Here is a 72089-nt window from a genome sequence, read left to right on the forward strand (position 1 = left end):
AGAACATAGACTCATAAACCTGGATGGGACCTCAGAAGTCTTCTAGTCCAGCCCTTACTTAAGGTAGGAGTGTTATATGACCATGCTCATCTTCTCCTCTCCTTTTTGTTCTCTCTCTAACAAAATGGTTGGCAAGCAAACTCAGAACTTCTGGTTTCTCTGTGTAATGCTGTGTAAATTAAACTGTCGAAGGATTACTTTCAGAACTCAGAAGTGAAGGGCAAAGAATGTTAAAAAGAAGCATCTATGTGAGCTTTGCAATCTGAACCATGTACTAACTCTGTAAGTAGAACATTCTAGCTATAGAGATTGCTTTAGCTGGAGAATATGTTACAATAAATCTTCCAGCCTGATGCATTCTATGAAAGCATCGCTTTATAGCTGTTGAAGCATCCTGGGATCTTAGCAGATGTCCAACCTTAGTGGCTGTCTAAATGGTTTCTGCTGCCTTCCTTGCCCATCCCCAGCCTCTTTCTTCTTTCTCTCTCTCCTTACAAGTGACTCCATAGATGTACTAAAGGAATTTGAGGAAAACATAGACTGCATACTAATTACGATTCTACACTCCAGGATAAAATGACATCTGGCCTTGGTGAAACTTAAGTACTGTCCTGATCAGGCTTTTCAGATAGGGAAGATCTACTCAGAATTTTTGCTTTCTGCAAGGTGAAGACTGAATAGTTAAGGTTAGGACTCATGCAGAATTCTTCAGATACATCTGTTGTTGTTTTTTTGAACTAGCTCTTATCTAATAATCTTCTTTCATGAGGGAAACAATATTTTACCAATTTTATTTGGATTGACCTCTCTTCCTCCCTCCCTCCCTCCCTCCCTCCCTTCCTTCCTCCCTCCCTCCCTTCCTTCCTTCCTTCCTTCCCTTTCTCTCTCCCTCTCTCTCCCTCTCTCTTTGAACAATTCCATGAATGAATAATATTCACACAATAGAAATAATAATCAAGGGGAAAAATACACTTTCATCCACAAAATCACATTTTTCATCCTCATGGTCTATCACTTATTTGATGAAGTCAACGTTCTAGTCTTTATTTTGTTCTTTTAAAAAAACCCACATAAATTCTGCCTATCATTGGATTATTCTTAGCATGGCAAATCAAGAATGGAAACAATGAGACTGAAGGCAGGAGAAGAAGCAACGGATGGAAACTAATTAAGGAGAGAAGCAACCTAGAACTAAGGAGAAATTTCATGACGGTGAGAACAATTAATTAGTGGAACAACCTGCCTCCAGAAGCTGTGAATGCTCCAACATTGGAGGTTTTTAAGAAGAGACTGGACAGCCATTTGTCTGAAGGGGTCTTCAAACTTGGCCTTTTTATGACTTGTGGACTTTAACTTTCAGAATTCCTCAGCCTGGGAGTTTATTTATTTATTTATTTTATTTTAATTCCATTTATATCCCGCCCTTCTCCGAAGACTCAGGGCGGCTTACAAGCTTAGCAGTAGCCTTCATTCTATGTATATGCCTGCTTATTAGGGCTTCAGCCCCCCCCTCAAGCGGCATTATTACAAAGTCAGTTTTTTGCCCCCAACAATCTGGGTCCTCATTTTACCTACCTCGGAAGGATGGAAGGCTGAGTCAACCTTGAGCCTGGTGGGACTCGAACCTGCACTAATTGCAGGCAGCTGCTGTTACTTAAGGAGGCATTAGCCCACTGCTCCACCAAGGCTCTTGAAGTCCACAAGTCATTAAAGGGCCAAGTTTGAAGACCGCTGGTACAGGGTTTCCTGCCTGAGCAGGGGGTTGGACTAGACAAGGTCCCTTACATCATCATCATCATCATCATCATCATCATCATCATCATCATCATGTTTTCATTTTCCTAATTTGGGAATGTCCTTCTGCCAGGCTGAGTCAAGTAATTACATTACAGCCCAATTCTATGATATCCTTTGAAGCAGATGGAAACATTTTGGGAAGTGTCTCCAAATTTAGGAATATAGAGATGAACAGTGTGTGTTTTGCATTTATTACAAATTCATTGTTAGTTATAAGAAAGAGTCCCTTTCCTCCTGGATCATCCTCCCTTCTTATTGTTAGAAATTACAATACTGCATGGAAAACAGCATATTGCTAGAACAGAAGAATTGTATAGTTTGCAAAGTCTTACATGGTATTCCAGTCAGATCATTCTGTTGCTCTTGTAACTGAATCTGATTTCAGATCCTCAAATCAAGTTGGGTTGTCAGATTCATAACTGCAGTTTACTGATTCTAAGGCAGTTTGGAGACTTGATAGGCTTTGGGCTGCTTTCTGATTTTTGCAGAAGTACAAACCTTACTGAGATTGTCCAGTAGTACAATCTGAAAGGACACTGAATATTATGATTATCTATCTGTCTATTATCTATCTATCTCTATCTCTATGTCTGTCTGTCTGTCTGTCTGTCTGTCTGTCTGTCTATCTATCTATCTATCTATCTATCTATCTATCTATCTATCTATCTATCTATTATCTATCTATCTATCTATCTATCTATCTATCTATCTATCTATCTATCTATCTATCTTTAAACAAGAGGCCAGATGTACTAGAACTATCTATTAGCGCATTTAAATAAATGAAAGTCAAAATCAAAAGAGAGATTCCCGTACATGCAAAATATTTTGAAGGAGACAATTTTTAATCAGCTTAGTAGAATTACTAGGGGTGGCAATGGAAAGTCTGTTCAGTGGTTCTACTTAGCAATATTTTTTTCTATTTTTAGCAATGGAAGGTCTGTTAAATCCAAGATTTAGGTTTATAAATAACATTGAAATTTTCTCCTCAAAAACCCATCCTTTTGCAGGATATCTGATGGTGTGGCATCAAATCAACAGCAAAGATAACAAAGATGTCAGGACCTCTCTGGTTATCATACATGGATGGGGAACTGTGTTCAACATGAAGGCACATAAGTTGGCCAGGCCTTGTTAGCTTCCTTGCAGCAGGATTTTTATGACCAAAGGATTTACTGTTATCTTCAATGAAGGAATATTCTCCACCTGAAAATGGAGATACATATATACACATGGAGGTGATAGATAGATAGATAGATAGATAGATAGATAGATAGATAGATAGATAGATAGATAGGATAGATAGATAGGATAGATGATGATGATGATAGATAGATAGATAGATAGATAGTTAAATAGATAGATTATAATGATAGATAATGATGATGATGATGATGATGATAGATAGATAGATAGATAGATAGATAGATAGATAGATAGATAGATAGATAGATAGGATAGATAGATAGGATAGATGATGATGATGATGATAGATAGATAGATAGATAGATAGATAGATAGATAGATAGTTAAATAGATAGATTATAATGATAGATAATGATGATGATGATGATGATGATGATGATGATGATGATAGATAGATAGATAGATAGATAGATAGATAGATAGATAGATAGATAGATAGATAGATAGATATCATTTTAACTCTGCTTTCTGTATTACAAGTCCTGATTAATATTGATTACATTGAAAAATGTTTTTCTAAAAATGTAATTCTAGAGGCTCAGCTGTAATTCAGGCTTTGGCTTTGTTAGTTCCTAAGCGAATTCTTAATTTACTCTAAAGATAGCTTTAAACTTTAGAGCAGGAGTGACAAATTCCTGGCCCATAGGCCGGATGCATGATAGCAAAACTGCACCCACCCCATTGCCAGAAATGGCAAAAAAAGCCATGATACGTCACAACATGTCACATGACATTGCCAGTTTAATACCCCTGCTTTAGAGGAAAAAAAGAGAATTAACAGGAGGAGGAGGAGGAGGAGGCAGTAGGAAGGAGATGAAAAAGAGGCAGAGAAGGAAGAGGAGGTGAAAATAGTTTCTCAAATAACTTTTCAAAACCATGAAGGAGTTTCACAGTGAAACGTAAATGTATGCTGTAGAGCAGACACATCAAACTCACGATGTCACGTGACATTACATGACGTATCGGAGCTTTTTACCCATGGCTGGCAATGGGGTGGGCGTGGTTTTGTTGTGATGCATCCGGCCCATTTGACACCTCTGCTGTATCCTAACAAATGGTTATTGCCTATAGAACAATATAACTAATGCGACAGAGTGAAGTAGTGTTTAATTCAGCCGTCAGCTTAGCAGCTAAGCTGGAGCCATTCATTCCCTTTGAACAAGAGTAAGTTTTACATGCAGAATCAGGAAGTGGCTTACTATGAAAAGGCAGAGCCCTCTGAAGGTAAACATTAAATGTGTTGCCAGATGGACAAGACTACATGGACCAATCAAATACCATCTGTGAAGAAAGGGAAGCAGGAAACAAGGATGGAGAGGCTCTCCTTATGGATATGAGCAGAAAGCAGATTGTTTATCTTGTAATGGCAAAATTATACAAAGTTCAAAGATGGTCTACTCAGGAGCAATGTTGTATTTCTTACATCTCATTGCCTTGTTATATCTATGATTATGCCTATGCATGATTATTAAGCAAGGGGATGGGGAACTGCATCTGGGTATGTTGTGCATATATGAATACTTGTGGATTCACATATTCATAAGAGCAGCTTGGTGGCCTAGTGGTGAAGATGCTCGCCTCTCACTCGGAAGGTTGAGAGTTCAATCCTAGGTAGTGGGAGATGTTTCTCTCCTAGGGCACACACACACACACAAAATATCTGCTGTGAACTCCACATGATTTCAGGAAGGGCATTTGACCAGTCAACGCTTAGCTCCATCCAGTTGCCCCAACTCTACCCCAAATTAAGGAATTACTGAGTTGTAAAAAGAAAGTTTACATTAGCTCTTGTGTATTGGTGCTTTTAAAGTCCCACTCTTTTCAAGCAGTCACTTTGGAAACACTTTGGATCTAAGTGTCCTTGCCCACCCCTAAAAAAGAATTGGATAAATAATGTCCTCTCTTGTTTCGAAAAGATTAAGGGGGGAAAAAAAGGATGAACTACCTAGCAAACAAGTATTACTTTTCTCATTTAATCTTCAGCTAGCAACCTTCTAACAGGGGAAACATGGATGTGCTTGTGGTTGTCCTTCCTCGTTTAGACTTCTTATCTGCTGAAAGATTTTATAATTTCATAAAGGGAGCTAGGCTCATAAAAGCTCAGTGGGTTTCGTTCCTCCTCTATTTGTTTTCTGTGAATACAGCTATAAAATCAGCAAGAGAGCACTCTCAACAGGATATAGGAGAACAGAGAGACCCAGGATTTTATCTTTTATCATAGCTTATTACTTCTCTGCTCTTGTAATGTAGCAAAAGAGCTAAATAAAGTCATGGACAGTTATAGTAATGCACACTGTGAAAGCAACTTAGGGTGATTAATTAACTAACTAATTAATTTTTGCAAATGGATGTGACCACCCATCTCACATAGCATGACTCTGGGTGGTGTACAACTATAGCAACCTATCCAATTTTGAAACACTAAACATGAAATCAAAGGAAAAAACACCAGAAAGTCAAGATTGTGGGATAATAACAGCCACTTAACACCACACCACTAATTTAACTAGGAGAATGAAACAAAAAGGATCTTAAGTATACCTGCATGGTTGAATATGTGTCAGGAGTAAATGACCAAGTCCACATATGAATGTTCAGTTAAGTTGATTTATTGCTAAAAGCCTATACACAGCAAACTTCTCAACTAAGGGTTACCTCCTGGTTCAAGTTAGATAAAGGTCAACAGCACAAGGGTGGTTGGTCTTATTTTGTTTGCGGCTACATAGGGATTCTAGGCTCATTCCCCTTTTTACTCCACTCCCCCCCCAGGGTTTGCCATTCCTTCTTGCCATAAGGTATCTCAAGAGGCTTCAACATCATGTATGACCATACTTCGTGAAATCAGGACCTCCTTCATAAAGTTGGGTGTCTTTTTTTGCTTTAAATAGTCTGGATGAAGACATGTGTATCTTTTACATCACCACGATGTAAAAAAGATGTCGAGACTCTAGAAAGAGTACAGAGAAGAGCAACAAAGATGATTGGGGGACTGGAGGCTAAAACATATAGGGAACAGTTGCTGGAATTGGGTATGTGTAGTTTAATGAAGAGAAGGGTGAGGGGTGACATGATAGCAGTGTTCCAATATCTCAGGGGCTGCCACAAAGAAGAGGGAGTCAAGCTCTTCTCCAAAGTCCCTGGAAGGCAGGACAAGAAGCAATGGATGGAAACTAGTCAAGGAGAGAAGCAACCTAGAACTAAGGAGAAACTTCCTCACAGTTAGAACAACTAACCAGTGGAACAACCTGCCTCCAGAAGTGGTGAATGCTCCAACACTGGAAGTTTTAAAGAAGAGACTGGACAGCCATTTGTCTGAAATGGTATAGGGTTTCCTGCCTTAGCAGGGGGTTGGACTAGATGACCTCCAAGGTCCCTTCCAACTTCTTCTTCTTCTTCTTCTTCTTCTTCTTCTTCTTCTTCTTCTTCTTCTTCTTCTTCTTCTTCTTCTTCTTCTTCTTCTTCTTCTTCTTCTTATTATTATTATTATTATTATTATTATTATTATTATTATTATTATTATTATTATTATTATGGAGAGACAAAAATGTCATCATGGCTGTTTCAGTTACATGGTTCTGGGCTACCATTTTGACTTTTTAATCCTCTTCTTCCCCCTCCCAGCAGATGTTTCTATAGGCAGATTCCAGCCCCAAACCCCTTGTCTACACTGTATTTAACATCTGGTTCTGCTTCATTAACAATTTTATTCTGTTAGGTAAAAGATTAGAAACCTTTTTCTCGCTCAGAATGGCCATAATATTCTCATTTGGAATGCACTGCTGAATTCTGCCAGCAAATGAAAAGCATAATATTTTCTAAAGCGTTTCTGCTATCCTTGTTTTAATGAGAGCTGGCAGATCCTGTTGTCTTTCTTGCCTGCTGCTTCTATAATGTCAAGACTTTTTTTTTTCCCCAATGAAGTTCACTTTCCTTGGTTTTAACCGGTAAGTTAAAAAAAAAAGTTTTGCATTTTAAATGTATTTCATTCAATTTCATTATTTGTGAATAGGTTCGGGTAGCCAGGCAACACATTAAATATTAGATCCAATTTGATAAAAAAAATAAACTTGGTTCTCAGAACCTTGGTCCTAATGAATGCATTTGATTCTATGCTCAAGGGTTGCTTTTTTTTAAAAAAAAAACTTTCCTTTGTGGAACCTAGCAGAGTTGGTTCGAAAGACAAGGAAGAGGGGAGAAAAAGAGAGGAGAGTAGGAACGCCACTGATAATAGGAATAATGGGGAATAATTGTCGCAATCCTTTGAGTTTGCTTCAAGAGCCCTGGTGTTGCAGTGGTTAGAATGCAGTACTGCAGGCTAATACTGCTGACTGGCAGCAGTTCGATTCTCACCAGCTCGAGGTTGACTCAGCCTTCGCTCCTTCCAAGATTGGTAAAATGAGGGCCTAGATTGTTGGGGGCAATATGCTGATTCTTTAAACTGCTTAGAGAGGGCTGTAAAGCCATGGGAAGCAGTATATAAGTCTAAGTGCTATTGCTATTCTGACACTACAGAAAGAACTGGACAGAACCTTTGGGGGAAAAAAATACGTCTATGATTTAGAAAAATGATGAACCTACCCAGGATTCATGGCTATTGTAGATTAAATCTTTCAACCAAGCTGCTTAAGTAGGTGCCTTAATTTTCAGGCTCATAATTTAAGGAAAATGTATTACAATTGTATGATCTTAAGACACCAGGAGAATGAAAACAACAACAACATGACACAGTCATTAGTGTGTGCTGGTCTAAAATGTGTGTGCCATCTGCTTCAGTAAATTATGCCAAGGATTTATTATGTGATGCACTTTTGTTGTGTGCTAATAAGAACAAGAAGAATGATAATGGAGTTAATTGTACTCCAGTCAAGCATAACATTTTTTTCCCCTTTACGTGCAGATAGCAGTGGCACTCTCTCATTATTTGGATTACCAGAACTGCTTCCTCCTTCCCTCCCTCCCCTATATTTGTGTGTGTGTGTGTGTGTGTGTGTGTGTGTGTGTGTGTGTGAGAGAGAGAGAGAGAGAGAGAGAGAGAGAGAGAGAGAGAGAGAATGAGAATCAATCAATGAATCAATGAATCAAATAATCTGTGCTCAGTCCACAAATTTTCAAGTATTTGAAATACAAACTCAGATTATACGTTAACCATGTAAATCAATTGATGCCATGTCTAATATACCTGGAACATGTTCCTTTTCTTATGCTTTTCATTTTTTCAGAAGGTAAGACGGTAGACTTTAACGGCAATTCAGCAAAACTGCACTGAATTAACAATACATTGAATTGCCTTATAGAATCTCAGGGTGATGGCAATGAATACTGGAAAGGAAGTTCCAGAACATTTCTGGAACAGCTTCATGCTGGGGTTGGATGTTTTTTTTTAAAAAAAAAATAATAATAATGAAAGCCGGTAGAATTAAAATTTGGTTGATTGGTAAGTAGCTAGCTAGGTAAGGTAGATTATTTTTCTTGTTCTTTGAGCATATACTGTTTTTTTACAACATGGAGAACCTATGGTAACTATAGTAATTCCTTGTTCCTTTCCCAGTTTATCTTTCTTAATTTCTTAGTAGAGAACACTATGAACACTTTTATATTTCAACAAGTTTTTTTTTTTCTTTAGGCAAGGTAGGAAAATGGTGGTTCCAGATGTATCTCAATAGAAGGCTTAATAGTTCATACGCCGTCTTTATAAAGTCATGTGCTCCTAAAGGATATTTCCCCCTCCCCATTAAGAAATGAGTAGAATTCTTGATGACTAATGTCATGAAGTCAATGGCTGTTAAATAACTCATCAAACAGGATTTTAACTACTTTCTTGTTATCCTGATTATTCATGTCTGCTTTTTTTTTCCTGGTAGTAAATCTGTCTTTTGACAAAAGATTTACTCAACTTTCTTCCCATTCATATTCACTCAGCTGAAACTTGCTTAATTAAAATGATAACAAGGGTAGATAAATCTACGATTTTCACGAAATGTCAGTTCAGCATTGCCTTGGCTGCTTAGCTACTAAGGTATGCTTGCATCAGGCTCCAACAACTTAGATGCTTGACTTGTGATTCTATGAAGCGTGGCACAATCGAATATTACTCTTGGAAAATAAAAGAATGCCACCAGCTCTGTGCCATTCAGTTCAAATTTGGTTCACTTTTGCTCTTTTGCCCTCTTTCCTATCATCCTCCTCATCCTCATGGTCATCCTCATCCTCATCAATTACCACCTGAAGAAGAAAAGAAACAAGTAACAACTTGGCTTTGGAAAGTTTTCTTCTCCTCTTACCAAGGCCATCATGACTTCCATATTGAAGAGAAAGAAGAGAGTTTTATCTCCCTTCTTCATTGCTTCAACAACTGACCTGAAGGCTATACTGACAGAGAATATTTGGAATCTGTCAGATTCACTCTAACACAGAACATAGAGCATCAGAGTTGGAAGGGACCTTGGAGGTCTTCTAATCCAACAGGAGACCCTATACCATTTCAGACAAATGGCTGTCCAGTCTCTTCTTAAAAGCCTACAGTGATGGAGCACCCACAACTTCTCAAAGCAAGCTGTTCCCCTGGTTGATTGTTCTCACTGTCAGGAAACTTCTCCTTAGTTCTAGGTTGCTTCTCTCCTTGGTTAGTTTCCATCTGTTGCCTCTTGTCTTGCTTTCTGATGCTTTGGAAAATATGTTGCCCCCCTCTTCTTTGTGGCAGCCCCTCAAATATTGGAACACTGCTGTCAGATCACCCTTAATCTTTTTTTCCCCCACTAGACTAGCCATATCCAATTCCTGCAACTGATCATCATAGCTTTTGGCCTCCACCCACCTCATCTTTTTAGTTGCTCTTCTCTGCACTCTTTCTAGAGTTTCAACATCTTTTTTTTTTATATCGTGGTGACCAAAACTGGATGCGATATTCCAAATGTGGTCTTACCAAAGCCTCATAAAGTGGTTCTAACACTTCACGGGATCTTGATTCTATTCCTCTGTTAATTTATTTATTTATTTTTATTTTTATTCCATTTATATCCCACCCTTCTCCGAAGACTCAGGGCGGCTTACAAGCTTAGCAGTAGCCTTCATTCTATGTATATGCCTGCTTATTAGGGCTTTCACACACACCCCAAGCGGCATTATTACAAAGTCAGCTTAATTGCCCCCAACAATCTGGGTCCTCATTTTACCTACCTCGGAAGGATGGAAGGCCGAGTCAACCTTGAGCCTGGTGGGACTCGAACCTGCACTAATTGCAGGCAGCTGGTGTTACTTAAGGAGGCATTAGCCCACTGCTCCACCAAGGCTCATTGCATTGGCTTTCCTAGATTGTCACTAAGGCTGCCTTCCTCTTCCCTTTCCAATACATACGCTCTTTATAAGACCCCTGAAACACTGGGCTTTGATGCAAGATTTTCTTGCATGTCTTTTTTCCCCTCCATCCATTTTTTCCTTCAGTACTGGATTTTTATTTTTTTTAGATTGCGTTGGGTAAGCAGAGACATTTCCTCCCCCACTATTCCCTCAATTGTTTAGCATGCAATTAAAATATTACAGAATTTATCTTTAAGCATGACTATTTAACCACATTTCAGCTGGAGACAAAGTTAGAAATTGATTTGATTGTAATTCTAACTATGGAACTCTACTTCTGGAGTACACCAAAGTTAAATAACACAGTTTTATATCTTTTGGATGAAATGAAAGCATTCCACAGAGACATTACCAGACAAATGATGCTGGATTTTCTCTGAAGAGTTATCAGAGAAGAAGAAGAGAATGCAACAAAAATAGTAAAAAAAAAACAAGAACAGCCAAGTTCTAATGTTTGCCTCGGGCAAATCCAGTGTTCATGTCAGATTTGCTCTTGATGCACTTTTGCAAGGCACATTAAAAGTTTGGGTGAGGGGGAATCTTTGATTGTATTCTAATCCTTTGGAACTGGATTCTATTTGGGGAAATAGACCTTAGAAAGTATCATACTCAATAGAAAATAAATGAACAGGATTGTCTGATGCTTTGGAACAGAATCTCTAATCTTTTAATCTTCCTTTTTAAAATAAATAAATGAATGAATTTTAGACAATCTGAACTTGTGGAAAAGAATCCTTAATCTTTTAATCTTTTTTTTTTTATTGGGTAGTCTTTGTAGATTTTGTGCTATTAGAGAGGGGAAAAAAAAGAAGATTGTGGTCTTAAATTCTCGGTATCATTGAACCAGCAACATAATAGTCAAGGTAGCAAACAATTCAGGATCACTAATTTAATTTATCAGTTTCTGGAGACATGGTGACATCATGTGAAATAGATTAAGTGACTGTCGTCTATGTGAGAGAGAGAAAAAAATGGGATGGTTCTAAGCAAATCATGTCATCCATAGTTAGAACATCAAATTAGCTAAGAAAAGACCAGGATGTGATTGTTTCTCCCTCTGTTGGCTCTTTTCATTAAGCTAGAGGTATTGTTGGAAGAATCTTCAGAAGCAACACCTAGCAAGTAGACTGAAATTTATGGTATTGTTGCTTTGAAAGTATTTCTCAAGGGCTTCTAACCATTCATTCTGATAGATAGATGACAGATAGATAGATAGATAGATAGATAGATAATAGATAGATAGGTAGGTAGGTAGATAGATAGATAGATAGATAGATAGATAGATAGATAGATAGATAGATAGATGATAGATAGGTAGATAGATAGATAGATAGATAGATAGATAGATAGATAGATAGATGATAGATAGATAGATAGATAGATAGATAGATAGATAGATGATAGATAGGTAGGTAGATAGATAGATAGATAGGTACTGTAAGTAGATAGATGAGAGAGAAAGAGATGAGAGAGAGAGAAAGAGTGGGAGATGATAGAGACAGAGAGAAAGAGATATAGACAGACATACAGACAGATAGATAGATAGATGAGAGATAGAGATAGTAGATAGATAGATAGACAGACATATAGATAGATAGATAGATAGATAGATAGATAGATAGATAGATAGATAGATAGATAGATAGATAGATAGATAGATTAGATAGATAGATAGATAGATAGATAGATAGATAGATAGATAGATAGATAGATAGATAGATAGATAGATAGATAGATAGATAGATAGATAGATAGATAGATAGGTGGGTAGGTAGGTGGGTGGGCAGGTGAGTGGGTGGACGGACGGATGGACAGACAGACAGACAGACAGATACCTCCACAAAAGAGGATCTGAAGGATACCCTGGGAAATAGGAGATGTTTTTTTTTTCTCTCAAGGTTTCTCATTCTCATACTTGGCTGAATCAGAGGAAATTGGTGGGAAAGCCATCTTTTAGAATGAAACTGAAAGGACTTTTGTGAAGTATGTTAGACACAAAACTATTGAATCCGTCTGGAGCTCGCCTATGTGTAGCTATTTGGAAAATGCTCCAAGTTGTCTGCACTATACTCACCTGACAGCTGCCAGTGCATATGTAATAACACAATCAAGAAGTACACAAGCAAATAAAAAGCAGATTTTTGCTCCAGTAGAGTTGTGCTAATAAGGAATATCAACTGTATTGCCTCACCATCCTTTTGAATTTCAAAGCACCTTAGGTTCGTTCCTTAGTAAAAAAAAAAAAGTGAGTTGCGTGTTTTGGCAAAAGGGGGAGGTATACTGTGCTAGGTAATAAATTTATTCACATGCTATAGCCTTAATCTCATTTCAAATAGTGACTGTTCATATTTTAAAGGGCACTTTAAAAAAAACATATAAAATGTGGTTTGTGCTGTAACTGCCTGCACATTTAGGTTGAATACTTAAGGGAATATTTATTCATTTATATATTTATAGACAACAAATCACTCTCCGAAGGGCTGTGGTTTACAGTAATATTCATATTATTTATAAAGAAGTGATCTCTCTCTCTCTCTCTCTCTCTCTCACACACACACACACACACACACACACACACACACACACACACACATCAGTAGAAGCATTCAAGTTATCAGGTCCCCCATCTGTCAAATAGAAAAATTAGAACATAGAATAATAGAGTTGCAAGGGACCTCAGAGGTCTTCTAGTCCAACCCCTGCCTGACCAAGAGATTCTATGCCATTTCAAACAAATGGTTCTCCACTCGTTTTTTGAAAGCCTCCAGAGATGGAGCATCCACAACCTCTGAAGTCAAGCTGTCCCACTGGTTGATTGCTCTCGCTATTATTAAGTTTCTCCTTAGTTCTAGGTTGCTTTTGTACTTGGTTAGTTTCCATCTGTTGTTTCTTGTCTTTTGGTGCTTTGCAAATAGTTTGACCTCCTTTGTCTTTGTAAGAACCCCTCAAATAGCTTGCCAGCTTCTAAAGCACCTGAAATGTCTTCTGGGAAGGGACTCCCACCAAAGCTGAGCCACCTTAAAAACAGAAACAAAATTAAACCAAAATTTTCGCTGCGCTTAGTTTTCTTACTCCTAATGGTTATAAATCAGAAATGAGTTCATTTGCTAACGGAAATGATAGACAACCTTTTCAAAGACCACAGGAGAATAGAATAGAATAGAATAGAATAGAATAGAATAGAATAGAATAGAATAGAATAGAATAGAATAGAATAGAATAGAATAGAATAGAATAGAATAGAATAGAATAGAATAGAATAGAATAGAATAGAATAGAATAGAAAATATGGAGTGGAGTGGAGTGGAGTGGAATGGAATGGAATAGAATAGAATGGAATGGAATAGAATAGAATAGAATAGAATAGAATAGAATAGAATAGAATAGAATAGAATAGAATAGAATAGAATAGAATAGAATAGAATAGAAAATATGGAGTGGAGTGGAGTGGAATGGAATGGAATGGAATAGAATAGAATAGAATAGAATAGAATAGAATAGAATAGAATAGAATAGAATAGAATAGAATAGAATAGAATAGAATAGAATAGAATAGAATAGAATAGAATAGAAAATATGGAGTGGAGTGGAGTGGAGTGGAGTAGAGTGGAGTAGAATGGAGTGGAATAGAATAGAATAGAATAGAATAGAATAGAATAGAATAGAATAGAATAGAATAGAATAGAATAGAATAGAATAGAATAGAATAGAATAGAATAGAATAGAATAGAATAGAATAGAATAGAACAGGACCTTGTAGGTCATCTACTCCAACCCACTGCCCAAGCAAGAGTCCCTACACCATTTCAGACAGGTGGCAGCCCAGTCTCTTCTTGAAAGCCTCCAGTGATGAAGCACCAACAACATCTGAAGGCAGTCTGTTCCATTGGTGGATTGTTCTCACTGTCAGGAAATTTCTCCTTATTCCCAGGTTGAATCTCTCCTTGATCACTTTCCATCCATTATTCCTTGTCTGGCCTTCATGTGCTTTGGAAAATAGGTTGACCTCCCCCGCTCCTTTCTGTGACAGCCCCTCAAATATTGGAAGACTGTTATCATGTCTCCCTTGGTCCTTCTCTTCACTAGACTAGCTATGCCCAGTTCCTATAGATTGTAGGCTGCACCAGCTTACTGAATTATTCAGAGAAAAAGACATAGACAGATATAGAGAAAATCAGCATTCTATGACACAAAATATACAAGAATATCAGGAACAGATGTTTACCAAGCTGGAATGTGTCAATTCTCTTTTTTCTCTCTAATTATTCTGTTGCTAATAGAACTTTCAAACATGTAAATCAGCTTTTCTATTTTAGTTCATTTGACTTAATCAACCACCCTTTCTTCGTTGTACTTCACAATGATATTACAATTATGATAGACTTCAAACAAGCATGTTAAGTCATAACATAAATGCCAACATCACACAAGCAGAAGGCAAAGCAAACCAAATCCTTCCTTCTCCTTCCTTCCTTCCTTCCTTCCTTCCTTCCTTCCTTCCTTCCTTCCTTCCTTCCTTCCTTCCTTCCCCCTCTCCCTCTCTCTCTCCTCATTTATGGAAGGACTTTTCTGTACATGATCAGTTCAACCCCACCAACTGATGACATTTGCATTTTAAACAGATATTTAACTGATGCTAAAGAGCGAAATTATCTCAAATCTATTGTGACTATAAGACATGTCTGGAAGGCAATGTCTGAAATAATTGATGGAATTTGAGAAGATCATTTTTTCTCCTTCTTCTTCCTTGAGGTCTTTGCAATAAGACAAAAATAAATGATGTGATAAAGTGTTTGGAGTCCTTTAGTCCTGTGTCTTAAGTGTAGTTAATCTACATAGAATAAAGCAAATGGAAATTAGTGCAAAGAGCCTCTCAGAAGATGAAATGTTGGAAATTCAATTTTGGGTAAGTTGTGTGAAAGGAAGTAGTAGTAGAATTTGGGTGGACATATTGTATGGGGTCGAGCACATTAAATTGCCTCTATTTAAACATAAGTGTGTGTGTGTGTGTGTGTGTGTGTGTGTGTGTGTGAGTAAACCCTATTCTTAAATGTGGGTTAGATAGCATCACCACCAGATGGATTCGTAGCTGGCTGACAGGCCGTACTCAGCATGTGGTCCTCAATGGAACCGCATCTACACGGAAGGAAGTGTGTAGTGGGGTGCCCCAGGGCTCTGTTCTGGGCCCAGTGCTCTTCAACATCTTCATCAACGATTTGGATGAGGGGATAGATGGGGAACTCATCAAATTTGCAGATGACACCAAGCTGGCAGGAATAGCCAACACTCCAGAAGATAGGCTTAAAATACAGGAGGATCTGGAGAGACTCGAACATTGGGCTCTATCTAACAAAATGAAATTCAATGGTGAAAAAAGTAAGGTTCTACATTTAGGCAGGAAAAATCAAATGCATAGGTATAGTATAGGTGGTACCTTGCTCAATAGTAGTAACTGTGGGAGAGATCTCGGAGTCCTAGTGGACAATCACTTCAATATGAGCCAGCAGTGTGCTGCAGCTGCCAAAAAAGCCAACACAGTGCTAGGCTGCATTAACAGAGGGATAGAATCAAGATCACGTGAAGTACTAATACCACTTTACAATGCCTTGGTAAGGCCACACCTGGAATACTGCATCCAGTTTTGGTCACCACGATGTAAAAAAGATGTCGAGACTCTAGAAATAGTACAGAGAAGAGCAACAAAGATGATTGGGGGACTGGAGGCTAAAACATATAGGGAACGGTTGCTGGAATTGGGTATGTGTAGTTTAACGAAGAGAAGGGTGAGGGGTGACATGATAGCAGTGTTCCAATATCTCAGGGGCTGCCACAAAGAAGAGGGAGCCAAGCTATTCTCCAAAGCACCTGAAAGCAGGACAAGAAGCAACGGATGGAAACTAGTCAAGGAGAGAAGCAACCTAGAACTAAGGAGAAACTTCCTGACAGTTAGAACAACTAACCAGTGGAACAACCTGCCTCCAGAAGTGGTGAATGCTCCAACACTGGAAGTTTTTAAGAAGAGACTGGACAGCCACTTGCCTGAAATGGTATAAGGTTTCCTGCCTTAGCAGGGGGTTGGACTAGATGACCTCCAAGGTCCCTTCAAACTTCTTCTTCTTCTTCTTCTTCTTCTTCTTCTTCTTCTTCTTCTTCTTCTTCTTCTTCTTCTTCTTCTTCTTCTTCTTCTTCTTCTTCTTCTTCTTCTTCTTCTTCTTCTTCTTCTTATTATTATTATTATTATTATTATTATTATTATTATTATTATTATTAATTATTATTATTCATTTTATTCCAGTTTACTCCAAGTACACATGCTGTATTTGTCCTACAGAAATTCAGGCAAACCTGAGACAGGAAAATAAAAACAGATATAGAAAACTGCCCAGTTGTTATTTGGATTTCTTGCAGCCGTGAAGGTAACTTAGAGTCTCAGTTCAGGTGGTGCAATGGTCTACTATAATTGTTTCCTATTTCACATGGAGCTGAGTGACCACAACCTTTTGCAAGAGGCAGAAATCTTATGGCTCAACCGTCAAAAAGGAAAAAAAAATAAAACAATTACCAGGCATTAGAGAGGCCGGTCAGCTTCTGTTGTGATCAACAGTCACTCAATAAATTGAATAAATTAGTTATAAGGAAACTGCTTCTGGATATTCTCTTAGGAGCTTTCCTGAACAAAGTTGCTGATCACAGTGGGTTGAAAACTTGGTAACTCCAAAAAAGGGATCTATACACTATTGAATTTTTTGTGGCAGATTTCTCACTTTGTATGCTTGTCATTAGTCCACCAATGATTCAAATTAAAGTACCTTTCATGCTTGAAGACTATTTCTGTCAGACTGATTTCGATCAGAGAGAAGCATGTTTATGACTTGAAGATAACCTAGAAAATTTGCAGGTGGCCTATAATTTCTAGGTGAATTGACACCGAGATGAATGTTTTACTTTGTACCAAAAGTTAGGTTTTCCTGGAATTTTTGATACATATCTCTCTCCCCCAAAACATTATTAGAGTTGTTGAAAAATGACGAATATAAGTAAAATAGACATACGTATACATAGAACAAGGCTTAGGTTTAGACAAGACAGGATCTCAGAAGACTCAGAAGCATGTTGAGGACACAAAGAGTTAAATAGATTGACTAAAAATTAGTTCTGGTTTATTAACCAGAATAGTTTGCTTTTAAGGTAAAGGTAAAGGTTCCCCTGCACATGCGTGCTAGTCGTTTCCGACTCTAGGGGCCGGTGCTCATCTCCGTTTCAAAGCCGAAGAGCCAGCGCTTGTCCGAGGACATCTCCGTGGTCATGTGGCTGGCATGACTAGACGCCAAAGGCTCACGGAATGCTGTTACCTTCCCACCGTAGTGGTCCCTATTTTTCTACTTGCATTTTTTATGTGCTTTCAAACTGCTAGGTTGGCAGAAGCTGGGACGAGTAACAGGCGCTCACTCTGTTACGCGGCACTCGGGATTCAACCCGCCAAACTGCCGACCTTCTGATCGACAAGCTCAGTGTCCTAACCCACTGAGCCACCGCTTTTAGTTGCCTTCAATTTTGTCAGCATTATCTAATACTCAATCAGTTTTGTGTATTTGGATTATGTTTGTTTTAAGTAGTTTTAATAACTTTTTTTTCTGAACCAGTCAAAAGTCAAAGAAGTTTTAGATTGTTAGGGATTTTTCCTTTATTTATGTAAGCTGAGATCAAGCCTTGCCAGGAGATTAGGCTGCCATCATCTTTTTTTTATGTCTTAAGCCAATGTTTCTTAACCTAGGCAATTTTAAGAGTCTGGACCAGACATATCAAACCCGCAACATCACGTGACATCGTGCAACGTATCGGGATGGTTTTGCCATTGCCAGCAATGGGGTGGGTGCGGCTTCTAGATGATGTGTCCGGCCCATGGGCCAGCAGTTTGACACCCCTGGTCTGGATTTTAACTCCAAGAATTTCACTGCCAGCTGTGGTGGATGGGGGAATCTGGGAGCTGAAGTCCACACATCTTCAAGTTCCTAAGGTTGGCAAACATTGTCTTAAACCAGGGGTCTTCAAACTTGGCCCTTTTATGACTTGTGGACATGGTGGTTGAGGAATTCTGGGAGTTGAAATCCACAAGTCATAAAAGGGCCAGGTTTGAAGACCCTTGTCTTAAGCAATATTATCAGACATGTTGATATGTTGATTGAAATATCAACACAGGAAGACCAGCTTGGTGAGTTGTGGTCTTGTCCAGAATTACTTGGCCATCATTGTCGGCCACCAAAACAGGGCCAACTTCCATGCTTGATGGTTTGTTTCTGAAGCTTCTTAGAGAATGTCCACAAAGAGATATCTTTACACCTGAGATCTCCAAAGTATTTCTTCTCTACTTCTCTGGGGGAATAAGGAAAGTTTCATTAAGTATGTGACTTTTTCTATTTGCCAAATCTCAACTTTAAAACTTTTGCCTGCAATGTCTTCCATCACTGTGGTGGTGCAGAGGAAAGAGCCATGGTGGTGCAGTGGTTAGAATGTGGTATTGCAGGTGGACTCTGCCCACTGTCAGGAGTTTGATCCTGACCCGGTCAAGGTGGACTCAGCCTTCCATCCTTCCGAGGTCGGTAAAATGAAGAGCCAGATTGTTGGGGGCAATAGGCTGACTCTGTAAACCACTTAGAGAGGGCTGTAAAGCACTATGAAGCAGGGTTAAGAGCTATCGCTATCAAGATATTTTGCAAATGAAGAGAAAATATGCATAAATATCAATTATTATTATGTCAATTATCTCAAGTCATTTCTACAGATTATTAGTGAGTGATGGAACTTAATGTTTTCTTTTTTGATTTTTTTTATTAAAGAAGATTTTTTTTTGCAAAGAGAAAGAAAGAAATTGAAAGAAAATGTAAAGAAAAGTAGTAAGTAAATACTGTAGGAAAAAATGAAATGAAAAAAGAGAAAGTAAAAGGGAATCTTGTTTACAATAGTTATAAATTTATTCTTTCCCTTATAATTATGGCGTGGCTATTTTCCTCCCATATTCAACCCATTCTAACTGTCAAATCCATAAGTCAAAAGATTTTTTCCCCAACAAAAACTCCATTTAAGGGTTTCCAGTCACTAACAAATATAGCTGTTATCCTTTCTCTAATCGATCAAATCCATTTTGCCATTACTACCAATTCTGTTATCTTCACCAACCATTCCTCCATTGTGGGTGGGAACATAATATTTTCAAGCTCTTCATAAATATTTGTGAACTTTCAATGAAGTTCTTAGGTTCTGTTTGTATCACAGTAAATATGACAATACAGATTTCTGCTTAAAATTATATACTGCATTTGGTACTTATCTTTAAAAAAAAACACCTCCATGTTTCTTCCTAATGTATACAACTGAAAAAATTAACTAGAGAAATCTTAGATGACAGTGTCTGTTAAGCTTCTAGGGTAGCTTGCTTTATATTTACATAATGTTGGCCTAAAGAAATAATTTTATTTTTTATTGAAAAGTTTTAAAATACATTTTTAGAATATATAGCCCATCTCCACCACCCCCCTCCCCCTCCCTCCCTTCCCAACACCCCCCCCCGACTTCCCAGAATTCAGGGTATTACATCACACAATCTCAATCTAAAATATTCTAATTACTATAATTACTCTTTAAATCCTATCACACTTTAACTCTCCTTAACCATAGAAAAGATAAATAATATATCCTCTAATTATAATGACTAAAGACTATTCATATGCTAAATGATACTTTGTAGTCCCATATTTATTCTGAAAGGGGATGCGGTGACTCAGTGGGTTATGACGCTGAGCTTGTCGATCAGAAGGTCGACAGGTTGGCGGGTCAAATCCCGAGTGCCGTGTAACAGAGTGAGCGCCTGTTACTCGTCCCAGCTTCTGCCAACCTAGCAGTTTGAAAGCACGTAAAAATGCAAGTAGAAAAATAGGAACCACTATGGTGGGAAGGTAACAGCGTTCCGTGTGCCTTTGGCGTCTAGTCATGCCGGCCACATGACCACGGAGATGTCCTCGGACAAGCGCTGGCTCTTTGGCTTTGAAACGGAGATGAGCACTGGCCCCTAGAGTCGGAAACGACTAGCACACATGTGCGGGGGAACCTTTACCTTTACTATTTATTCTGAATATAATAAATCCATCTTCTCCATTCTGCTATATATCTTTGTTGCGAGTAGTCTTTCACATATGCCGAGATTTTGGCCATTTCTGCCAAGTTCGAAACTTTCAAAGTCCATTCTTCTATACTAGGCAGATCCTCCTTCTTCCAGTATTGCACTACCAAAAGTCTTGCAGCTGTTACTAAGTTCAGCATCAATTTAGTTTCTATAGCAGTACAGTCAGTGATAATACCCAACAAAAACAATTGTGGTGAAAATCTTTTCAAAACACATTCTCTGCATGTGTTCAGTTCCTCCTTTGAGACTTGCAACAGCCCACTATTCTGCAGAGCTAAGTGCACAGATCTTGGTTTCTGTATTTGTGCATGTGTTTGTGAGCATGTGTATGTGTTTGTATGTACGTGTGTCCTGTCAGGGGTGAGCAAGAACAATCTTCAGACCTATAACACCAAAGTAAAAATCAATAGTTCCTTCTATAAAAGTTGTGCAGGGAAACAGAATGCCAAAATACTGGGCTTCAGGAGATAATATAAATTAGTGGTTTTTCATAAAAGAGAAATCCTTTGGAATAGAATGTTACAAAAGCGGGATCAATATTCTTTTTTTTGGATATGACAACTTTTGAGTTTACAAATCAAGTTCTATTTCCCGTTTCAATTGATAAAATAGTTCACATTCACATTTTTTTTTACTATTAGAGGAAGAACACATATTATTATCCTGTGAGCTATTTCAGGGTTTAATATATGTAAACATATGAGGTTATATATAAATAATAAGTTGTCTTATATAAGTTAGCCTTTAATTTTTCAGGCATCCAAATCTCTAATTCCAGGATTGCAAAGTGTGGCTGTTCAGAGGCTGGTAGTTCCAACTTACCATCAATGGGGAACTTACTATTGTTGAAGGAAAAATCTTCATCAGGGTCCAGTCCAAGCTGGGAATAAACAAAATGGAGACTGCTTTAGAAAGAAGGTTCTTGTTTATTTAAGAGCATAACCACAACAGCATGTGGCTCTGGAGCAGATGACCACATGGTGCTGGGAATGGTGGGTTTTTATACCTTCTTGGGCTTTTGTGTTTGGTGTTGTTCCTGTTCCTGTGGCATGAACTTTGACCTGAGGTTCAATGTTCCCTTTTGGTATTCTGATGGTGGTGGGTTAATCCTATTATGTCCTAAAGGTCATGTCCTCTTTCTCTGGGGTTGTGGCTGATGGCTATGTCCTGTGTTGGATTTTTGGGTGAGGGGTTGCTGGTTCTAATTCTATCACTCTGCTATTGTTAGCTATCAGTTTTGCTGCAAGGGATTTCAAAATATTTTGTCTTGAATGGGCTTCTGCCCGGTAGCATTTGCTCATGAATGGGGTCTCAAGTCTTTCTGAATGGGATTATCAAATCTGCATTTCTACAGAGCTGGCCTGTTTCGTTTCTGTTTGGGACTATTAAGAAAAACTGGGCCAGCTTTTCTGCCTTTTAAGATCCTTTGGGGAAATATAATATTCTGCCTTTTTAATATTCCCCAAAATATTTTCTTCTCATGGAAGGGGTGAGGGCCTGACCTCTGACACTGCCAATGGGGAAATTGTTGCCAAAAGCATCTAGAAAGCCATGGATGTCTCATCCTTGGACTAATATTAAAACGATTCTACATAATTCTACAGCAATAAGAGTTTTTTTCTTCTTCTTTCACCCTTTATAAAATTTTCTACTGATGAGAACTGAAGCTCCAGGTGTCCCTTGGCATGTGATGATCTTCTCCTGGGCTAGGCTATTAGAAAAATCAAGTGGATCCAATAAGGCAGAAATTCACAAAATTGATTGCTTTAAATTCCATTGGCTAAGCCTTTCAAAGAAGGCGAGTCCTCAAGTTTCAAGGGATTGCTTAATAAAGAGGAACTTTGTGTTAGGTCTTCTGGGGTTTACAGAAGAAATGTTGAGCATTTGTAAGTGGGGCATGGGCTATGGCTTTTGTATTGCTAGAGAATCGACTGTCATTTTAGGTGGAATATTTCATGGTCCAAACTAGGACATGTTATTTGGGTGTGTCTAGGATGTTGGTTTCCATTTTAACTTTAACTGCTGAAGTATCATCAAACTCCAGGTGGCAGAAAGAGTCACCATTTCCTTATCCCTCTGCTGACATCTGGTGGGTGTTTCCTGTCTGCACCCCATCTGTTTCAATCTCTGTCTATTTTTAATGTTTATGAATCGACTGTTTTGAGTTTACCCTCCATCTCTCTGTTTACCTAGACCAGGGGTAAGGAAACCTTGGCTCCTTTATGAATCATGGACTTCAACTCCTGGCTCAGGATTTCTGGGAGTTGAAGTCTATGAGTCATAAAAAAGCCAAGGTTGCCTAGCCCTGACCTAGACACAAGACCTAAAAAAAAGAGTTTTGAAAAAGAAAAAACATGAATCTTCTTGCTTTTAAAAGATTCATCTACATGGCACAGGGACCTCTCAAAAGAAGCATGGTCTCCTCTGTGAATATAGAAGTGAAACTGTGGCAGCAACCAGACGTAGCTTTGAAAAACCTTGGGTTGATTAGGTCTATCAAGCTTGCCTTTCTGTTTCACTGAGAAGAACCACTCTCCCCCAGTGCTTTTTTTGTAAAAGAAAAAGGTGCCGGAACTCACATGTGTCATACAACCCGCCTTGCCTACCCTACAAGGTTCCATCCAAATAAGGTGCCGGAACTCCGTTCTGAGCGTTCTATGAGAAAAAAAAAGCCCTGCTCTCCCCAATATTTGAAAAGCTGTGATTGCTTGATTTATAATCTCACAGGTACATATCTACATTCTTGCAAGTGGTTCATAGATAGGACATCAAAGGTAGACCCACTGATCAATGGGGTTACCAACACCTCCTAACTTCTAAGAGCTCCAAGATGAGCTTCTTGACAGTCTAAATGCTCCATAAACCTTAAGAGTCCAGAGCCATGACCAAAATAGCTTCCACCACATGTCATTGGTCATCTCCTTCTGTGAATAAGCCTTCTTTTCCAGCAACTTTTCATTTTTCTTTTATATATGTTATTAATTTTGATAGGGTTAGGGTTAGGATTGGGTTTAGGGTTTTTTAAAATAACATTCTTAATATTTAGCAAACAGCATTTTGTCTGGGTTCATGTATTTTTTAAAAAAAACAACCAATGAGTAATAATTAATTTCTATGTTATCATAATCAATAGGTTAATTAATCGCTCAGTAGTCTTCTTCTTAGTAATATATATATTCAACATACCACGTTCCTTTCTCTCTAACTTGTTTTTTCTAGCCATTGATAAATATTATCCCATGTTCTAAAATACACTGAGTCTTCTTTCTCTTTTATCTTTAATGTCAATCTGTCTAAAAGATTTTGGTCAAAAAACACACATATGGTTGGAGAAAGTGACTAAAAAACATATATATTTCAAGCCAGAACTGTTTCTGTTAGGCATAATATGAGGAAACTGTGAGAAAGATTGTATGTACTTCATTTTACATGTATTAACTGCAGTAAGAATTGTATTTGCCCAATATTGTAAAAATGAAAACTTACCAATGGAAGAAGAACTTATTGAGAACATTTTAGATTGTGCTGAAATGGACAGATCTTTTCATTCTTCTGATGGAAAAGAGGAACCATGGTGGACCAGTGGTTAGAAAACAGTATTGCAGACTAACTCTGCTCACAGTCAGGAGTTCAATCTTGATGGGCTTAAGGTTGCCTCAGCCTTCCTTCCTTCCGAGCAATGAAGGCCCAGATTGTTGGGGGCAATATTATAAACAACTCAGAGAGTGCTCTAAAATACTCTGAAACAGAATATAAATGTAAGTGCTATGGCTATTGTTAAATGCTGTGGCACCCCATCTTTCGATATACAGTATAGCAAAGTGTTTTGTTGCAATGTATGGCTGTGAAAGTTGGACCATAAGAAAAGCTGAGCGCCAAAGAATTGAGGCCTTTGAACTATGGTGCTGGAGAAGACTCCTGCGAGTCCCCTTGACTGCAAGGCAATCAAACCGGTCAGTCCTAGAGTAGATCAACCCTGATGCTCTTTAGAAGGCCAGATCCTGAAGTTGAAACTCAAATACTTTGGCCACCTAATGAGACGGAAGGGCTCACTGGAGAAGAGCCTAATGCTCGGAAAGGTTGAGGGCAGGAGAAGAAGGGGACGACAGAGAATGAGGTGGCTGGATGGCATCACTGAAGCAGTAGGCGTGAGCTTAAATGGACTCCAGAAGATGGTAGAGGACATGAAGGCCTGAAGGAACGTTGTCCATGGGGTCACGATGGGTCAGACACGACTTCGCAACTAACAACAACAACAACCAAGTGTTTTGGCTTTGCCAAAATGGCATTTTTATTATGTCTCCTCCCTTTCAAGCCGTTTTCATCAACAAGGGGAGAACGTAACTGTATCCAAGCAGTTCAACAGGAACACATAGGCTTCCACCATTTAAAATAATTCTAAATAATAATTTTATTATGTAATAATTTCGTTAACAGAAATTATTGGCATACTTACCTTTGCTAACATTTTTCCTAGATGTATCCCTTGAAGAGCTTGATTTTGTACCCTAATGCCCTTTGGGTATTCTGTCTTCACACCTTCATTCTTCATCGAATCAGCAACCCACCATTCCCATGCATTTCCTTCCCCTTAGTAAAATGCATTACAGATGCACTATCTCATTTGTCCCTACGCCTACGGTAAGTAGTAAATAAAGGCACACAGTCGTGCTTCTGCAGCGGGGGGTGCCTTTTTGAGTAGCCAGATGGCATTATTTTACATATAAGTGCAAAGGAGACTTTTTATTATTCCAAGCTAGTCCTGTGCTGATCTTACATTGTCCACAGAGTCACTATTATTTGTCTTTATGACTTTTGGCAAGACCGAGACATAAAAATATTACTGAAGCTATCAAGGGATAGGAGCTTACTTTTCTCAAGGAAAAAGGATGTTCCCTTTGTCAGTCTCTTACTCCTGGAAAGAAAGACCTTGTGGGCTTCTTTGGGAAAGGAAGTCTATTCCATTTCCAAAGTGTGCCCCAAGTAATGTATTTCTCCCTGCCCTTTATAAAGTAAGATAGATTGAAACAGAGAGCTTAAGAATGAGTTAAGTCAAAATGTCACCTATGATGTTCATTTACCTACACAAAAAGTGGGGGCACGTTGTAAATGCGCCATCCCAGAAGCAGCACTGCGGCATGCAACATCTTTATATCTTTAGTATGAGGTGATATCTGTTAATCTCTTTGGTTGACCATACTCGTGGTTGGTCTGCAAATAGGAAACTTGATAAGGGAGGATTTCCAGACAAGATTAGGATTACAAATACACAAAAGGATTAGACATAGTTTAAGTGAATCCAACATCTCATTTGGATAGAAAACCTGCTGTTTGAAAGGGAGGGAGAAAGACTTGAGTTGGCACATTTATATGTCTAATACTCTTATTGCTACCACCTATCATATATCAGGTGACCCAATCTTTAGACTGTAAAGTGACAGTTATGGAAGGAGATCCACCTCAACTGCCATAGAGTAGACAGGGCAGCCAAAAAGGGACAGAGATAATCCCAAAGTACTTACATTAGCAATAGCACGTAGACTTACCTAAGAGGTTTACAAAGTTGGCCTATTGCCCCCAACAATCTGGATCCTCATTTTACTGACCTTGGAAGGATGAACGCTGAGTCAACCTTGAGCCAGTCAGAATTGAACTCCTGGCAGTGAGCAGAATTAGCCTGCAATACTGCATTCGAACCACTGCACTACCATGGCTCTTATGTTAATCTCAGAAGGGAATGACTCTGAGTGGTAGGTTAGGAGATACAAAATACATGTCAACTTCCATCTCATCCCAGGCCATCATTCAAAACCACTATCGGAGGCAGTGACCCTTTGAGAGCTGAATGCAGTGAAATTTCATTTTAATGTATTCCGATTAGTGTACATTCTAAGTGACAATAAAGTTATTATTCTATTCTATTCTATTCTATTCTATTCTGTTCTGTTCTGTTCTGTTCTGTTCTGTTCTGTTCTACATTACATTCTATTCTATTCTGTTCTGTTCCGTTCCATTCTGTTCTACATTCTATTCTATTCTGTTCTGTTGTACATTCTATTCTATTCTGTTCTATTCTATTCTGTTCTATTCAAGCTTCCTTAATGATATTCTGAACAAAACACTTTGACAGTTCATCCCTTTGAAGACTTTGGGGCTCCAGAATATTTCAAAACATCCAGGGACGCATCTCCATTCTCATCTCAGTTCAGCTTGGCATGTCAGTAGAGTGATATTTAATTTAACATACTGATACCCTTGAGACACTTCTATAATGTTTAGAATTTCTATCCCACAGGCATTTCATAAATATATTCCAGCATGATAAACACTCACATATGGCATAATCTGGCAATTAGCCATGGGAAGGAAATTTTTGCTATAAAATAATAAACTCGTAATTTTCTTGCTACCGAACAGATCTAATGAATACCTTCCCTTTTTTCATACTTGATTCTTTAGGGATATATTACTTAAGTACTTATTGAACAAAAAGAATAAAAATAAGGATTTTTCTGTCTGGCTTTTTTTAATTATAAATAGCAAAATTTGTACAATTTCTATTAATATTATACAGGGATAATTTTTTTTTTAATTTGGTTTTTTAACTTTTGTATTTTGGTTTTTAATTACCCTGAGTCCTCCAGGAAAGGGCGGTATATAAATGTAAATAAATAAATAAATAAATAAATAAATAAATAAATAAATAAATAAATAAATAAATTTGGAGGCCAAACATTATGAATTAAGATTATGAAATTCATTGTCTATGGAGATTCTCAGTCATCCAGGTCATGGTTGTCCCAAAGGTGCTTTTTCAAAAGGCAACTGAACGTTTGGTGTGGGTTTTTTTTTCCTTGAAGACGTTTTGCTTCTCATCCAAGAAGCTTCTTCAGTTCTGAGTGAATGGCGGAGGATGGAAGGATTTACAGTATCTTCTTTGCAGTCGTCTGGTTGTTAGCATTCTATGACACTGATTGTTCAGTGAAAGCTGAAGTTTCTGTTTTAGAATGGGGGAAGGAAATAAAAACAATAAGATCCAAGAATTTGGATCAATTGGAGCAATTTAAGTGTTTGATGTTTTTTTTCTTTCTGAAATGTAACAAGAAAAGGAAAGTAGATAGAGTACACCAGTATATAAAACCTTCACCTCTTTAGAACAGCAAATGAAGCTTGAGAAAACAAGATGAATAAAGGTGCTTATCTTGTTAAGTGTTCTGAATCCTCACGTCTAAGCTTTTTTCCCAAGTTTGCAACTGATTAAAGAATGGAAATCAAACTAAAGGGTTGCGTGACAAAAAATGTCAAAACATTCAATTTCTAACGAGATACAATGGATTTATTGGATAGCACAGAAGAAAAGGTAATTCTGGGAATATTTCTTTAGAATGGTACAGATAATCCACCTTTCTGATATTAAGCTTTCAGACCAGAGAGAACATAGATTTTACTTTACATCATGAGAAATGTCTATTTTTTACCTTATGTGTCCTGCGTGATGCTTTTATTGCTTATTGCTTATATTACCCACCAATAGGTAGTTTGTCATTTTGGGGACTCATGAGATATACATAGCTACAGATCTTCTGACGTGCATAGCCACCCCAAAAGGGGTGATAAATGCCATTTGAAATCTTCTTACAGCTCTTCAAGGAAGGATCAAACTAAGCATGTAAAGTAAAGGTAAAGGTTCCCCCACACTTGCATGCTAGTCGTTTCTGACTCTAGGGGCCGGTGCTCATCTCCGTTTCAAAGCCGAAGAGCCAGCGCTTGTCCGAGGAGTCTCTGTGGTCATGTGGCTGGCATGACTAGATGCCAAAGGCACACGGAACGCTGTTACCTTCCCACCGTAGTGGTCCCTATTTTTCTACTTGCATTTTTACGTGCTTTCGAACTGCTAGGTTGGCAGAAGCTGGGATGAGTAACAGGCACTTACTCTGTTACGCGGCACTCGGGATTCGACCCGCCAAACTGCCGACCTTCTGATCGACAAGCTCAGCGTCCCAACCCACTGAGCCACCGCGTCCCTTAAACTAAGCATAAAGTACCAATTTAAAATGTGAAATATATCAATACAATGCTAGCAACAGAGAGAACAAGTTTCACTAGGAAAGTACAAAGGGGAAGTTCAATTACCTTCTTCCACTCAATCTTTGAAAGTAGTACCCGATTTGGAAGGAAACATTGATTAAGTGAAATGCTTCCAATCTCCTTCCATTCCCACCAAACTGAAGATTGTAAGGCTTGATGCGAGATCTTCTTTGCATACCAAGCAATGATTTAAAGTAGCAAACAAGTTTTTGTTTTTAGATAGGTATCTTAGTCAACTTTCTGAATATTATTGGGGCCCTGAACTAGGTGAAGTTGGGATGAAAAGTGTGTGAAACAAGAAGTGAGAACACTTCTGGGAAATGCCACATTTATTTCTCCATTGCTGGCTTCCACATATTTGACTCAGGTGAAGTTGCTATACCAAATGAGTCACTCACAATCACCTCTGTAAGCTTTGTGTGGATTGTATGGTTGTCCCCAAATTATTGCACATTGTTTTAAGCTCACTTTTTTGTTTCAGCAGTGCTACCTATTCAGACCTAGCTGGACTGGGAAACAAAAAGAATTGCACCAGCCATAGTGTAAAAATGTGGCAATGCAATTAAGAAGAAAAGGCACCAACATATTATTGGTCAGTTGCCTTTTGTAGGAGAAGAGCAGGCAGAGCTGGGGAAGGCAGAGTTAAGTATGTCATCATCTTAGAATCATTACGTTGCCACAAAGGACCCAAGTCCAACCCCTCTTGAATTCATTTGATCCTTATCTGGCACCAATTTAATACTGTATTTTAGCTGATTAGATTCTTCCGCATAGGCTTGAGCAATAAATCTTTTGAACTGCAACTGAACATTTGATCCAGATTCTTTGCCTGATGCTTTTGTTTCTATGGTCTACTCTGAGCTTCCTGTTCCCCTGGTTGAAAGGCATATAGTATATTTTAAGCCACAAGAACAGACAGTTAACTATGGAAAATGCCATGATGGATCATAGGTCTAGAGGCATCTTTACATTTCTTTCAGATGTTGTATCAGTGTAACTCTCTAACACAGGGGCATCAAACTTGCCACATCACATGACATGTCGCGACATATCACAACTTTTTTCCCCTTGCCAAAGCTGGAGTGAGCGTGGCTTCCATGTGACACATCTGGCCCAACTTCCGGCAGTTTGACACCCTGCTCTAACACATACAATGTAGTGTTTAAGACAGCTCTTAATCTTTTTCTTGCCCAAATACACACACACACACACACACACACACACGCACACACAAACAAACAAACAAACAAACAAAAATTTGGGTTAACCCCTGCATTGTCTCTATGGCCCACTTCGAGAAAAACACACGGAAGAAGTCCCTAAGATACTCATCCTTGCCTCCTTGAAAGCTCTTTATTTTTAAATGCAATAACTTTTTAATTGTAGACTTTAGGAGCTACAGGAAAACATGCCAGCCAATATTAAAATCTGACCTTTATTTCTTCAGGGTCTGTCTTTCATTCATTCAAAATTCATCAAGGTTTGCAGGCTTCACAATAATGAACTATGTGGTGAACTCCTTGCGGCTGAAAAAAAAAATCTTCAAACGTTTTCCTTCCTCACCCCCTACTGGTGAAAGTAATGATGAAGTTTTATTGCAGGAGAAAATAGGAGTAGAAGTATTTTAAACTTTGATAACACTGTTGTCCAGACCAACTGGGATATAAAGTAAACAAAGCCTTCTCCTAGACCAGGGGTAGGCAACCTGGGCTCTTTTATGACTCGTGGACTTCAACTCCCAGAATTCCTGAGCCAGCTGTCTCAGGAATTCTGGGAGTTGAAGTCCAGAAGTCATAAAAGAGCCAAGGTTGCCTACCCCTGTCCTAGACGTACTCAATGTAATTTATACTGGGCCGATTACTGAAGAAGGTTGGAATAACTGTTAATATTGGGGAAAATTTATTTACTTTGTTACCTGGTGACAACCTGATATAAACCTAGTGTCTGAGAAGTTTCTTTAGAAAAAAAAAAGAAGTGGTGAATGTACACAATGGCACATCCACAGTCCTCATTTACAAATTACCAATGAGCAATTTGAAATGCACAGAGACAGAATTTCATCTTTCAGTATGTCCTTTTAAATGCTGTTTCCTCATAAAGTGCACATTTAGTCCCCAAACACACATTTCTGAATATGTCTTATCCTAAACATTTAATGTGCATTCTGGTTTTTAATTGCTTTGGGTTTTGTCCTGACATAACCATCCTTTTCTTTGGAGGAGAGTAAAATCTGTGGAATGGTTTTCTTTCAATCCATATATTAGTCCTCCAAATATGAACCATTCAATTTACTTTGAAGAGCAGAGTTACAAGTAATCCTTGAGGTTCACTAAGAGTGAGCCACAGAACCTGAGCTAGAGAATAGATGCTTTCCTCCAATTTATTAGTAATTTTATTTTCCAATGGGCGATTTTGACATTGCTGTCTTCCTTGATGCCATTGAGAATACTATTTCTTCTTAATGCTTGTCTCCCAAAGAAATACAAAATGAAATTCATGAACCCAATCTCCATTTCATCCATCAATTGTTACCCACAGGTTTCTCAGTGATGCCAGGCAATGCAAGAAGACAACAGATTAGGGTAGTGTTGAAAGAAAGTCTTTATCAGGGTCCAGTCCAAGCTGGGAATAAACAACATGGAGAGTGCTTTAGAAAGAAGGTTGTAGTTTATTGAAGGGCAGAGCCAGACAGAAGCGTGGCTCTGGGAAAACTGACCACATGGAGCAGGGAGTGGTGGGTTTTTATACCTTCTGGGGCTTTTGTCTTTGGAGTTCTTCCTGTGGCATGAACTTTGACCTGAGGTTCAGTGTGCCTTTCTGGTATTCTGATGGTGTTGGGTTAATCCTATTATGTCCTAAAGGCCATACCCCACTTCCCTGGGAGTGTGGCTGATGACTATGTCCTCTGTTGGATTTTTTTGCTGTGAGGGTTTGTTGATCCTAGGGATCTTTGTCTTTCTAATCCCATCAGCTTCTAGCTTTCTGGCTCCAACCTTCCTGAATGGATTATCACATCTGCATTTTCTGCAGACCTGGTTTCTGCAGAGTTTCTGGGAGTGGGGAGGGAGAAATTTCTGCCTTTTAAAAGATCTCCATTATTCATTTGGAGAGAGATATTCTGCCTTTTTAATATTCCCCAAAATATTTCTTTGTCTGGATTCTTCCCACAGTAGCATCTTTGTATTCACGTAACATCTTGAGATCTTGACTATGGGGAATCTCAATCATCCAGCTCATGGTGCTTTTTTAAAAAAGGCATCAGGATGTTTTTTTTTCTTTGAGGAATATGTTTTGCTGGTCATCCAAGAAGCTTCTTAAAGTTCTGAATGAAGAAGCAGAACTGAAGAAGCTTTTTGAATGACCAGCGAAACATCTTCCTCAAGGAAAAACAAAGTCCAGTTGTCTTTTGAAAGAGCACCTTTGAGACATCTTCAGATCTTAGCATTGAAGATGTCACCAAGTTGATTAATGAAATTCTGCAAGAAAACAACCAAACTCAGACAGCACCAAGGACCTCACAGTAATAGATTCTTCTGATTCCTCTCCCCCCCTCCTTAAATGTTCACATGCCCTTCTTAATTTCTTTAGTAACAAAATTCAGAATTTCCTTCTGGGCTTGTAGGTTAGTCCATGGCAGCAAATATCCAAGGGTCTGGTGACCTTTTAAAGGCCAATACATTTATTATTGTTTACATTTCGGCTGATTAAATTTAGGAATTCATTTTTTTGTGTATTTGTCTGAAAATACTTTTTTAACTGTCTGATACATTGCAATGTATTTTACTTTTTCCAAATGCCACAGGCTACTTAAGTTTTAGATCAAATAAGGAAAATCTATTTACAAGTCTCTGTATTTTTTTAAAAAAAACAAGTTGTTGGTGAATAAATCCCCCTCCTTATCTAATATTAATCTTCCCTACAACATCACCTTTGCCTTCTTCATGGTTCTCTGTCATACCTTCTCCACCTGCTTTATTTTATTCTCAGTCTTCAAGGCTTTCTCTATAGTTTTTAATACCAAAGTAGGCTGAAGAGGTAAAGGGACGCGGTGGCTCAGTGGGTTAGGATGCTGAGCTTGTCGATCAGAATGTCGGCAGTTTGGCGGGTCGAATCCCGAGTGCCGCGTAACAGAGTGAGCGCCTGTTACTCGTCCCAGCTTCTGCCAACCTAGCAGTTCGAAAGCACGTAAAAAATGCAAGTAGGAAAATAGGGACCACTATGGTGGGAAGGTAACAGCGTTCCGTGCGCCTTTGGCGTCTAGTCATGCCAGCCACATGACCACGGAGACATCCTCGGACAAGCGCTGGCTCTTCGGCTTTGAAACGGAGATGAGCACCGGCCCCTAGAGTCGGAAACGACTAGCACGCATGTGCGGGGGAAACTTTACCTTTACGTTTTTAGGCTGAAGAGGAAGAACTGACCTGCCAGCCATTTCTATTTATTTCTATGGGTCCTCTTTGAACTCTGGCAATCTTTTAGAAAGGGCTTTATTAAGATGGCTATCCAAGTGTTTTAACAATGCACCAGCCATTCTTTGATATATTTCTAGGGCAACTTCTAAGATGTGTAAAAATATGTGAGAAAGGGAGAGAAGAAAAAAGGGAACGAGAGAGAGAGAGAGAGAGATAGATAGGCAGAGCCAGAGAGGTGATTAAAAGAAAGGAGAAAGGGAAGGGGAAAGGAAGGATTAAACGGAGGAAGAAGGCACGGGGAAGTAGAAATGGAAGGAAACAATTTGAAATTATCATGAATTATTATAATGAACCATGCCATTTAGCAGATATTATGATAATGCACCATCTAATTTAGCATAAAGTATGATAATGAACCAAGTAAGGTAGCACACATTGTTACAAATTATGATAATACCTAGGTAAAGTAACAAAACTATCATAAATTGTGGATTTCCAGGTAAATTACAGAATCTAGAAACATGGCTTTGAGCTTTCTCTAAAGCCTCTGTTCAGTTTGATTTAATTTTTAATTAGATTTTTTGCTTTAACTCCTCCCATTCTATTCTATTCTATTCTATTTTCGTCTCTTTTGTTCCTCTGCTACTGGAGGCCTGCATTTTTACTGTTTTTTACTGAAGGCTGATTTTTGTTTTATTTTATTTTCTCTGCCTCTGCATTTGCTTCTCAGGCTTCATTCAAGGCTACTAAATAGCTCATCTCCATCTCTTTATTTTTATTTCTTCTTACTTTGTAGTTTCTCTTGGAGAAAGTAGGGGAATAGATACGTATCTTTCACTGAGTGTGAAAATATGTTTGGTAAAGGCAGATCAGGAATAATTTTATAAAGACAACACATCCCCCCATTTTTTAAAACAAAGCTTGGCTTCTGGCAAATACATATAGACATTTGTACATATGCACGTTTGTTGCATATATACATGTATTTATGGACATGAAATCCTCAGGATTGATTTATTATAGAATGGACACCCATAGGTTGTTGACAAGTTGGACAAGGTAAGCGTTGCATAGAACTAATGGATATGAAATAGTGATATTACAAGATTAGGTCTCTCTCTCTGTGTGTGTGTGTCTTTCTGGGGATCTTTTAAAGTACAAAGTCCCCCCCCCAAAAAAAAACAGATAAGTAATTCAAGAGCAGAACATTATTGCTATCCCAAAGATCCTTTTTAAAAAGGCAATTGGACTTTCTTTTCTTTCTCTCTCTCTCTTTGAAGATGTTTCACTTCTCATCCAAGAAGCTTCTTCAGCTTCTCCAGAGCTGAAGAAGCTTCTTGGAAGAGTAGTGAAACGTCTTCAAAGAGAGAGAAAGAAAAAGTCAAGCTGCCTCATGAAAAAGCATCTTTGGGACAACCGTGATCTGGATGACTGAGAATCTCCATAAACAATATTGCTAGGCTTCCCCCCCCCCAAAAAAAACCCCTATATTCTCCTAGTTCTAAATATTGCATACAATCCTGTATGATTTCAGTAATTCATATATGTTATACATTTACAACACAGAGAAGGATGTTTGGCTGGTAAATGTATACAGTACTTTGTGAACTATAAACACAGATAAGGGGAGGGGGGAAATCTACTTGTTAATTATTTGTTCCTTGAGGATTATCGCCTTGACAACCACATTGATTTTTGTGGGTAGGTGTGAGCCTCCAGTGCATTAAAGCAAATTAAAAAGTGTTATAACTGTTCACGTAAACCTTGCCTTCTGAGATGGGATGCTGAGAATATTAACATGAGATGATCATGTTTACTCTGGATTCGTTCATCTCAAGTTAAGATTTCAGCACCTAACCTTTTGTTTATTTATACTCAATCTACAACTGAGGGGAGTCAATCAGAATAGAGCTGCAAGGGACCTTGGAGGCCTTCTAGTCCAGCCCCCTGCTCAAGCAGGAGAGTCTATACCACGGGTAGGCAACCTTGGCTCTTTTATGACTCGTGGACTTCAACTCCCAGAATTTCTGAGCCAGCCATGCTGAAGAGAAATGGAGAGGATTCCAAGCTGAGCCATGCCTCTGTTTATACAAGCAAGGGTTGCAATAGTTATTTTTTGGCTGCTGCTGCATACTACTGGCTCATGTTTAGGGAATCATCCACTAGGACCCCAAGGTCCCTCTCACAGTTACTGTTTTTGAGCTAGTTTCACCTAATCGGTACTTGTACCTTTGGTTTTTTCCACATTCTCCACATTAAATTTCATGTTGTTGGATAGAGTCCATTGTTCAGGTCTGTCAAGATCTTTCTGGATCCTGAAGCTTGTCTTCCGGGGTGTTGGCTATTGTAAATATCCATTCAAAACATTGAGAAAAACATTGAAAACCATCCAGTTCCCTACCCTTGTTTCTCATTCTAATACTCTGCACATTGAGAGCCATTGAAAGTCTCTTACTTGCAATAGAAGTAAAGACATTATATCTGTTATTAATGAGATCAGAACTTCAAGAAGGTATGACTTTTTAAAGCATCTTTTTAAAGCAGTTATATCTCTGCGGGAGTCAGAAAACAGAGATGTTGTTTTTAAGAAGTCACATTAAAGAATGTGGCTGCTTTAATATAGTAATGACCCACCATTACAAGTTTAGCAACAAATGGAACCCTAGCCCAGATTTTCTATCACTACTGAAAAATGTTTAGTAAGTAGTGTGGGAGGACAGCACACACACACACACACACCATGGAAAGAAATATTTTGGGGAATATTAAAATGGCAAAATATTATATTTTCCCACAGGAATAATGGAGAAGATCTTAGAAAGGCAGAAACTTCTCTTCCCCCCCCCCTCACTTAGCCAGAAACCCAGGCAGAGGCCAGTTCCATAGAAAAGCAAATTCAATAATCCTTTCAGAAAGGTTGAAGCCAGGAAGCTAGAGGGCTGATGAGATTAGAAAGACAAAGACCCCTAAAATCTACATACCCAGCTGAACTCTAAAAACATGACCTTTAGGACATAACAGGATTAACCCATCAATACCAAAAAATATACACTGAACCTCAGGTCAAAGTTCATGCCACAGGAACAGGAAGAACTCCAAACACAAAAGCCCAAGAATGTATAAAAACCCACCACTCCCAGCAACGTATGGTCAGTTTTTCCCAAAGCCACATTTCTGTCTGGCTCTGTTCTTCAATACACTAAAACCTTCTTTCTAAAGCACTCTCAATTTTGTTTATTCCCAGCTTAGACTGAACCCTAATGAAGATTTTTCTTTCAGCAGTAGCAATGAACATTCTCACTACAGTACACCACCTGTGAATTCTGATGAAGTGTCTGAGCTAATGGACTTATAATACAAAAATATTTATCCAAGTTTATGAAACCCATGAAGCTATGCCTTATTAATTAGAGCACAATCTCATAATTCATTACCTGCAATTCTCCAGGGTTATGCTTCAATTTGTACACATATGCTGGACAATTATTGTTGGGTGCCAAAGATGGGTGGACCAAGTCAAAGTGCATTGGTAAAGTCAGCATTGACTCATAATGACCCCACAGATAGATTTTCTCCTTGACAATTTGTCCTTAACCTGCTCTTTCAGGACTACCAATACTGAGCCAAATAAAATTAGACAAAACCTTAAGAATTTATGAAAATAGTTTGCCTGATTTGTAAAGCTAAACAGGATTAGTCCTTTCTAATACTAGGAAACCATAAACTAGGATTACAAGGTAGACTAGGAAGTTTTTTTAAAAACCAAAAATAAAACAGAAGAAAACAAAAGGAAAACTGCTTCTGCGATATAATAAATAAATAAATAAATAAATAAATAAATAAATAAATAAATAAATAAATAAATAAATAAATAAATAAATAAATAAATAAATATGCATGCAAGAATAGGTGCCTTGGTGGAGCAGTGAGCTAATGCCTCCTTAAGTAACACCAGCTGCCTGCAATTAGTGCAGGTTCGAGTCCCACCAGGCTCAAGGTTGACTCAGCCTTCCATCCTTCCGAGGTAGGTAAAATGAGGACCCAGATTGTTGGGGGCAATAAGCTGACTTTGTAATAATGCCGCTGGGGGGGGGGTGAAAGCCTTAACAAGCAGGCATATACATAGAATGAAGGCTACTGCTAAGCTTGTAAGCCGCCCTGAGTCTTCGGAGAAGGGCGGGATATAAATGGAATTAAAATAAAAAATAAATAAATCCAAAGTTCCACAAGTTCAAGCTAAAAGTACCTTTTTAATTAGAATGTTGATATGATTATTTCCTCTGTATTTTATACTTTCAAAGTATAAGCTATACATGCTAATACAGCCTGGGCCCTCTCCTTTATAATAATAATAATAATAATAATAATAATAATAATAATAATAATAATAATAATAATAATAATAATAATAATAATAATAATAATAATAATAATAATAATAATAATAATAATAATAATAAAGTTGGAAGGGACCTTGGAGGTCATCTAGTCCAACCCCCTGCTCAGGCAGGAAACCCTATACCATTTCAGGCAAATGGCTGTCCAGTCTCCTCTTAAAAACTTCCAGTGTTGGAGCATTCACCACCTCTGGAGGCAATTGTTCTCACTGTCAGGAAGTTTCTCCTTAGTTCTAGGTTGCTTCTCTCATTGACTAGTTTCCATCCATTGCTTCTTGTCCTGCTTTCAGGTGCTTTGGAGAATAGCTTGACTGCCCTCAGTGGCAGCCCCTGAGATATTAGAAGACTGCTATCATGTCCCCCCTCATCCTTCTCTTCATTGGAGTAGACACACCCAATTCCAGCAATCGTTCCTTGTATGTTTTAGCCTCCAGTCCCCTGATCCTCTTTGTTGCTCTTCTCTGTACTCTTTCTAGAGTCTCGACATCTTTTTTACATCGTGGTGACCAAAACTGGATGCAGTATTCCAGGTGTGGCCTTACCAAAGCATTGTAAAGTGGTATTAGTACTTCACTTGATCTTGATTCTTCATCACTTTCTATTAAATTTATATGATATTATCAGTTTTCACTTTCCTTCATTTTTTAAAGTGAGTTAGAAATTTAGAGAAGACATAGCTGCGAGCAAAATATGCTATGCAAAATTTAAACTAACTATATCCAGGCTTTATTATACCTGTCTGACTGTCACCTACATTTCACCCCATTCTCTCTCTGTCTGTCTCTGTCTCTCTCTCTCTGTCTCTCTTTCTCTGTCTCTCTCTGTGTCTCTCTGTCTCTCTCTCTCTCTCTCTGTGTGTGTGTGTGTGTGTGTGTGTGTCCATGAGCTTCATTCACGTATATGCAAGGAGATGTTTAAAACTAGATTGTCTTTCTTGAAGTACAAAGAATTAGCAAGAATTTTGTTTTTTTTAAGCTTGTACTGCCATCGTGTGGATACTTTTATATTAGTAAAAATAATTACTTTTAACACACACACACACACACAGAGAAAAACACAGAAACACACACACACAAACACAAAGACACAGAAATACACAGAGAGAGAGAGAGACAGAGAGAGACAGAGAGAGAGAGAGAGAGAGAGACAGAGAGAGAGAGAGAGAGAAAGAGAGACAGAGAGAGAGAGAGAGAGAGAGACAGAGAGAGAGAGAGAGAGAGAGAGAGAACAAAGGCATATTCAGCAACTTAATTTAGGTTGAACTTTCTCTCCGAACAGAAAACTATTTGGAGGAAAAGTATGCCCTTTCCTGATTAGGCATTTCCTTGTTTCTCCATCGTTCCTCTATTGTTCCTCACCTGTCCAATTATTATTTTTTCTTCTCACTTAAAAAAAAATCCTTAAAGTGTTATATAGTTCATTTGTAAAATTATGTAGTTAAAGGTAGAGAGAGAATAAGGAGGTGTAATATGTGATGATGGTGATGGTGGAGAAGCAGAAATGCTACTTTTGCTTGCTTATTATAGTAGGCGGGAGGAAAAATTGTACCTTGTGCAGATTCATCACACAAAAAGAGATCAAAATTATTATTATTTTTTACCAATCATTAGGCAAACAATTAATGTCTATTGGTGGCATCTTTTGAAAACTCAGATCTAGCCTGATAAACCGGGACAAACTCTGAGTGCAGTTCAAACCAACCTAGCATAGGGGTGTAAGCAAAATCTTAAGCAAAACCTTTCCTGCTGCAAAACATAAATTCAGCATTGCAGCTTTCTGATTGTTTAAGCCAGGGGTCTTCAAACTTGGCCCTTTTATGACTTGTGGGCTTCAACTCCCAGAATTCCTCAGCCAGGCACATTGGCTGAAGAATTCTGGGAGTTGAAGTCCAGAAGTCATAAAAGGGCCAAGTTTGAAGACCCCTGTTGTGGGCCATCTAATCCAAACCTTCCCCTCACACCCAAGTAGAAACGCTACACCATTTCTGACAGATGGAAGTCCAGTCTCTTCTTGAAAGCTTCCAGTGATGAAGCTCCCACAAATTCTCAAGGCAATTTGTTCCATTGGTTGATTGTTCTCACTGTCAGAAAATTTCTCCTTATTTCTAGGTTGAATTTCTCCTCGATCAGTTTCCATCGGTTATTCCTTGTCTGGCCTTCAGGTGCTTTGGAAAATAGTTTGATTGCCTCCTCTCTGTGACAGCCTCTCAAATATTGGAACACTGCTATAATGTCTCCCCTGGTCCTTCTTTTCACTAGACTGGACACATCAATTCCTGCAACCTTTCTTCATAAGCTTTAGTCTCCACTTCCCTTAATATCTTTGTTGTTCTTGCACTCTTTCTAGAGTCTCAACATATATATATGTTGAGAAGGAACAAACAGCCACATGCTTCTCCCAGAAGAAGGAAGCTAAAGCCACCAGCCTGATGATGACGGATGGGATTCCGTCGAAACGTTGTGCCTACACCTTTAGTTCTACGCGGGGAAAAAACCCGAAAAACCAAGGATCCATATATATATATATATATATATATATATATATATATATATATATATATATATATATATATATATATATATATATATATATATGTATTTGTTTTCTGAGGTTTTCGCGGGTGCCTGTATGTGGATCCTTGGTTTTTCGGGTTTTTCCCCGCGTAGAATTAAAGGTTTAAACCTTTAATTCTACGCGGGGAAAAACCCGAAAAACCAAGGATCCATATATATATATATATATATATATATATATATATATATATATATATATCATGGTGGCTAAAATTGAACACAATATTCCAAGTGCGAAAAATGCAAGCATTTTATGTTCCCACAGTTGTTTTTTCGCACTTGGAATATTGCGTTCAATTTTAGCCACCATATATATACACGCAGTGGCTCAGTGGGTTGGGATGCTGAGCTTGTTGATTAGAAAGTCGGCAGTTTGGTGGGTCAAATCCCGAGTGCCACATAATAGAGTGAGTGCCTGTTACTCGTCCCAGCTTCTGCCAACCTAGCAGTTCGAAAGCACGTAAAAATGCAAGTAGAAAAATAGGGACCACTCCGGTGGGAAGGTAACAGCGTTCTGTGCACCTTTGGCGTCTAGTCATGCCGGCCACATGACCATATAGGGTTTGAATGGACACTTCAAGATTGCAACTGGACAAGTTTAATTATATAGTTAGGTTTTGAACTTTACATACTAATTGGTTCTATGAAATATAAGAAGTGTGCTAGCAAAATTATTCTGGCTACCACTAGAGAGCGCTATTGTAAAAATAGAGAGAAAGTCTCAACACTGCACTGTTTACATGCTGTTGATGAAAATGTGATAATTTTAATGATCTTATTTTCGTTCTTTTCATAGATGTGTTATGCTTTTCGGAACAGTGTTTAGATTCACATGTTAAAAGAAAGGAATGATCTGTAGGCATGCTTATTATCTATTTAGGTAAAGACTAGCAAAAGAACCTGGACATAATTAATCATTTGCTCAACAATCGGCTAGACATATATTTAAGTTTGAATGATAGAACTTTGCTGTTAAAATATTATAAGACCTGGAGACAACAAAATAGAAGAGAAAGAATTGGGTAAAATAAAGAAAGACCTGCAAATAGAAGTAGAACAATAGTGGCTAAAAACCAAAGATAGTATAATAGGTGCCTTGGGTGCAATCTCAAAACATCTGGAGAGCGACTTGAACACCATTGGCAATTGACAAAATCCCTATTAGTCAATTGCAAAAGATAGTTTTACTTGGACAGCTTCCATCATAAGATGATACTATCAAACAATATCTGCCTATTCCAGATCCTTGGTTAAGGAAGGACTCAATAGATGGGCAAAAATGCAAAATCCAGTCTGAACATCTGAATGTGCAACCCACCGTAATAATCTAATGCAAAATATTCAAAGTATTTTAAAATGTCTGTCAAAAAAAATTGAATCCAGTTTGAAATGGTTAATAACTGGATGGAAGTCTGCAAAGAAAAGCAGGAAAGGATAAACTACATTGACCTTAAACCAGGGTTCCCTGAAGTGGTCAATATCAATCCCCAAGTGTTAATATATATATATTGCTAGGTTTGTAAGCCGCCCTGAGTCTTCGGAGAAGGGCGGGATATAAATGGAATTAAAATAAATAAAATAAATAAAAATATAATATACAATATATAAGAGCCTTGGTGGAGCAGTGGGCTAATGCCTCCTTAGGTAACACCAGCTTCCTGCAATTAGTGCAGGTTCGTATCCCACCAGGCTCAAGGTTGACTCAGCCTTCCATCCTTCTGAGGTAGGTAAAATGAGGACCCAGATGGTTGGGGGCAATAAGCTGACTTTGTAATAATGCCGCTTGGGGGGGGGAAGGTTATTGCTAAGCACATTGATTGTGCTTAGATTGTAATCCGCCCTGAGTCTTTGGAGAAGGGCGGGATATAAATGGGATTTTTTAAAAAAATGACTATTAATCATTGTTGTTAGTATTAGTTAAAGCAGTATTTAATTATTTTCATATAGTAAATATTTGGGGTCAATGAACAATCTGAAACTTCATCAAGAAGGTGAAGAGCTGAGGCTATCTTCTCAGGTTTTAAAGATCAGGCCCACACATGAAGATCCCATTAAACTGATTTATTGCTACCCATGCCTACGCACAGGAATATTCTTAACTAATGGTTAGCACCTGCTAGGAATTACATAAGGGTCAACAGAATTCAAGGGAAGTTGGAGTTAGCTCACTTGTGGCTATGTAGAGATTCTAGGTTGATCCCTCTTTTGACTTCTCCAGCTTCTGTCACTCTTTCCCCTACACTCCTGCCTCCTTTAGCAAGATCACCTGATCTGTTAATATATGTTGCTTAAACATTTACCTGGATGGTCAACCGTAATGATAGCTAATTGACATTCTCTGAAAAGCAAAATATATGGCACCCGTATTTGAAAAAAAAAAACCTTTCAAGTAATTAGAACTAAATTAAATCACACCCATTCCTTATTTTATTTGCCTAAAGTGTCCATTATCAGTATAAAGCAGGGGTGTCAAACTCAATTTCATTGAGGGCCGCATCAGCATTGTAGTTGCCCTCAGGGGGCTGGGTGGGTATGGCCTGGGTGGGCGTGGCCTACTGGGTGGGCGTGGCTAGAGTGCGTATGGCCTACTGGGTGGGCGTGGCCAGCTCTGCATGGTTCGCATCAAGGGTGCCTATGGGGGCCTGGTCAGGAGTGGGACAGATCTGAGGGTCTCTGTCAGGAGGAGGGTCTCTGGGCCAGGTCCAAGGCAGTGGGGGCTGTTCCCTCACTGTTTCCAGGATGGCTTCGCGGGCCGCATGAAACCACTTTGCGGGCCGGATCCGGCCCCCGGGCCTTGTGTTTGACGTGTCTGGTATAAAGTAAGCCACCTCCATAATCATCTCACAAATTGAGGGAGGGCGGGCAAGCTATTATATATATCCTTCCTTCTTTCCCCAAATTATATTAAAGAAAGAACAATGAATTTGGAGACCACTAGGATTTTTTTCCAGTGGTTCTTCAGCTGAAGCATCCATCCTTCTGTCACATAATATTTATAACTTGTTTACTGAATGAATATGTTTTTGGAGGCTCCGTAATGTCTGGAACCATAAACAAGGGGACACTGGCTGAGGAATTCTGGGAGTTGAATTCCACAAGTCATAAAAGAGCCAAATTTGAAGACCATTGACCTAAAAGGTAGTGAAATGTTAACAAGTAAGTAGGTAACAAGAAGAAGGCAATCAGGATATAACTCCAGGCACTTTTGTCTTCAAGAGAGTCAGCTCAGATAAGGAGAAACATTTGAATTCTATGTATCTCTTTATTGCCATCCAGTGGTTTTCTGGACTTTTGCAGCCCAAATGAAATGCTTTTCTTCTTTCTCCCTTTGATCCTTCACAAAGAGAAAAAGAAGGCAAAGTGAGAACTGGTCAGGCCTGTGTAGGAAGTCAGCACCCACCCACTCTCCTAGAGAAGGAAATATTGTGGGGGATATTAAAAAAAAAAAGCAGAATATTATATTTCGCCAAAGGAATAATGGAGAAAAATCTTAGGAAGAAACCAGCCCCCAGTCTCCTTCCCCAAGGCAGAGGCCAGCTTTTAGAAATGTAAAGTTGGGGCCATTTATTCATAAGCAAAATGCCTTCAGCCCCAGCCCCAGAGAAGGTTTGAACTGATGGGATTAGAAAAACAAAGACTCCAAAGAACAGGAGGATTAACCCACCACCATTAGAATACCAAAAGGGCACACTCAAGCTCAGGTCAAAGTTCATTGCACCGAAACAGGAAGAACATCAAACACAAAATCCAAAGAAGATATAAAAAGCCACTCAGTCTCAACTCCATTTTTGTCAGCTGTTCCAGAATCACATGCTGTTGGTTCTGTTCTTCAATAAATAGAGTCTTTCTTCTTTCCAAACAGCCTCCATTTTATTTCCAGCATCTTAGCCTCCATTTTGTTTACTCCTGGCTTGGACTGGACCTGAAGATTTTTCTTTCAACACCAGCAATGATCACCAAGACCGATGCTGCTCTACAGCTTATGGGTTGACTCCAGAAGCAGCAGCATAGGAAGCATAATTGCTCGTCTCTTCTATTCTCTTTCATATTACAGTCCACCAAATGTCACTTCTACAAAGGTCAGATAGCTGTTGGACTCACTGAAGGCTTAAGACCTTTTCCAAACCAGGCCCTTACCTTCAGAGACCTAAAAATTTACTGGGCAAACTTTAATAACTGTGCATAAATCCCTACATCTGTATTTCCATTGTTCCTGTATTGATTTTGCGCAAGAATAAGCAGATAATTTCTAGCCCAATTAATCATATTTAAACACCCCAATTATACATGATAATGTACTAATGTATTTATGGAAAGTAATTAATTTCTCTGCTGAAAGTAAATTGAATCATATTAATGTTATTAAGATTAATTTGAATGTGATGTAGTTCCATTGTTTAAATACTCAGTTGCTGGAATTCACGCAATACACATATGTAAATGTCCCCATCTACAACAAGGAGGAGAGCTACAGGTCAATCAGACTCATCCCAATACCTTGAAGACTGCAGAATACCTAATACAGCACCCAGACGTAAAACATTGCAATTACTAGAACTCAATGTGGATTTGTTAAACAACACATCTTTACAGATTGCCCCATTGTTTTGATCAGATAACATCTTAATAGATTGCAGGAATGCTTGTGAAGTATCTCATAACCCGCTGATTAATATGCTGCCTATGTCTGGCCTGGATGGCACATTAATTAAATAAATGCAAAGCTGGCTAAAATAATAATAATAAATGCTACCCAAGTAATTTGTAATGCTTGCTCAGGCTCTCCGCTTTTCAATGTGGCAGTCAAAATTGCAGAATTGACATAGGACGTTGGAGAAAACAGAATATTTTTTTTTAAACTGGACTCTGTTAGAGAAATGGATTGAAAGTAACAGATTGCCCCTGCCTCTGTTAAACTTCAGAACTTCTCACTCAGGAAAGAACAAATCAAATGCACAGCTATGGGCCTGCTTTAACAATAATTGTGCAAAGTGTTTGGAACAGCACTTGATTGCCAACTGGATATGAGTCAGCAGGCTGATGTCATTGGCAAGAAAATAAATGTAATTTAGGCTCTATTGGAAGTAAGGGAGATAATATGCTCTCTTTCTTCTTCCTTGATGTCCCCCCCACCCCCTTCATAATCTTTGAGTATTGGGTCCATTTCTAACAATGGGAGACATGTCGACATGTGAAATGAAGAGAAACTACTTGACATTTGGCACTGTGTGTTCTGTGTGACTTGGCTTTTAGGTCTTTACTTAAGAGAGAAAAGTTCTCTGCCACATCCCTGGTCCAGGAAATATGTTTGTGCCCTATTGTGCTGCATGTGCACTTGTTTTTGTATGCAGTTGTGATCCAACAGCATCACATCTGCCCCAAGTAAAGCAAAAAAAAATAGAACTGATTTTACAGTCTCAACTTGATGTTGGGTCAGATCAATGGCTGTAATTGTATTTGGTGCAGCTGGAGCAGTTGATAGTTCCTTCCCAAAGGAAGTTTGGTTGAAGTTCCCCAAAGTTAAATATTGGAAAACTCCATCACCACTCCTGCAGTGAGGTCAACTAGCTATAGGAACAATGTTGCTGTGCATCAAGGGGAATGGAACACAGGTAACAACCCATCAAGACTCTCTAGCCCAGCTGCACAAACTGGTTCTCACATCCCATTATCTATGACATGGCACCACTGCAAGGTACTTGATCAATGGTTTATATGAACAGAACAAGAATCAGAATATTGAAGCACACAAATGCATGTTCACTTACAGGCAAACATACATGCAAAGTAAGAACCTTATAATTTATTCTGCTGGAGAATGCCGTTTTTCTTCCAATGCCCCTGCCTCCCATTCCACATTGTCAGTCTTGTACCATTCCCATGGATCCTCCAGTTGGTCAGTATTTGAAAGTTGAACAACTGGAAGATCCATGGGAATAATACAGGATTGAACCCTTGAAGCTGAACAACTGGAGGGTCCATGGAAAAGGTACAGGATTGAACCCTTGAAGATGAGCAACTGGAGGGTCCATGGGAATGGCACAGGATTGAACCCTTGAAATTGAGCAAATGGAGGGTCCATGGGAATGGCACAGGACTGAACCCTTGAAGTTGAGCAACTGGAGGGTCCATGGGAATGGCACAGGATTGAACCCTTGAAGTTGCACAACTGAAATCATGCACATGTTATCCCTTTTTTGCCTGAAAAATGTGCAGCAACTGATCTGGAAAAACACAACAACAACAACAACTGTGGCTTAGTTAGCATGTTGCCAGCCCTGTTTATAAGGCTCATATGTGTTTTCTTTTAAGCCATTCAACCCCTGTGCTTCTGAAATTTTTATTTTTGATTTAAACAGTCTGAGGACCTGGATGAAGATGGACTATTTGCTTGATCTGCAATAGATTAGTAAGATACCTTGGAGAGCCGAAGCTGATAGCCCGGCACATCTGTGTCTTCAGCTCTATGGCTTGCAGCCACTGTTCTCTTTTCTGCATGACCAACTGACTAATTACTATTCTTCGCCTCTTCCAATCTTTCCAATTAATGCAATGCACAATTGCACACAGCAACAGAGTCACCCATCATAGTGAAGAATCTGGGCCAAGAATGAGGCTCCAAACCCCAGCAACACCTGTTACCCAGCCAAAACATCCAGATGGTACACTCTTTTTGGGAAGATGCATTTGTCTTTCTTAGTTTCGGTTTAAGGTTATCGACACAATTGCCTCCAAGGCAAAAGAGAGAGTATTTCATAAAAGAACAACACAAATCCCGCTGGTAGAGCCATGGCTTATCCTGAGAAACCTTCAATTTGTTTATCTAAATCTTTACATCCCAAGGAGGCTCATTGTTCTACATTTTAACCCCATAGGTATACAAATTGGATTAGCTAGTGATTACAAGGCAAGCTTTGGCAAAATTAGGAGGATTTATACACAGCTGTAAAATTGAAAAAATAAAACAGAAAACAAAACCTTGAATTGTTTTATGGCGCCATAGTATACATTCCAAATGAAGGGGTCCAATGAATTATTTTGTTACGGATTTTGTGGAAGTGGTTAGAAGCAGAAAATGCCTTTGAGTATCATTCTGTTAGTTAGTTACATTACAACAACTGTGTTATCGAACACCACATGACCTCTATAGATAGACAGATGGATACACTAACAGAGTACTCATACTTCAGAGACCAGTGTGCAAAAGAGATCAGATATTTATGGATATATCTGAGCCCTGGTCGTAGATAATTCTTTTCATTAAAATGCATAAACTTCTGAAATAAATGCTAATGGCTAAAAGCAAGATGAAAATTTCCAACTGTAGCAGTAGCAAAAGCTTGTTTTAAATGGTAAGTCACAGTAAGCCACACACACAAACAAAGACACAAACACACACATCTAAACCCTCCTTAAAATTAAGAACAGGCCCTGATGATTTTATTTTAATGTATGCCGATTAGTGTACATTCAAAGTGACAATAAAGTTATTCTATTCTATTCTATTCTATTCTATTCTATTCTATTCTATTCTATTCTATTCTATTCTATTCTATTCTATTCTATTCTATTCTATTCTATTCCATATTCTATTCGATTCTACTCTTATTCTATTCTATTCTATTCTATTCTATTCTATTCTATTCTATTCTATTCTATTCTATTCTATTCTATTCTATTCTATTCTATTCTATTCTACATTCTCTTCTCTTCTCTTCTCTTCTCTTCTCTTCTCTTCTCTTCTCTTCTCTTCTCTTCTCTTCTCTTCTCTTCTCTTCTCTTCTCTTCTCTTCCACTGCATTCAATTCCATTCCATTCCATTCCATTCCATTCCATCTCACTGATTTTTCCCATTTTGATTTCTTTCATATTAACTCTCTCTCTGTCCCCTGTCTTCACATTAAGGCCTTTCTTTCTTGCTTTAAATAAACCTGTAACTTTTGATAATTTGCCTGAAAAAAAATGACATAATACCATCAGAAGTAAATTGTTTCCCCCAGTGAATGGAGTATCAGAACCTGCTTTCTCATGCCGAAAGAAGGTAGGAACTTTTTATATTTATTTGATATTGGGCAGAGGCAAAAAAGGGGAAAAAGATTTTTTAATGTATGTATGAAATCCCTTCTCCTGCTTAACTACCTGGCAAGCAACAATATAGATCATAACTGGTATTTGTCTTCCTAACCTGATGTAAATATATAAGTATAATTACCCCGCTCTCTGCATCATTTGTCACTTTTTGGAGCTATGCCTTAATTACACAGTGGATGGAAATCACAGCCAAGATATTTATTATCTTGTAATAAAACACCAAACCAGTGAGCAGTTTTTGAAATGTATGTTAAAATGCAACACATTCTTTCTTGCTGCTCTAATTAGAACTCACAAATATTTGGTTTCGTATCAAGTATATTTTGTGGGGTTTCACCACCGATTTTCAGGCTTGAGTAGAGAAAGTTATCAAAGCATGTTGCTTTAAGTAAGCCAATATATTTAGTTTCTTTACTGGAGAGTACATTCTTTTGCTAGTTTTAATCCATGGATGACACTTTTTTTTATTTACCGTTTTCTTATTATTTGTAAAAAAATATCCCAAGTAGTGGGCTGCTGTTCAATTATTACAGAAATACTTACATTCACATTGGAGATCGGAATTCTTGTCCCTCTTGGTTATCCCACCTTGCTTGCTCTGATGACCAAATGAGCACACTCACGTATTACTCCTGGGACTGTTAAGGACATTGTTTGCTATTTTTCTTTGGTGTTTTTTTTAAAACTTTCTAATCTAGCCTAGACTTTCAGATTTCATACAAGTACTTACAAGATCCAAATCTGGTTGTCTGTCTGTCTGTCTGTCTGTCTGTCTGTCTGTCTGTCTATCTATCTATCTATCTATCTATCTATCTATCTATCTATCTATCTATCTATCTATCTATCTATCTAAGGTTTTCAGCTAAACTCACCTACCTCGTGTCCCTTGCTTGGATTAAATATTACAAATTTCCTGGAAGGAAGTTCATTTCCCAGGGACTCCTAAGAACTATCTACCAGGAAGGAGATGTTTGTTCATGGAATGGAAATAGTTTCCCTGTTGCCTTCTAGGATTTGTGGTTTGTTTGGAAGGTTTGGGAGGAGAACTTCCTAGTCTAGCCTACAGCCATGCAATTTGCCCGCGTTCCCCATACGAGTTAGAATGTTTTCAGGTAACTAAAGATGACTCAGCAGTGACACAGCTTAGGCACAAAATGCAATCGGAGCACTTAGTACCATCCCAAGCCTTAGTCTTGGCCTCATGTCCACAAGGACAGTTGTTTTAGGCTGGTTAAGTAATGGAGAGGAGAGGGGGAGAACAAACCTGTTCCTAATGGAGAAGTAATTGGATAGAATGGAAAATAGTGATAAAGAGGTTCTAACACACAATTTATACCAAAGAGGAGCATGGCTTCACTTGAAGAAGAGAGAAGAGTCCTCTAAGACAGGGGTCCCCAACCCCTGGTCTGTGGACTGGTACTGTGGCATGCCAGCAACCGGTCTGCACAAACAAGTAAAGCCCCATCTGTGGGATGCAGGCAGCACACAAAATCACGCACTCTCCAGTCCACAGAAAAACCTTTATCCAAGAAACCGGTCCCTGGTGCCCAAAAGGTTGGGGACCTCTGCTTTAAGACCCATGCTTGTTGCTAGGGCAAATGCATTAAAGAGGGATGGAGAAATAAAACTAGCAGTTCTTTCAAAGATTTTGGACCATAATTTCATTTTCTGTAAGTGGTTGGCCTCGCTACTGGAGACCTGATTGATGGTCTTCCTGAAACAGTCAGAAGAAGACTTATCCGAATTCTCCAAGAATAGTTACTTGGGTGATGCCAGACTTAGAAGTGCAGGGCCTGGCAGCCAGTCCAGTTGTCCAAATAGTTCAGGAGGGCTTGCCCAGAAGAACAACACCTGAGCTGGAAGCATGAGAAGAGTTTGGACAAACAAGTGTTAGAAGCATTGACAACTAGATCAGGATAGGACTTGGAATTGTGGAAGCTGAGAATCTAGAGTAGTTTCTTACACAAGTATGTGGATTCACTGCTTTCATTGGTGACAAAACACACCACTGGCTCTTTAGTTACATGGCTTCCTTCAACAGAATGTATTGTTTAGCATGTATATAGCAGAACAAAGTAATGCTTTTCAAAAGATAGTGATTCGCTGGCTTCCATTTCTCTTCCTACATCTATTCTGAAACTCCCCATCATCATCTACATCATATCTTCTATCAGAAACAATTTTCTTTTCCCACAACATCTGCTGGAAAATACTTCAGTATAAATAACTATTCTGAGAAGAGGCTGCCTCTGATTATCAAGACTGACTAATAACAATGCCATAAAAGGTTTGGACTCAAAGTAGATTTATTATTAGCTATATATTTTCTTACATCCCCCTTTCCACACACACACACTACATCCCAGAAGTGCATTTATCATCAAGCAGATGGCAAAACTCTGATTAGTTGTTTTACAGCTCATTTTTTTTTTGCTTCTAGATTTAAAGGAAAAGTCTAAAAGCATAGAAACAATTAGTCTCCACATTATTTTGTGGTCAGGTAATTCTCCAGGATCTGGGGAATTACTGTCTAATAGCAGACAAATTGATGAGAAATGAAACCTTGAATTAGACCCCCTGGGCATTCTTAACTGAAAGGCAACTTGCAGTCTACAGAATAAAGTTCCAAGGGATTCCCAGAATTGTTTGCACCCTACACAGAATAAAGTATCCAAATCTAGATGTTGCAGTTTAGAAGAAACACTTATATTCGTTGGTCCCTGGGACTTAAGACTGTCTGAAGAGGGAAAAAAAATCCTTTCTTCTTCCTTTTTTTATCTCGAAGTAGCTCAACTTAAAGAATGTTGTTGTTGTTGTTAGTTGTGAAGTCGTGTCCGACCCATCACGACCCTATGGACAACGTTCCTCCAGGCCTTCCTGTCCTCTACCATCTTCTGGAGTCCATTTAAGCTCACACCTACTGCTTCAGTGACTCCATCCAGCCACCTCATTCTCTGTCGTCCCCTTCTTCTATTGCCCTCAATCTTTCCCAGCATTAGGCTCTTCTCCAGTGAGTCCTTCCTTCTCATTAGGTGGCCAAAGGATTTGAGTTTCAACTTCAGGATCTGGCCTTCTAAAGAGCAGTCAGGGTTGATCTGCTCTAGGACTGACCGGTTTGATCGCCTTGCAGTCCAAGGGACTCGCAGGAGTCTTCTCCAGCACCATAGTTCAAAGGCTTCAATTCTTTGGCGCTCAGCCTTTCTTATGGTCCAACTTTCACTGCCATACATTGCAACTGGGAAGACCATAGCCTTGACTATACGCACTTTTGTTGACAGGGTGATGTCTCTGCTTTTTAGTGTGCTGTCTAGATTTGCCATGGCTTTCCTCCCCAGGAGCAAGCGTCTTTTAATTTCTTGGCTGCAGTCCCCATCTGCAGTGATCTTGGAGCCCAGGAAAATAAAATCTGTCACTTAAAGAATGTGGGACAAGCCAAATGTCACACTGAGCACCAGCTTCTGTTGCCTTATTGCTACTCCCCTGTTCTGTAGCACATACCATTTCACCAATTACAGAATTGTAGAATTGGATCATCTCGTCCAAGCCTATGTAAAATGATGGGAACCAATTTTTTAAAATGCAGATGAAGTGGTCGTCTAACCCCTTCTTAAAATTCTCCAGTGACGGTGAGACCAAAAGTACCTTAATATAGACAGTTGTACAGATCTCAGGATGTTCTTCCTTATATTTAGCTGCAATCTGTACCCATAACTTCCAGGTGCACCGTTTCTGTGATCATGTAATATAATTCTTGAACATATTTCTTTAACTTTCCTTTACTTCAGTACCTGAACATGACTATCATAACTTCTCTTGGTATCTTCTTTCTGAATATTCCAAGCTGTAAGTGTCTCAGTTGACCAAAGTTGGACCAGCTTTACACAGTCTAAAAAAGAAATTTGAATCGCATTACTTTTCATGTGCTATTTTAAGAGCCATACTGCAAAAGAGAGAAGAGCTGGATTTTGGTGAAAGAGAGTGAGGGATTCTGTTTAGATTTGTTGGCAGTATATGACATAGTCAACACTGAAAGCTTGAAGATTAGCAAAATGGCCAAGTCAAAGCAACAATCATACTCATTGAAGATGCTACAGTAAACATCTCATTGTAAGTTAGATATAGTGAGCAAGACCATCTATTGACTGAGCTCCATATAAAATCATAAATATGTTAGGCTCACTATATTTTGCATTACATTAATGTGAACTCTGTAGTATTGCTTTGATTAAAACAGAAACCCATATCCAGGTAGTGACAGATCTATATAATTACATAGACTTTATATGTTGATTATGCATGCACTCTCTCTATAACACAGTTGGGTTGGAAAAGAAATATTTTGACCATAACAATTTATTGCATTGAGAAACTGAGGAACGGCTAAATATAAATTGCTCAAAACCAACATCAAGATGTTTTCAAAGAGTCAGTGCAATGTAAACATCAATAGCATTTATATGGAAAGAATATACTCAAGACCTTTAAATATCTTGCAGTCATCTTTCAGTTGAATGGAAAGAACAAATTAAATCAATGGAAGATGAAGAACAGAAAAGTGGTAAAGCTATTTTTTTTCTTTCTTTCTTTCTTTCTTTCTTTCTTTCTTTCTTTCTTTCTTTCTTTCTTTCTTTCTTTCTTTCTTTCTTTCTTTCTTTCTTTCTTTCTTTCCTCCCTCCCTCCCTCCCTCCCTCCCTCCCTCCCTTCCTTCCTTTTGCAATAGAGAGAGAATATATACTTACCACCCTTGAAGCAAAGGCAATTAGCCAGACATTGGTTACTGTGTGTGTGTGTGTAAAATATTCTACCCACTGGACATTGTTTTTGTTATTGTCATATTTTAGTCACTAGGATGTTTTTTGTTTGTTTGTTTTTGGTGGAGAGGGTCAGTTTTGTAGCCTCAGATCTATGGCTAAAGATCTCTTTCATATTTTTTATTTTAATATGCTTTGATTTCCCATGATAATTATATCTTAGTCTTGAAGAAAGAAAGAAAGAAAAAACAATGTGTCAGGACCCACCTCAATCCACATCTTAGGAAATAAGAACTCTTGGATGCAAGTTTAGTCCAAAAGGAAAATGTTTACTAGGAAGGAATCGATTGTGGGAATACAAGACGGAATCTGAGAAAAGTTACATTTCAATCCTATATAAACCATTCCCATTCCAGTCCCTCCCCTCATCCATTTGGTCAGGCTGTCGTCAGTTGCTAGGTGTCAGGTCCTTCCATGGGAAAGGGAACTCTCCTTGGTTTTATGGTTATTGCTTCCCTTTTCAGTTGTAAATGTAGACACAAACCAGATCTGTCTGTCCCCCTCCCTTCCCCCGTTAAAACATCCCCTGTTGTTTGAAAATTGCTTTAGTAACCATCCTCTCCCCCCCCCCTCGGAGAGATGGCAGAATCCCCAGTAATAGCACGTTGTTCTACCTATACAATTATGAAATGTGATATAAATGAATTCTGACACAATGGCTTTTCAAGTCCATTTTTGGTACCACTGGGGTACCAAAGATCTGGACATACATTCTTTATTCCATGCCAATGTTGCATTCTCAGACATTTGAAAAGTACAGATGCTAAGGCCACCATTTATTTATTTACTAATTTATTTATTTTTTGAAAATTAAATTAAGCACGCACAAAAATGGTCTGCTTTTGGATAATACTATACCCTAGTGTGTGTTCTTAAGTCATTTTATGATTTATTATAAACCCTTCCTTTTCCTTGGAATTTTGTTCATTGACTGATTTATTGACCAAAATATATGAAGACAGAAAACCATGACTTAATTCTTTGGTATTGTACTGTTAGAAAACTGAAGGAACAATTCCTTAAGAAACTTAAATATGAGCCAGCACTGTGCTGCAGCTGCCAAAAATTTTTTAAATATTTGAGGGATTGCCCCAAAGAAGAGATGGTCAACCTATTTGCCAAATCACCAGAAGGCTGAAGAAAAAGCAATGAATGGAAACTAAACCAGAAGAGAAACAACCTAGAACTAAGGAGGAATTTTCTGACAGTGAGAACAATCAACCGGTGGAATGGCTTGCCTTCAGAAGTTATGGGTGCTCCATCACTGGAGGCTTTTAAGAAGTGATTGGAAAGCCATTTGTCTGAAATGGTATAGAATCTCCTTGTTGAGCAGGGAGCTGCACTAGGAAACCTCCAAGGTCCCTTTCCAGTATGTTGTTCTGTTATTCTGTTAACTAATAGGATAACTCTATGGATGTCTACTCAAACATACACAACCAGGTTTATTCCAAATATGGCTTACAGGCGGGCAGCCTAAAGAGTCCATTTATATTAAGCATTATATTAATAGCAACTTGCATCTTGGAATCTTGAACAGATGTTTCCAATAACTCATTTTTGGCCTCGAGTCTCCATAGGATGATTATTATAATTGTGAATGATATTTCCAATGACTAGATGAAAAATTCTACTAGCTGTGTAGGTTGGATTATTTCAAACAGGTGCTCCCATTGTTAGTACTAAATATGACAATTAGGGATATTTATAGGTTTAGCCCAATTTAAATTAGATGTAACTAATCTTTTTTGGCACCTCAGAAGTGCGGCGAGGGGAAAAAAACATTTGTATTTATTTAAAGCAATTTTAAAATACACAAGCTATCATTCAAAAGGCAGAGAGAATTTATTTTTAAAAATAGCTCTGTGCTATTCAGCATACATTAAAAGAAAAAAGAAAAAAAAGGATAACTTGGGATGCTGTGAAGATCTATGTTCTTTTGTTCCAGGACAGAAAAATTCAGTGTCACATTTTCAGTTTCATTTCAGCGTTCTGAAAAAGCAACAGACTTAAGAGCATTATTATTCAAAATCTGGGCAGAAGTGAATGGATGTACAAGCTAATCCTCCATCAAGTGTCTCATTAATTTGTTTTTTTTTTTAAAGTAGAGAGAGTATTAGAGGATCTTGCCTCTAGACGTCATTGGGCTCCAACACTGGAGGTTTTAAAGAAGAGATTGGACAACCATTTGTCTGAAATGTTATAGGGCTTACTGCCTGAGTAGAGGGTTGGACTAGAAGACCTCCAAGATCCCTTCCAAATCTGTTATTCTGTATTCTGTATCAGTCCAGCAGAAGGTGTCCGATGCATTCTCTAAATTTACAGAATGTGATAATCTGCTGATTGAGGATTTCCCCAACATTAAGAGCCTTGGTGGAGCAGTGGGCTAATGCCTCCTTAAGTAACACCAGCTGCCTGCAATTAGTGCAGGTTCGCATCCCACCAGGCTCAAGGTTGACTCAGCCTTCCATCCTTCCGAGGTAGGTAAAATGAGGACCCAGATTGTTGGGGGCAATTAAGCTGACTTTGTAATAATGCCACTTGGGGGGTGTATGAAAGCCCTAATAAGCAGGCATATACATAGAATGAAGGCTACTGCTAAGCTTGTAAGCCACCCTGAGTCTTCGGAGAAGGGCGGGATATAAATGGAATTTAAAAAAAAAACATATCAGCAGTAAGGTTTTCTTCTCTTCAACAGAAAATGCATGAACTGCCGAATCAAGAATTTTGGCCACCATTGTTTGTTTTTTTTGTTTTCCCATTCAGAGGAAAAAAATAAAGAGGAAGAAAACAAGTGAGATGAAAGAATAGGCAGCGCTACAGAGGACTGAGATGAAGTTACATGAATAAGTGATGGTCTGAGAAGGTCAATTGTCTTATAGAGCAATCAGTGTTCAGTTTTAGTAGCCTTTTGAGTTTGTTTGAATGGGGTTTTTTTTTGGGGGGAGGGCATACAAAAAAATATAAGATGAAGTGGCAACACGCTTACTTCTCATGCCAGCCTTACTGTCTTGGCAGCACAGAAAGCTACAAATGGAAACACCTTCCAAGTGACCTTATATTATGGAAAATATAACTTAGCAGAAGAACAAAAGAACGGGAGATGCTGCAGCAACCTCCTTAAGTAGCAAGGTAAGAAGGAGCCATTAATGGTCATAAAGAAGATTAGAAAATGCCAACAGCTTCATTTTTTTTATGATGGTAAAGCTTTGTGGGAAGGGCCAGAATAAAATATTCTATGGGATGTTAAAAGAGGCAGAATAGAATATTTCCCCTTAAAGGAGATGAGGAGAAAAATCTCCTTAACAAAGGCAGAAAGCAGCCCCAGTTTTTCTGCTGTAGGAAAACAGCCTCAAGCAGAAGCCTGAAGATGCTGGATATTTTGTATCCATTCCTAAAGCCAGACCTCTCTATCCATAAACAAAGAGCATCCATCAGCTCTGAATAAGCAGCACAAGAGGCAAGGGTCCGAAACGGGCAAGTTTAGCTCAGAGAAATAAAACACCCAGGATTTGCATTTCCCCATTTGCCTGAAGAGCCAGTCATGACCCCTCCATGACCCCGTAGGAATCTGACAGCAGCCATTAAAATATTAAAGGACATATTCATGCACAGGAACAGGCATCTCAATCACAAAGCCCCAAAAGTTGTATAAAAGCCTATCTACTCTCAACCCCAGTTGGTCAGCCATCCCAAAAACCTGCTGCTGTCACTGTTGTTTTTGGCTACCAAAGACCTCCTTTCCAAAAAAAAAAAAAAAACAACCCAAAAAACTGCAGCCTGCCTCCAATTTATTTGCCCTGCATCTCTGTCCCAGCTTGGAATAAGAGATGGACCAGATTTTACTTCCAAACAGCTTTTTAGCATACACATAGCGGTGGTGGGGGTTTCCCGATACTCCCATGTAACACCTCTACTCCGCGAGCTGCATTGGCTTACGGTTGTCCTCCGGGTAAGATTCAAGGTGCTGGTTATGACCTATAAAGCCCTACATGGCATGGGTCCGGGTTACTTACGGGAGCACCTGTTGCCGGCATCAAGTTCCCTTCGTCCAGTGCGCTCCCACAGAGAGGGACTCCTTATTTATTTATTTATTTATTTATTTATTTATTTATTTATTTATTTTATTATATTTATATACCGCCCTTCTCCCAAAGGACTCAGGGCGGTGAACAGGGCACATATAAAAAATACAAAATACAAAAATTAAAAAAAAGAATTAAATAGTAGCCCAGCTAAAACAATCAATAACAATATAAAACTCCCCATTAAAACCCCAACATAGCCCCCATCAGGCCAGGCCGGCTTGTTCAAATAGATGGGTCTTCAGACTGCGTCGGAAGGAGCGAAAGTCAGGTGCCATCTGGAGCTCGACCGGCAGCTGATTCCATAAAGCCAGAGCGCCCACAGAGAAGGATCTCCCCCTGGGGGCCACCAGCCGACACTCTCTGACCGGAGGCACCCTGAGGAGGCCCTCTCTGTGGGAACGCACAGGGCGGAGGGGAGTCGACACCGGCAGCAGGTGGTCCTTAGGGTGCCATCGGTCAAAGAGTGTCGACTGGCGGCCCCCAGGGGGAGGGCGTTCTCTGTGGGTGCGCCAGACCTTTGGAACCATTTACCGGTGGAGCTCCGGATGGCTCCCGACCTTCGCTCCTTCCGACGTGACCTAAAAACATATTTATTTGAACAAGCCGGCCTGGTCTGATGGGTTTAGGGGTATCTTAATGCTATTGTATTAACTTATTGAATTGGGCTGTAGTATTTAATATTTTTTTTAACTTTTATATATTGTATTTTATTGTATTGCCCTGCGCACCGCCCTGAGTCCTACAGGAGAAGGGCGGTATAGAAATTAAATTATTATTATTATTATTATTAACTCACCATTTCCCATTCATTGTTAACATTTTCTTTTTCTCATTTTTTTTCACAGTGATGTACAATGGCATCATCTTTTAGTGTGGAAAATTGGAACAAATAACATGTAATAGCACATGCAGAATTTAAGTGATCCCCCCTCTTTTTTTTTTTTTTTTGCTAATATCTTAGGCTATTCTTCCTGTATTACATTCCTTCCATGACAGCTACAGTTGAACTTTAAACTTTTTCTGATGGAAATGGAAACAGACCATCTTTATTTTTTTTAATGATGTGACAGATTAAATGTATTTCCTAACTACAAAGTCAAATTTCCAAGGCTGGAGGAAGAGACAGATCAGGCACAGGTAAAAGAAAAGTTGGAAAGATAATTTCAGTCATATAAATGAAAAATTCTACACCAAGAACTTCTGAGCTGCCTATAATTACTTGACATGAAACTGGGTGTGTTTTTTTAATCCACCTTCACTCCATATACAGCTTTATCATTTGAAAACAACACTGTTAAAATTATTTTTTATCCCTCTAAATGAGAGATGGTATAGAGATAATAATATATTATAAAATATGCATATAGGTATTAAGGAAAATGTGAGAAAAAAATGAATTCTTGCTTATGCTCTGTATTAATGAATTTCCTAGCATGTTTGTGATGCTCTGTCTGTCATGGAATGCTATAAACAATATTATTTCCCAGGGGAAAAAATGCAACTGGTTTTCATGTAATTTAACTTTGTGAAGCTGCTGCAAATTAAGTGGAAAATATTGTTGGCAAATTAGAGTTGTGGGTTTAAATAGGTTCACTGCAGTCTAGCAGCAGAAGAGACCCCCTCCTTGGCATACCATTAGAAGGTGAAAATTCCGTACTTGCATTGGAAAACAGAGGAATAAACACCCATGTAAAAAGATTTTGGCCTGATTCACGGTTGAAAGTTACACCAACCCTGTCCCCAAGAGAACTGAGCTAATATAATAGAACTGAAGAAAAATGTGAGTTAAATTGTTTTAATGTGATACTATATTGCTATGATAACAGAGTGAGCACCTGTTACTCGTCCCAGCTTCTGCCAACCTAGCAGTTCGAAAGCACGTAAAAATGCAAGTAGAAAAATAGGGACCACTATGGTGGGAAGGTAACAGCGTTCCGTGCGCCTTTGGCGTCTAGACATTCTGGCCACATGACCACGGAGATGTCCTCGGACAAGCACTGGCTCTTCGGCTTTGAAACGGAGATGAGCACCGGCCCCTAGAGTTGGAGACGACTAGCACACATGTGCGGGGGAACCTTTACCTTTTTATATTGCTATGATAGGGACGTGATGGCTCAGTGGGTTAGGATGCTGAGCTTGTCGATCAGAAGGTCTGCAATTTGGCGGGTCAAATCCCAAGTGCCGCGTAACAGAGTGAGTGCCTGTTACTCATCCCAGCTTCTGCCAACCTAGCAGTTTGAAAGCACGTAAAAATGCAAGTAGAAAAATAGGAACCACTATGGTGGGAAGGTAACAGCACTCCGTGCACCTTTGGCATCTAGTCATGCCGGCCACATGACCACGGAGACGTCCTCGGACAAGCGCTGGCTCTTCGGCTTTGAAACGGAGATAATGTTCTGTACCAGCCTGCTACTGGCCCTGCAGAAAAGGCAACCCCTTTACAAATGGCAAGAGTCTGGAATTACGCCTGCCAAATTATTACTACAAAAACAAACAAGACACGAACCAAGAAACAGGAGCTTTGAAACACTATCCGAGCGGTTGCCTTCAGCAAACCAGCCCTCCCCACACATTCCCCTTATATAGAGTTCAGGGCGTGGCTTCTCTCTGCCTCATTCCGAGAAGCCCCATTGCCTTCCTCTGTTTACTGCTAATTGACTGCCTCCTGCGTCGGGCGTCCTTGACCAGGGCCAGCTGTGGGTCATCTTCATCCACACTGTCAGGCTCACACAGCTGGGTCTCCGTGGTGACCAAGTGGGAGGGGCCTGGCTGAGGGCTATCATCAGCAAGATCTTCAACCCCCTCAGCAAGGTCTTCAACACCCCCCTCCTCCTCTGAGTCATCTGACCCAACTGCTGAACCCACAGGCTGACCCTGAATCACAACAGATAAGCAGCAGCCCCTAGAGTTGGAAACGACTAGCACATACGTGCAGGGGAACCTTTACCTTTTTATATTGGTACGATAACAACACCATATGAACATAGGTATTGAGCTAGGTGTATAAACTCTTTAACAAATGCCTAGTATTAACAAACATGGAAAATATTTATTGTTGTTTTAACCATTCAGTCGTACCCAACTCTTGGCGACTTTATAGGCAGGTGCTCTTCATGCTACTCTGTTAAGCACAGCTTCTTTAAATTCTTCCTTCAATGATTTAATAGATTATCAATATAACAAAGACTGGGACGAATAATTAGTATCCTTGACCTATTCCCATACTCAACTTTATTGCCCACTATCTTACTTTTTTCTGACCAAACGTTTGCTAAAGGTAATGGTAAAATTTTCCCTGGCAGTTGTGAGCTACTCTAGGGCATGGTGCTCACCTCTGCTTCTTGGCTGAAGCATTGTCCAAAGACAATTTCCATGGTCATGTGGCCAGCATGGCTTATACATCAAAGGCACAAGGAATGCTGTTGCCTTCCTACTGAAGTGGTACCTATTTATCTACTTTCATTTTCAAGCTTTCGAACTGCTTAGTGAGCAGCAGCTGGGACAAGTAATGGGAACTCACCCAATTTTTTAGACTTGGGTCTCGAACCTGGGCTGTCAGCTCTCCAGCTGATAAGCTCAGTGTCTTTAACCACTGAGTCATCTTAATAGCAGAAGAAGCAGAAGCAGAAGCAGAAGCAGAAGCAGAAGAAGAAGAAGAAGAAGAAGAAGAAGAAGAAGAAGAAGAAGAAGAAGAAGAAGAAGAAGAAGAAGAAGAAGAAGAAGAAGAAGAAGAAGCTTGCTACCATTCCACTTATTCCATTTTGTCTTTCATTTTTGCCTGGAATGCAAAAATTCAGAGGTCACTTCCTTCTTCCTCCAAAGCAAAGGAGAGGAGAGACTGTAAATATATATATTTTTTTTTCAGAGATTCATTTATAAGATTCTTTTTGACTCCAATTCTGGAAAACACACATTACTATGGATTTTTGAAAGAAAGAAAAAATCTAATCATTGCCAAACATTTCCAGATGCTGAAATCCAATACATCTTTCTTAACTATTTTCCAATGAAGTAATGGCCAGAATATTTTATTTGAAATCCATAAATAATGGGCTTCACTTAGATGCAGTCAGCAAGAATTATTTGCTGCTAAGTATAATGAATGCACCCAAATGTTACATTCAGCAAATTAGCAAACTGTGAAGAGTTTTATGGAGAAAATCAGTCTTAGTGTGTTGATCTTTAACTTGCAAAACTTTACAATTCTGAAAATTAACAAGGGAGCTAACATTCATAATGATATGTTGATTTTAGTTCACGAGTCTAGAGTCTCTTTGCCAGTCTTCAAATTAATCAGCTTACCAACCCATATTATTAAGTGGAGTGTCAAGATAATGATTGAGTCATTCTATTTTTTTTCCCAGTAGAGATTTCAACATTATAAACATTGATTTGAAACGAAGGACTTATTTATAGACACCAATAGGAGGGGATTAATGCAGGAGTTTATATGTGATAAGGTACTTCCCATTTTATATTAATTCAGGTCATCTTCTTCTATTTAACTCATATTATATGGCCACTCTTCAGGTCCAAAAGAAACGCCGGGTCTGTTTAATATTATCATATTTCTGTGAATGTAGACAATTCTGATTTTCAATTCTGTCTTGTACCTACCTTCCTTCCTTCCTTCCTTCCTTCCTTCCGTCCTTCCTTCCTCCCTTCCTCCCTTCCTTCCAATGTTCTTTGGAAACAAGTCTACAGGACATTTGTGAGCACTAGACAATCAACTGGAAGTTGTGTATAGCCTCATCAATAAACTGTACATGTTATCATCTCTGCTTTTTCCATTGCTTGATTTAGATGTTTCTCCCAATAAGAAGCATGAGCATTTATTTTGGGACTTCACTGTAGTGACACAAGCTGGCAAATATGCTTTAAGATCTTAAGCAGTTTATAAAAAGTATAGGAACTACTGCATCAGCAATAGATTCCTAACATAATATTCATGGGAAAGAAGAGACTCACAAATACCAATAATGTCACTTTAGTTAATGCTAATCTTTATCTAGGACTCAAACAAAGAGGGAGAAAACTTAGTTTCTATGGTCAACCAAGCAAAACCTCAAAATGCAAACTGCATTGATTCTAGAACATCAAAGTCATTGATAATCATTTATTTTGCACGCAATAAATTTTGATCTCATGTATGGACAATCTTTTCTTAATCCTTTCTTAAATCACCTCATCCTGCATTATCAAATACCCAGCCTAAATTATGTAGTGACCTAAATATAGATTATATAAATTATATAGTGAATTCTATCGCATATTAATTGAAAGCATTTTAAAGCTTTTTGTAATAAAGTTTGTGAAACATTTTTGGCATTTTAGATCTCTGTGTCAATCATTATTACCACTGGTGTTATATCAATTAAGCCTATTTTAATTTATAGGTTTGAGCTATTTATTTTTCTATCTTTATCCAAGCTACTGACGAAAAGCATCATGAAGGAAAAGAAGGAATGGCAATAAACTTTTTTATAAAAAAAGCAGAAATTGTTCAAATTCAATTAGCAGTTGTGTTTATTCTCTGTTAAACTTTTCACTATATACTGTAGGGACACAGAAAAGGTGCAATTGAATTGGGAGACAAACTTCATTTAGGAATGTTCTGCAGAGGTTGCTAAATTGCCTAAGAACACATGAGAATTGAGGTTCTGCTGAGACGAACAGTTGAAGCCTCCTGTTCTACTAGAATAAGCAAGTTTGCACTATGTTACAAAACTGCACCTTTGGATGCATGTGTATTACAACATTAATGCTGGGAAAGATGGAGGGCAAGAGAAGAAGGGGACGACAGAGAATGAGGTGGCTGGATGGAGTCACTGAAGCAGGAGGTGTGAGCCTAGATGGACTCCAGAAGATGGTAGAGGACAGGAAGGCCTGGAGGAACATTGTCCATAGGGTTGCGATGGGTCAGACATGACTTTGCAACTAACAACAACAACAACTATTACAACATACCTACAAAGATCAGAACACTGCAAATGATATATTCCCTGTGACATTGTGTGGAAGTGAAAACTAAACTCCACTTCTAAGCAGGATGACAAGAATATCAATGCTTTTGAACTTTGCCATTGGGAAAGACCTCGGACAACCAATAAAACAAGCAAGTGGATCATTGAATAAATCAACCCATCCAGTTGAGGCACAAATGACTAGATTAGACTCACTTTCTTTGGACCCACCTTCTGGAGAAGGCTCTGAGACCAGGAACAGTAGAAGAAAAGAGAAAAAGATGATGACCAGTAGCCAGGTGAATGCAGTTGTGGTGACCCTAGCTGTATTGGGAGACCTAAAGGACCAGGTTAGGAACAGATCTCCATTGGGAAGATCTACCTATGTGGCTGCTAAATGTCAACACTGATTTCATGGCACATCAATGTATTACAATAGAAATGAAGACATCCCCCTTAGTCTTCAGTGGTGTATTTTTAGCCCACTGAAATTTGGAAGGATTTGACACCTCTCCTATGAGCTGTATGACTTTGATGAATGTGCCATGTCAATGGTTTCAAAACCATTATCTACTCTCTTAGAACTATTTTTTTTATGAAAAGGATGTTTTCTTCCAAGCCCGACAGACAGAAATAGGGGTGGGGAAAAAAAAATCTCATACCACTGGGCACTTTTTTCTTTAACGTCTTCGTTTGAGGTTTCCAAGGACTTACAAGAATCAATACTTCTCTAGAAAAAGCCTGGTCAGCGTGACATATATCTCTAAGAGTATAACTTTTTTCCCCCATTTTATTTAGGATTTTGTGAAATCCAGGTGAATACCTTCAGTATGACACTTTCATTCCCCCCCTCCCCCTCCCCCTAAAGATGAATCCTTCGCTTCAGCACAAATTGACAACAGGGTGTTCTGCCCCCTCCCCCCCCCCGAAAAAACCCAAACACCTCTGAAAAAAATAATAATAAATGGACCCTCGTTATCTGTACAAAACAATAAACTGAATATTTTAAGGGTTGGACTGTCCAGGATTTGCCAGTCTTATTTTAAAAAAAAATCAGTGATGTTACAACCATTCTCGTATTGGAGAGAGGTCTTAGCACTTTTCTCTGGGGCTACTTCATCAAGAGATTTGTAATTTGTAAGTGCATACTATCAGAGTTGAGAAGGAAGGACTCACTGGAGAAGAGCCTAATGCTGGGAAAGGTGGAGGGCAAGAGAAGAAGGGGACGACAGAGAATGAGGTGGCTGGATGGAGTCACTGAAGCAGTAGGCGTGAGCTTAAATGGACTCCAGAAGATGGTAGAGGACAGGAAGGCCTGGAGGAACGTTGTCCACGGGGTTGTGAGGGATCAGACACAACTTCACAACTAACAACAACAACAAATTATCAGAGTGTCGAGACATGGAAATCTTGTAAGGTTTGGGGGTAAGGTTTGGCATAACATGGGTGGAAGGATGCCTAATTCACTGTGCAAGATATTGTGATATAACCAGATCCTAAAAAAAGCTTCTCAACCTTTGACGTAACAACTCACTTTTCCAGCTGATTAACTGAAAGAGTTGAAAGAGAGCAGAGCACAAGAAGGGTTACAATTGTTGACTGCCCCAAAATCGTTCTGATGAGATGGGAAGCCATACAAATTGAATTCAAATAAATAAATTATAAGCATTATGGACATCTGTCAGAAATGGTGTAGGGACTCCTGCTTGGGTGGGGGGGGGTTTGGGCTAGATGACCTACAAGATCCCTTCCAACTCTGTTATTCTATTCTATTCTTGCAACAATTTACTGAACCAATTCATTGATTTGTCACGCAAATCCACCCTTTCTCTTCTATTATCATTCATTCCAATCAAAAATATGTATGGGTGGTGATCAAGTAAGCCCTCTGATTTCCTTTCTATTGTTTTATTGCTTTGATTTCCATTTTTGACTTATATTACATGAAGGTTATTTAAGTGCAGGGCTTTTTTCTCATAGAACGCTCAGAACGGAGTTCCGGCACCTTTTTTGGATAGAACCTTGTAGGGTAGGCAAGGCAGGTTGTATGACATGTGTGAGTTCCGGCACCTTTTTCTTTTACAAAAAAAGCACTGTTTAAGTGTACTGTATTATTATGTGCATTCATACCAATAAAGAATTCCAGGTACAACCTCTAGTCATAGGATTAGACCCTCAGCAAAAGTGTAGGTTTTTGACTCCTCTTCTAAAATGTGGTGCAGTGATCCGGATCCTTTAAAACATCAGGATCTCTGGCAGAAATCAATGAACTGATTAAAGAGCTTGATTAATACTCAATATTACTCAACTCTCAAGGCCATCAAAGAGAAAAAAAGGGAGGAAAAAAGGTGGATATATTTTATATAAAGGTAAAGGTAAAGGTTCCCCTGCACATGCGTGCTAGTCATTTCCGACTCTAGGGGCCAGTGCTCATCTCCGTTTCAAAGCCGAAGAGCCAGCGCTTGTCCAAGGATGTCTCCATGGTCATGTGGCCGGCATGACTAGATGCCAAAGGTGCATGGAACGCTGTTACCTTCCCAGCGGAGTGGTCCCTATTTTTCTACTTGCATTTTTACGTGCTTTCGAACTGCTAGGTTGGCAGAAGCTGGGACGAGTAACAGGCGCTCACTCTGCTACACAGCACTCAGGATTCGACCTGCCAAACTGCCGACCTTCTGATCGACAAGCTCAGCGTCCTAACCCGCTGAGCCACCGCGTCCCTTTTATATATTTTATAGACAATGTAAATTAAAGTGGAAGCTTTAAAGGCAGAAAAGAAAAGAAAAGCTATTCTTAACGAAATAAAGAGAAAGGCAAAATATTATTACTTGAAAATCACAGATCAGCTTTCAGTCCAGCTCTACAATTAAAAAAACAACAACAACATTCATTTAATGAAGAGACAGATTAACAGAACAAAGCTACCTACTCTTCACAAAAATTAAGAATTAGGAACTTATGTCAATAGCTAGTTATCCACCTTTTTGAAATGCACATTTCCATAACAATAAGCTGTGTCTTCTTTCACAATCTTCTCTTCTTATCAAACCACACTATGGTGGCACTTATTGTGAAATCTCACAGTACTTAATGAATTAAAATGTGTTTGCTTAAGAGTCTGCTGTAAGAACATAATACACATTTTGATAAGGTTGAAAGGCAAATGTTCTCAAAGTAATTTGGCTTATAAAGAGTAAGTACATGTTTGAGGGGACTAAAGAAAGATTTCTGAATTAAATGCAGAAGTTGGAATCGTTCTGTCCTTGGTAGATTTGAAATACCAAGACGTATTGTACTTGTCTAATTGCTGTCACAACTTTAGACTTTTCTGGACTTTTTACCACTAGTGGTGAATGACTTAAACAAATGTATATTGAAGATTCTCAGTCATCCAGGTCATGGTTCTCCCTAAGGTCCTTTTCAAAACGCAGCCGGACTTTCTTTTGTTGAAAGAAAAATCTTCATCAAGGTCCAGTCCAAGCTGGGAATAAACAAACATGGAGATTGCTTTAGAAAGAAGGTTGTAGTTTATTGAAAAGGAGAGCCAGACAGAAAGATGGCTCTGGAAAAACTGACCATATGTAGTAGGGAGTGGCTTTTTATCCCTTCTTGGGCTTTTGTTTGGAGTTGTTCCTGTGGCATGAACTTTGACCTGAGTCTGAGTGTGCCTTTTCTGGTATTCTGATAGTGGTGGGTTAATCCTATTATATCCCAAAGGTCATATCCTGCTTCCCTGGGGCTGTGGCTGATGACTGTTGGATTTTTTAGTGTGAGGGATTGTTGATTCTAGGGATCTTTCTTTCTAATCCCAGCTTCCTGACTCCAATCTTTCTGACAAGATTATCACATCTGCATTTCTGCAGACCTGGTTTCTGTTTGGGGCAGAGAGATTTTGGTGTGTGTGTGTGTTGGTTTCTGCCGTTAAAATCCTTTGGGGAAATATATTCTGCCTTTTTAATATTTCCCAAAATATTTCTTTCTCTGGATTCTTCCCACACTTTGTTTCTGGAAGATGTTGTACTTCTCATCCAGGAAACTTCTTCAGTTTTGAAGACAAAATCACAACTGTGTCTCACATGTTTTGGTCGTGTCATGTGGGGGATTTCACTGAAATAAAGCAATTATATTTCAAAAAGTTAGTAGTAAAAGGAAACCAGGTCATTAAAGAACATGGTGGCTGGACACAGTGAAAGTTGAAACCAACCAGAGCATTGAACAACTCAAAGAAGTAGTGCAAGATAAGAAGTTGTGGAGAGACCTAGACTACGGAATGGCCCAAGAGTTGGACACAACTGAATGGATAACATTATCATCACTTGGGTGAAGAAATAGAGAGAACGCTTGTCAGATTTGTAGATGACACAAATTAGCATGAGCTAAATTCTTTCAGAAGTGTGGAATAAAATTCAAAACAATCTCTATGGGGTAGGGAAATGGGGTGAGCAAAACAATTTTATTTAGTGGGGTTCAAACAGGAAAAGGGATTGGGATTGGGATCCAATGTGGTCATATTCATACCTGTTGGTGGGTGAGACCTTAAAGAAGCTGTCGGAGAGCTAAACAAGATTAGAATAGAATAGAGCTAGAAGGGACCATGGAGGTCTTCTAGTCCAGCCCCCTGCTTAAGCAGGAGAACCTATATCATTTTTGACAAGTGGCTGTCCAGTCTCTTCTTAAAAATCTCCAGTGGTGGAGCACCCACAATTTCTGAAGGCAAGCTGTTCCACTGGTTAATTGTCCTCAGGAAGTTTCTCCTTAATTCCAAGTTGCTTCTCTCTTTGATCAGTTTTGAACCATTGTTTCTTGTCCTGCCTTCTGGTATTTTGGAGAATAATTTGACCCCCTCATCTTTGTGTCACTGCCTCAAGTACTGAAATACTGCTATCATGTCACTCCTATATCTTTTTTTTTTCTTTAGACTAGCCAAACCCAATTCCTGCAACCATTCTTCACATGTTTTAATCCCCAGGCCTTTGATCATCTTAATTACTCTTCTCTGATTTTTCCCCCAAACTCTGAACATCTTTTTTTGTAGTATGGTGACCAAAATTAGTTGTAGTATTCCTGGTGTGGTCTTACTAGGGTTTTATAAAGCGGCACTAATACTTCGCGTGATCTTGATTCTATGTCTCTGTTTATACAATCCAGGACTGTATTAACTTTTTTGGCTGCTGCTGCTGCACATTGATGCTCATCTAGTCCAACCCCCTGCTCAGGCAGGAAACCTTATACCATTTCAGACAAATGGCTGTCCAGTCTCTTCTTAAAAACCTCCAGTGTTGGAGCATTCTTTCAAACTGGTTTGAGAATGGTTTAAACATTTATGGACTTCAGAGCTAAATCCACATCATCAGGTTCTTAGATTTATTGTTATTTTTTTTTGTTATTTACCCTCATCCGTGACAGTTTACTTAGGGTCTCGTTATAATTATTTGGAGAACAGCTATCTTGATTGGCAAACAGGTCGCCTACTTTACTGATTGATTTCATTTACCATACAAAGAATAAGAAAGGCAGATTTGTTCCCCAAATTATGCCCATATTTCATTTCTCAGCTTTATGTGTCATCACCGAACACAAAGAAACTTGCTGAATATCAATAAGCTAAGTGGGAAACCTTGGCTCTGTTTCCCTGTAATGTGATCCTGGCCCATGAAGCCCTTTGCTCCCCCCTCCTCAAATTTGCATTAGATTAATATGCAGAAGGATATGGCTGCAGGTATTTTCTCCCCTCTGCCTAGTTAGTAGCAAATGCCAATAACATTTAGCTTTCTGTCTGCAGATTCTACGGTAAGCTGCAATGTTTCTTCCTTTACTATTAATCTCTTTTTGCCCCAAGGAGGCAAAAGAAAGAAAGAAAGAAAGAAAGAAAGAAAGAAAGAAAGAAAGAAAGAAAGAAAGAAAGAAAGAAGGAGGGAGGGGGGAAGGGGAAAGGAACACAGGGAGGGAGGGGGGAAGGAAGGAAGGAAGGAAGGAAGGAAGGAAGGAAGGAAAGGAGGAAGGAAGGGAGGGTGGGAGGGAGGAAGGAGGAATTAAGGAAGGAAGGAAGGAAGGAAGGAAGGAAGGAGGAATTAAGGAAGGAAGGAAGGAAAGAGGAAAGGGAGGGAGGGTGGAAGGGGACAGGGAGGGAGGGAGGGAGGGAGGAAGGAAGGAGGAAAGGGGGAAGGAAGGAAGGAAGGAAGGAAGGAAGGAAGGAAGGAAGGAAGGAAGGAAGAGAAGGGTGAGGAAGGGACAATGGGATCTCTCCTCCTTTGAGATGAGCTTGATCCTGATGGCACAATAGACACATCCATGGACCTTTCTCCATTCCTTTCTTCCGGCAAGGTGTTTCTCGACCTGCTGGCTTTTAAAACCTGAAGATTTCCTGGGAGGATTTCCTTTAAGGCCTCACCAGGCCCTCTTAGCTTCTGTCCGTTTTTGCCACGATAAACTAGCCCACTGTTGAAAGTGGAGCAATACGACAAGTACCGTACTTCTTTGTAGCCCCAGGTATTAGCAGGAACCAGCCAATGTTTCCGAAATCTGTGTAGTTTGTTTTTGTTTGGCTGGCACAAGCTGTCTGTGTGAAACTTTCACAAGAAACTGTTCTTCCTTGTTTCCCTGGAACTCCAAATTATGGTGGCTATTTAAACATCTGAGTAGACAAAGGTTCTTCTCATGAGAGAATGAGAGAGAAATGAAGTCTTTTTCAAAAGAGACTTCTGAGATCAGACAAACAAAATGCAAAACACTGGGCAACCAGACAAGAAAACACCATTAATCTTTAAGTACCAGGTTTTTTTTAAAAAAAAATAGGAAGCCAAGATTTTACTAAGAACAGAAAGGTATGTTTTCTTTTTAAGAGAAATCCTGCAGATGGCACTCTTACTTCACGAATTGTTTGAGAAAAGAAATAAAACACAAATGTGTATATATATATATATATTTTCTCCATCCATCCCTACTCTGTTGCAGTCTGCTCCAATCTGTGCACTTTGTTTGCTTAAACTGTTATTTATTAGGTAGTCAGTTAGAGATAGAGGTAATTTGCATCAGTTAAAACTAATTTTACATAAGATCATGGATTCATTCATCGGGCTGACCTGAAATTTAGGTACCACTTCAGAGCAAATATGCTGTGTTTTTAATATAATCTGTCCTCGTGAACCAAGCAAATATTACAAAATGAAAGTGTTATAATTATACTAATTACAGAAAACAATTGCCCTCTGTCATGTCATTTTTTAAAATATTTGTTAGCATTTCCTCTACTAAAAATATAAGATTATTGAGGTTGATAATAAGTGAACACGCTTTATTTCCATTTCTTAATGTACACCAAAAAAGTTGATCTTTTGTAGTTCAGTATTTAAAAAAAAGCAAAATAATATTTCCATTTTTTTTCATAGGCAAATATTAGAGAAATAATTTCATCCATTATCCAATGGCTAATATTATAAAGGTGTGATACCAACAAGGAAAAAAAAAGTCATAATACTGTTGTTCAGGATTTGGTTTTGTTTATTAAATCACCTTACATTACAATGAACGAAGGAGATGTATTGTCAAGCTTTACTATTTGAGTAGTTTAAAAGGGGGAAAAATATAAAGGATTTGTATTCAGTTTTTTACTGAAAAGATATAAAATAAACACTTAATACTGAGATAATTAAAATAATCAAAACAATTGATAAAAAATATTGAAAACAAGTCATACAATAAACATAAAAAACCTTAACCACGAAAGGCAAAACATAAAAGAAGCATAATAAGCAACGAACGAAAAAGAGAAAAAAAAACAGCAATCAAAAAAATCATAAAATAGCAAAGAAAAAATAGCAATGAACGTGAAAGCTTCAGATTTTACCCCTATTCCATCCCTTTTTTTTCCTTCTAAATTTACAAATACATCCTCAGACTTTCCCTTACTCAAAGAATAAATGAGTGAGATTCAAGGTGCTGGTAATGACCTATAAAGCTCTAAATGGCTTGGGTCCGGATTATCTAAGGGAACACCTGCTGCCGGCATCAACTTCCCATCATCCTGTGCGCTCACACAGGGAGGGCCTTCTTAGGGTATCGCCGGTTAATGAATGCCGGCGGGTTATTCCCAGGGGAAGGGCATTCTCGGTGGGCGCGCCGGCCCTTTGGAACCATCTTCCCACGGAGATTAGGACTGCCCCCGACCTTCGCTCATTTCGTAGGGACTTGAAAACTTGGTTTTTTGAGCTGTCTGGCCCAGACTCAGGGGTTTTAATTATTTATTAATGGGGTTTTAGTTTAAATTCAGGGACTTAATTTAATCTTAGTTTTAATCGATTTTAACTTTATATGTTATTTTTAATTTTTCCCTGTAAACCGCCCTGAGTCCTACGGGAATAGGGCGGTATACAAGTTTAAATAATAAATAAATAAATAAATAAATAAATAAATAAATAAATAAATAAATAAATAAATAAATAAGTAAGTAAGTAAATAAGTAAATAAGTAAATAAGTAAATAAATAAATGGCAGTTCAAATTAATGGCTAACATGATGGCTAATTGACTGGTATTTTGAACCCTTAAGTCCCAATGTTCAGAGATCCATTGTCCGAAATTATCATATTGTTTCATTATATAGCTTTATTCTTAGCAATGATGTGCAGGTCTACAACGTTGATAGCTCTAGGATTTGGTCAGTGGTAGTCCTGACTGTGATCACAAAAAGAATGTTCTGATGACCCATCTTGGTTAGTTTCCAGTTCTGGAATTTCATAGTCTCTGGACTTTCCATTCTAAAGCAGTGTTGAAAGAAAAATCTTCAGGTCCAGCCCAAGCCCGGATGAAACAAAATGGAGGCTGTTTGGAAGGAAGGTTGTTGTTGATTTAGTTGCCAGAAACTTCAGTGACGCAGCATGACAAAATGGAGTTGGGGTAGATGGCTGGGCTTTGTATTTGAGGTTCTTCCTGTTCCTGTGGCATGTACTTTGACCTGAGCTTGAGGGTGTCCTTGTGATATTCTAATGGTGAAGGGTTAATCCTATTATGTCCTAAAGTTCATGTCATGCTTCTCTGGGGCTGTGGCTGAAGGCATTTTGCTTATGAATAGTTGGCCCAGTCTTTCTAAATAGGATGATCAAATCTGCATTTCTACAGAGCTGGCCTGCTCA

This window comes from Vipera ursinii, assembly GCF_947247035.1.
Source record: "Vipera ursinii genome assembly, chromosome: 4".
In the NCBI taxonomy this organism is placed as follows: Eukaryota; Metazoa; Chordata; class Lepidosauria; order Squamata; family Viperidae; genus Vipera; species Vipera ursinii.